Source organism: Haliotis rufescens, unplaced genomic scaffold (assembly GCF_023055435.1).
Source record: "Haliotis rufescens isolate VD_foot unplaced genomic scaffold, xgHalRufe1.0.p SCAF_3, whole genome shotgun sequence".
NCBI classification, from domain to species: Eukaryota; Metazoa; Mollusca; class Gastropoda; order Lepetellida; family Haliotidae; genus Haliotis; species Haliotis rufescens.
Window position 1 is genome coordinate 14,049,131 of NW_025964001.1, and position 60,948 is coordinate 14,110,078.

The window sequence follows — 60,948 nt, forward strand, 5'->3', positions numbered from 1 at the left end:
GCAGCCGGGGATCGAACCTTCCGCTCTAGATGCTCTACCACTAGACCACAGAGGCGGTTAGAAGGTGTAAGGTCTCTCTATGTCTGTTGCATCACCAGTTGCACACTTGGTTTTTAAACGATAGAACTGAGGTATATTGATTGTTTTGGAATTTTTATATTTTGGGCTTGTGAAAAATCCCTTCCAAAAGATACGTCGAAAAAACACACATATTGAATTAGTCGAAAAGTTACCATGGATGCGACAAAGAATATGATTGACTAAGATCGCATACAGTTTTCGGATAAGGATGTAAACATGGGTCAAGGTCGATAGCATAATGAACTCATGTGTCGCCAAGATAAACGGTTGTAATTAACATATTATATCGTCTTTGAAGTGCCGACGCATCTCTTCTGGATACTTAGCATTATTTAGCCCGGCATCCCTCGTGTTTCCGCCTATGTGTACAAATTGCCTGACTGACTATTTAATATCTTGACATTCAATCCGCGTACATCAAAGCCTAAAGCCGCGGCGTCAGGAGCTGTTACACCTGTAGAAGGTGTACGGCATATTAAACATATCATTCTTCACCAGGATATATCTCCTGTGAACAGGGAAGTAATCTGTCGAGGCTTCAAGCTACGTTTTTTGACGTAAGTTGGGCCTCAACCCCGCCCAATCTCTCTCCTCATCTCAAACATACAGCAATTACCACCTCCTTCCGGGTCACGTGACTTGCTATCTCCCATCATGCCTGTGACGAGCGGTGTCATGGCGTCATCGGTCCTTCCCGAGGGCGGGGATTTCATTGGTGCATTCTCTTTTGCGCTGAAATCAGTATCATAGTATGATACTAGCTAGTTGGGTTCCATATCCCACATATTGTTCGAACAAAAATATTTAATGGACCAAGGAACATTATATTCAATCTATTTGATTGTTTTGAATTAAATTGACACTGTGTTACTCTCTTGAAAATATGAAATTCTTATCAATTTAGGGGCGTTAGTTGGTACAGTTGGTATTGCTGTCTCACGAAGGAGTGTCGAGTTTAAAATACATGCCGTATTACCAATACATTTGTGAAACTACCGCATTTCCTCTATTAGACGCCCGGTCTTCTATTTATTTCGGACAAGCCTTTGACCTTGTGTCAATTAGAGGCCCGGCTTCTATTAATACCCCCATTTCACTATGACCACGAATGTCCCGAATCGTCACGAGAAAGGGAGTCCTCATTATGTAATTTAGGTCCCAAAAAGGGATCATTAATTGTATCAATTGATCGACCCGGTTTCTATTTTTTGCACTGAACAATTGACCCGGCCTCTATTAGAGGCCCGGCGTCTAATAGAGGAAATACGGTATTTTGATTAAAATATATTCCGCATCGCCTAGAGTAAACATTATTCGCTCACTCACTCACTCACTTACTGTAATGTCATGGAGAAATCCCTTCCCTATTCGCCGATACCCCTCCCTAAGAAATAAATAGGAAAGATAAATGTTATTGAAAGTGCAATGTAATGAAACGCTTAGCAAATCTGAGCAGGAAGAGAAAATATGAAACTTAAGTCCTAAACACGTTTACTTTTTAGATGTTTCTCAGTCTCCTTAATAGTGTCAATTCAAACTGCACACAACCTACCGTAAAGGCGACTATCCTTGCCGTAAGAGGCGACTAACGGGATCGGGTGGTCAGGCTCGCTGACTTGGTTAATGCATGTCATTCTATCCCAATTGCGTGAATCGATGCTCATGATCTCAATCACTGGATTGTCTGGCCAAGACTCGACTATTTACAGACCGCCTTCATATAGCTGGAATATTGCCGAGTGCGGCGTTAAACAACAAATAAATAAACAAACAAGTCACACAACAAACATCAGGGACACCATCAACAAAGCTTTCGTAGCGTTACGACAGTCGTAAGTCTATGCTAAACCTCAGAGTTATGGTGGTCCTTAACTTTAGATGTTTAACGATTCAAAAGCAAAGGGCTATGAACATCATCTACTGACCCTGTTTACACAATACCATACTGATTATCTGATTTGCCGATTTTGTGTATGGTGGCTAATATCTGATGTTATCACTGATTTTCATATATTTCTCACCGCTTTTTACCTTTTACGTACAATGGAATCTGTTCGTCAGATAATGAAGACTGGTTATTCTCTGGTGTTGCGGTGCTGTATTTATATTTAGAAAGCAGTAAACGACTATTAACGTGGTCAATCGTAATACACATTTTTGTCTTTGCATCTTGTATCTTTGCATCCCTGGACCCTTGCGGACAGCATCAGCATCTTAGTTATGAAAACGTGGAAGTACAAGTTGAATTTATGTGATGTGTGCATGATATTCAATGTGTTGCAAACATATTCAGGTTGGCTACATAATCTCGTAGCTTCATTTTGTGATTATCTTCTCGAAACGGAGATGATTCTGTTACGTAAGTCGAGGGATTCACGATGCAATCAGTTCGCTGTTTACGCAACAACCAACGTAGTTAACCCATGTGATGATTGAGACATGGGGAGTGTGTCGCAGAGACTGTGTAGGAAAGAGGATGTGAGAAGAAAGGACTCGGTTATACGTTATAGGCTGCTGTAATGCAGTTATATGGCGGCCTGTACGTAAGCAAATGGTCAGTAGCGGAAACAACCACATGTGTCTTCAGGGTACGATGGGGGGCACGGGTGGCCTAGTCGTCTGAGGCGCCGCGATTCGCGATGCGGAGTTGCGTCCCTTGGGCACGTCAGAAACCTATGATTGTGGGTTCGAATCCCGGTTCGCCCCAATTATGTTTCTAGGTTTGACCCACCCGTGCTCCCGGGTTTCACCGAAGTGGTAAACGTCTGAGACCTGCATCACTTCGGGCTTTCCTCCCACATTAAGCTGACACGCCGTGATATAACTGGAATACTGCTAAAAGCAGCGTTAAACCTAACTCACTCACTCACTCAGGGTACGATGACACACACTCGACATAGTGGTCCGCCATCGCCAGGAGTGAAGATGTAGGCGTCATTCGATGACAACCATCTGGTGCTCCGCCATTCTCAGGACAGACGACGCAGACGTCAGCAGATGACACTCTCTCCACCCCGTGGTCTGACATCGTCAGAAGAGAACATCAGACGTCAGTGGATGACACTCCATCCAGCAAATGGTCCGCCATCGTCAGAAGAGAACATCCTTACGTCAATAGATGACATACTTTCCAACGAGTGGTCCGCCAGCCTCAGGAGAGAATGTCTAGACGGCAATCGCCTCTGGCGAGGGGACTTGAACATGGAATTACTGCACACTTCATATTACTTTCTAAAACGATATAAAAAGCAACACAGGAACGACTGTCCCAGAGAAGATACCGGTTTTGTTGGCACAACATAGCAGTATATAACACAGGTGACTGTATAAAGTAATACAAGAGATGATTGTTGTGCTTTTGAAGTTTTGTTTCCACTAATGTAATGAAAGTAAAATTAATATAGATGATGAACTTCTTTTGTAGTGTCAGTTGTTCGATTTGTTTCAAAAATGCTTACCATTCGTTCATTTCGACCTCAGGCAAAAATAGAGTATCATTTAATGGACAGTGTTATTGATGCGATAAACCACTCTAGGTATCACCATCTAACAGATATGCAAATGAGGTCACCTAGCAAGAACTACTTTTAGTAAGCACTCAATATCGGACTGGTGTTTCTGTCAAAACCTAAATCATTTCATAATGATCCCGAACATCATTAGATAGTGTTTTCCCGATGTGCGTGTGCTTATGTAAATAAACATAGATGTAAATCATTTGGAACTACATTATAAACAGGGCGCTTCACCCAGGCATTTTATTCCTACGCGTTTTTATAACGACCAGGAATATGTCTTCAACTTCGATTATTTCAAGGACAACAGTATATGATAAAAAAGATAATTGCCTTTGTATGTCTTAGTTTCGTAAATATATATTAGGGATAGAAAATATGTATTACGCTCGCAAAAGGCTCGCACAATACAATACGTATTCCTAATTTGATATTTAGGATACGACATCAGACTCAATTGATAATCTCCTCGTATCAGAAATGCTGTGCACCCAAACAGTGACCTCCCTTGGGTATCTTATCGGACGAGAAGCGTGGAGACTTGGATCCGAGAATCATGCTTCATGCCGACTTGACCCCTGCAAGTTCTCAGCACTGTCTCTTCCAAGTTTCTATAACGGATTAATTTCACTCAGGCACCATGTCCGTTCTTCTCCTTTTCATCTGGCGCAGACATGCGCATGAAAGCAATATTTCTTTTTAGTCATAATTTGAAACAATTACCAGCCCTCGAGTAAAGTAGGGAGAAAATAAACATCCTGTTTACGTTTTTTTAATGAATTACGATGTAAACATGCATGACCTCGTTATGAATATATGTCATGGCAGATGTAGTATGCTTTTACGACCACTATAAATGTATGCACATATCAAAAATGATATCATTATTTCAAAGATCAAGAGAATACGAAAATTTAATGTCTTCTCTCAATTTCACGTACATCCAAAGTATTATTAATGATGATCCATTTTTTGAGATTAAATTGCACAAAGGAAAATATAACTAATACGCTAGTACCAATTTGGACAGCATTTTATTTTTGCCCCGGCATGTCTTAATTTTAGAGAAAATCTGGTGAAGTGCATGCTGATTAAAGTTGACCTGACAAGGATGGAATCAGTAGAAAATGATAGTTCATATTAATTGATGGTGCTCGAAACAGTGTACGGGAGTCGTAAAATCTGCTAAAAAATATTCCGTGCCTTATTTTCCAAATGGCAAAATAGCTTTCACCATGTTTACCAGTTTGATCAAACTCACGAGCATTGACTTTGTCCGGTAGACTAAGGATAAAAATCATTGAGTTTTGATCACGTAGTTACCATCCGGGCAATCATCGACAGTTAGGTAACTGCGAGCGGTCATATTTAGCAGTGACCTTGGTAAATAGAGCTTTAAATACTACATCTTCATGTACTTTTCTTTCAGTTCGTGCAGGTAATGTACGTCCGCTGCACGCGCTACTAAATGTATTCGCACGCTGTCTGCTGACTGCCGAACGTAAATAAAGCAACAAAACCCTTTCCATATCCAATAGAAATTTCTGTATAAAGCGGTGTCGATTGTACGATTCCGACTATATCATGAGCAGGACTACATGCCATTGAGATGTAGCTTTGATGTTGCTGGCTATTATTTATCTGCCATTTTGCTGACTACAGGTCGCCATTAAACAGCTGCCATGTTGCTGACTACAGGTCGCCATTAAACAGCTGTTATATTGCTGACTACAGGTCGCAATTAAACAGCTGCCATGATGCTGACTACAGATCGCCATTAAACAGCTGCCATTTTTCTGACTACAGGTCGCCATTAAACAGCTGCCATGTTGCGGACTACAGGTCGCCATTAAACAGCTGCCATGTTGCTGACTACAGGTCGTCATTAAACAGCTGCCATGTTGCTGACTACAGGTCGCCATTAAACAGCTGCCATGTTGCTTACTACAGGTTTCCATTGTAAAGCTGTCATGTTGCTGACTTCAGGTCGCCATTAAACATCTGTCATGTTGCTGGCTACATGTCGCCATTTAAAAGCTGCCATGTTGCTGACTACAGGTCGCCATTAAACAGCTGTCATGTTGCTGACTACAGGTCGCCATTAAACAGCTGCCATGTTGCTGACTACAGGTTTCCATTAAACAGCTGTTATATTGCTGACTACAGGTCGCCATTAAACAGCTGCCATGTTGCTGACTACAGATCGCCATTAAACAGCTGCCATTTTTCTGACTACAGGTCGCCATTAAACAGCTGCCATGTTGCGGACTACAGGTCGCCATTAAACAGCTGCCATGTTGCTGACTACAGGTCGTCATTAAACAGCTGCCATGTTGCTGACTACAGGTCGCCATTAAACAGCTGCCATGTTGCTTACTACAGGTTTCCATTGTAAAGCTGTCATGTTGCTGACTTCAGGTCGCCATTAAACATCTGTCATGTTGCTGGCTACATGTCGCCATTTAAAAGCTGCCATGTTGCTGACTACAGGTCGCCATTAAACAGCTGTCATGTTGCTGACTACAGGTCGCCATTAAACAGCTGCCATGTTGCTGACTACAGGTTTCCATTAAACAGCTGTTATATTGCTGACTACAGGTCGCCATTAAACAGCTGCCATGTTGCTGACTACAGGTCGCCATTAAACAGCTGTTATATTGCTGACTACAGGTCGCAATTAAACAGCTGCCATGATGCTGACTACAGATCGCCATTAAACATCTGTCATGTTGCTGGCTACATGTCGCCATTTAAAAGCTGCCATGTTGCTGACTACAGGTCGCCATTAAACAGCTGTCATGTTGCTGACTACAGGTCGCCATTAAACAGCTGCCATGTTGCTGACTACAGGTTTCCATTAAACAGCTGCCATGTTGCTGACTACAGGTCGCCATTAAACAGCTGTTATATTGCTGACTACAGGTCGCCATTAAACAGCTGTTATATTGCTGACTACAGGTCGCAATTAAACAGCTGCCATGATGCTGATTACAGATCGCCATTAAACAGCTGCCATTTTTCTGACTACAGGTCGCCATTAAACAGCTGCCATGTTGCGGACTACAGGTCGCCATTAAACAGCTGCCATGTTGCTGACTACAGGTCGTCATTAAACAGCTGCCATGTTGCTGACTACAGGTCGCCATTAAACAGCTGCCATGTTGCTTACTACAGGTTTCCATTGTAAAGCTGTCATGTTTCTGACTACAGGTCGCCATTAAACATCTGTCATGTTGCTGGCTACATGTCGCCATTTAAAAGCTGCCATGTTGCTGACTACAGGTCGCCATTAAACAGCTGTCATGTTGCTGACTACAGGTCGCCATTAAACAGCTGCCATGTTGCTGACTACAGGTCGTCATTAAACAGCTGCCATGTTGCTGACTACAGGTTTCCATTAAACAGCTGCCATGTTGCTGACTACAGGTCGCCATTAAACAGTTGCCATGTTGCTGACTACAGGTCGCCATTAAACAGCTGCCATGTTGCTGACTTCAGGTTTCAATTAAACTGCTGCCATGTTGCTGACTACAGGTCGCCATTAAACAGCTGCCATGTTGCTGACTACAGGTCGCCATTAAACATCTGTCATGTTGCTGACTACAGGTCGCCATTAAACAGCTGCCATGTTGCTGACTACAGGTTTCCATTAAACAGCTGCCATGTTGCTGACTACAGGTCGCCATTAAACAGTTGCCATGTTGCTGACTACAGGTCGCCATTAAACAGCTGCCATGTTGCTGACTTCAGGTTTCAATTAAACTGCTGCCATGTTGCTGACTACAGGTCGCCATTAAACAGCTGCCATGTTGCTGACTACAGGTCGCCATTAAACATCTGTCATGTTGCTGACTACAGGTCGCCATTAAACAGCTGCCATGTTGCTGACTACAGGTTTCCATTAAACAGCTGCCATGTTGCTGACTACAGGTCGCCATTAAACAGCTGCCAAGTTGCTGACTACAGGTCGCCATTAAACAGCTGCCATGTTGCTGACTACAGGTCGCCATTAAACAGCTGCCATGTTGCTGACTACAGGTCGCCATTAAACAGCTGTCATGTTGCTGACTGCAGGCTTCTGTAATATAGTTGGTTGGTTGGTTTGTTGTTCAACGCCGTTCTGTGATATAGACACAATGCTGCTGACTGTGTGTAACCATGACAACTGAAAAAACGACTGCTCTCTCGAATCATAGAAAAACAAACATAATGACACCAGGTGCCCGCCAAACTGACCAGGATGTCAGATTCCACAGGTAGAACCCGTCGCACGTGAAGGTAGAGCCATCCTAGTTTTCACTGGAGCAATTCGCGGATCACGCCAGTGTTAGCAATGTGGCAAGACGAGCTGAAACACTACTTGTTGAATGACGCTGCCTGTTCACAGCCATTACCACAGCTTGCCCTTGTGACACGAGGCAGACAGAGGAACCGTTCCAATTGACCTTCCATAGACAGGAGCAACGCTAAAACTTAGATACATCGTAAATTGATGGAACCAAGGAGCTTGTTGCCCTACTGGGATGCCATACTTTGTACGTGGCTGGTTCAGAGACTCTTGTATTGTGAGCACTCTCGGAGTAGCCAGCCACTGTCACACTGCCGACATGCTTAAGATTTATCTACGCCTTGTAAGAAGCTAAAGAGAGCGGTGATTAAATTACTAATATAAATGTCCTGTTAATTACTAGCCACGTCAAGGAGGAGGTTCTGTGTCTTTGTTAGAGGTGATGATGGCTCCGGTGATCTCAGATTTTCTCAGCCATGCACTGTGCCCCTGATTTTGTACCTGGACGCGTTTTGGTGTGATGTTTCCGCGACACAGACAGCGACATGAAACATGTAACGCGGTGTGCAAGAACATGGGTCATATGAAGCGAAACCTACTTAACTCGAATCATTTGGACCGTCAAGTGCATGTCGACCGCAGTTCGAGATACATGGATTACCGATATTAGATCTATAAGGAGTGTCTAGGGAACCACGACGTTTTATCAAGATAACGGATTTCGAGATATGTTTGTTTGTTTGTTGTTCAACGCCGCACTAAGCACTGTTCCAGCTATATGACGGCGGTGTGTAATGGAGTCTGGACCAGACAATCCAGTGATTGACATCACAAGCATCGATCTACGCAATTGGGATTCGATGACATGCATCAACGAAGTTAGCGAGCCTGATAACCCGATCCCGTTTGTCGCCTTTTGCGGCAAGCACGGGTTTCTTGGGACCTATTTTTCACGGGTATCACGGGATATAAGGTGGATGGGCGTAGAGGTAGCCTTGTTGTTAAAGCGTGCGCTTGACACACCGAAAACCCGGGTTTAATTCACCATATGGGTATAAGAAGTGAAGCCCATTCTGGTATTCCCCACCGTGATATTGCTAAAAAGCAGCGTAAAACCATACTCACTCACTCACTCGAGATAATGGAGTACCGGGTCCGTACCCATATTCGATATATGAGGAGACCATGCCGTTTAATCAAGAGTTCCAGTTAAAGATTGAGCGGTAGGGTTGCCCAGTGGTTAAAGCGTTCGCTCGTCACGCCATCTCTCTCTCTCTCTCTCTCTCTCTCTCTCTCTCTCTATCTCTCTCTCTCTCTCTCTCTCTGAACAAACCCAGGTTCGATTCATTGTTACAAAATGTGAAGCCTTTTTCGTTATCATAAACACATGTTTCCAGCACAAATGATCCACTGTGCCTAAACGCAGCCGGTCTGATGTATGTTAGCCATAGCATCACAGTGACGGCGGTGTTGACGGGCACGCTGTATAACGACTGGCAGCGATGCCGTGCACGAGATTGAAGCACGGCTTATTGAGTTTGCTCCCCATTCCCATGCCTCGCTGTTTACCAACAATTGGTCCAATTCGATTACGGAACCGTAAGTCAGCGTGTGTCTGTCTTAGCGGTATCCAACGACCACTCTGCCGCGAATGCGGGAGACAGCGCGAAAACAAGATCCGCTAACTACGTTATATATCACGCTCCTTGAAGCTTTTTAAAAAAGTTTGATACGGTTCTATGGGAAACACGGGGATGATAATGCACTTGGAATGTTTTAACCATATATTTTATCTTCAGAGAAATTCTTCTCTAGAGGCGGACACGAGGGTTTACAAAGGGTGTTTTCAATTGTTTGCATACTTCATTTGTTGCTATGATTCTTATGTATGAGATCCTTTACAGTTCTAGATTTGCGAATTGCGATTGTTTTACACAGTTACAGTTAAAAAACAAACAGCGAAAGACATATTTGAAATTAAACAATTGACTTCGTACTTCGTGACACCTAATTTTCATTGGCCGGCTGTAGTATGTTTGGAATCTGCTCAAAGTTGAAACTGCCTTTGTCCATTTGTGCCATCAGGATGATATGGTGGTCCAGGGGTCAGTGTGTACGTTTGTCACACAGGTTCTGTTCCTCACATCTGAAGCTAGATTTTATTGTGTCCATGATAAGAAAAATAACTATACTACTTAAAAACAAAAAGATTAAGAACAATCTTTCATATCACTATTGTTATATGGCAGTTTAATCAGATCTTGGTTCTCGCTATCGCTAAACAAAGATCTGCAGCGAGAACTTAGATCTGATTTTAATTAGATTGATGGCAGTGTAATTTATTGTTAAACAATGAGTTTAACTGTATTACATTGTTTCTGTTGAGATTCAGTAGACGTTCACTGCATTGTAATTGGACAATGATTAGTTTTCATGAATGTGGTACTATTTAATGTAAGCAGTGTTGATGAAGCATATTTAGATGCTAGAATTATCTGTAAACTTCCGCAATAACATGGATGGATGTCAAGTGTTATAGAAACATGGGACTATCCTGTGATGTTCTAGTGACACTGGACTGGTCTGGCACTGTGTGGAAAGTACTGGTTAGACTATATAAGTAGAGCGGGCGCGTCCCTGTCTCATCTCACATTTCATCTGACATAACATCAAGACCAGCTTTTGTGTGAAGATCACCACTGCCATCATATTTTGTATCTGATATTGCCATTGAATAGTGTACTCCACCTCTAGTATGTACTGCCATTGTAATTGCTGTGCTGTAATTTGTTTTGATTTTATTTTATTTCATGAATCGATACGTAACACTGTAGTTAATCTGTCATGTCACCATAGATTAACTATAGCAATATGAAAGAATCGGTGGTCCTTACCTTTATGAATAGTGTATTTTACCCACCCACTCGTCCCACACCCACATGGAATAACCATTCCTGTGCTGTAGTCGATTTGAATCGCCCAAACCACCGAATAACCAAACAAATATGATTTTCAGAAGAGGATGTTTTCCTTTAACGTGACATGGCTGTTCTTTCGTACTTAATTTTTAAAACCAAGCACAACGAGACAGGCGCCTAAAGGTATGCAAGCCCGGCATTCATAAGGTGTCGGAAGTTGTCAGGCTCGCAGACAGCATTGAGAGGCCAGAACTGGAAGAAGACAGAGGCACTCGAGTCATAGACAGGTACGGCGAAGTACAGTCGGGGTGATAGATGTCCCTGTGCTACACCTACAGGGCGCACGCGGTGTTGTTTTGGCTGGCTAGTGTGTTGTGCCGGTTATACGGCTGATGCATGTCGCACGTACGCGCGTGCGTTCCTTAACAAGTTGACTTGAACGACCGTTGGATATTCTTTTTGGCAAAGTTACAGCACGATGGCTAAAATTATCTTTTAATAACGCTTCAATTGCGAATGTGAAATTTTACAGATTAAATTGATGGCTGGTATAAGTTTAAATACCCCCATGACATATCCAGTCGATTATTAATTAACCGCCTTCGTGGTCTAGTGGATAGCTTCATATCAAAAGATTTTATTGATGGTACTTCTTGTTACCCTGCCTGGTGATAGGCATTAAGGGGATAAAAAAGGACAGTTCGGCTCTGGTTTAGTATACTGTGTCTGTGTGGGGAATCCATGTTAAAGTGCAGCATCATGTCTCACTGGGCTAGCACTAAAAAAACGGTGGTAGTCCGGCCTAGTACAAGCAGCCACATACACACACACGCGCATGCACATTTCACCCACCTATGTTTTATTTTCCTGCTTCACATCATGTGAATATGGTTTTATTATTCAGCAACGTGAAAAAACAAGAAACATAATCTGGCCGAACCGGGATTCGAACTCGTGATCATAGGTGTCTGACATGCCAAAGGGACGCAACTCACAACGAATTGCGGCGCTTTCGACGACTGGACCAACCGTGTCCCCGCCTACCCCCTTTATAACGTGACCCGGGCAACATGGTGATGTATTTTGGGAAGAGTTGGAAACGTCACACCCCAAATGCCACACCCTTCTGTCAACATGTTGTGTCGAGAATAAATAAACATAATTCCATTCCGGAAGTCGTGGAGTGAGGAAATAGGGGTTTACGCCATTTTGGCAACATTCCACCAACATCACGGCGGGAGACAACAGAAATGGGCGTCACATATTGTACCAATTACGGGAATAGAACCCGGGACATCCGCGTGACGAGCGAACACTTTCCCACCTGTGCTACCCCGTCGCCTCCGGAAGTCATGGAAAGCACGACCAACACCGTGAAACATCGCAAAAAGCATGCACACATAATTGGTGTACCTGCATCGTAAACCACGCGAGAAATTGAGCAATATTCAATTACATACACATAGCGCAGCTGATTCCATTCCGAATGTCTTCCTATCCGTCTGTGTCGTAGTGTTTGCGTCTGTGTTCAACATTATGACATCATAATCTGCGCTTCCACTCACGGACGGCCAATTTCACGTTCGGCTGTTTCCGTCAAACCTGGAAAAAAGAAGACGAACGATAAAACCCACAGAGTAGGGTAGAAGATTCTCGCTGGTGAAACTCCAGCAATGTGAAGCATTTGTAAATTAAAAACACCCCATATACCACACAAGATCTTTGTTATCGTGTTTTTCTGCTTCAGTTATTATTTCTATAAAAATAGAATTAAAGTGGTCTGTTAAAGATTCTCCCCACGTGAGAAGGGTAACGTTATGTCAGAGACAGCTGTCTGTACTTTGCGTTGAGACGATGCGTGCACCAACCACCTGCGCGTGCTGCACGTGTATTTTCTCGAGTTAATTATCTATATGTAAAACATATGCTTGACGGCAGGGAGTGGGGTGGTTAATCTGACTACAAACACCGTCTCAGCTGAATCAAATAGTGACGTCATAAAGTTAACTGTTTCTTGTCGTATGGGTCGAGTTTGTATCTATTAGTTAGACTTTCATCCGGGAGATAAATATTAATGAAAGCCGAGGTTTGAAACTAATGATTTATGAAAGAACTTTTATAGCGTTTACTGGTACGTGGCTGTGAAGACTTGTACTTTCCCTTCACCTCTGCTTCCGGCTTTGTGTAGCTTGCGCAACAGAGGCAGGGGACCAGTCTACGGGAGCTGTGTGGCGTGAACAGTGTTGTACATTGACCTATGCGTCTGACAGCCCGGTTCCATAGTGCTGTGTAGCGCCAGCGCAGCATACGCAGAGAACTAGGCTGTGTGTCTGAATGGTTTTGAATGTTTGTTAATTTAAATTCAGATTATTTAGGGATGGGGATGGTATGTAACCAATGGGTATAAGGTGTGGCAATTCAATTTGATGTTCAGAGGTGCATCGATTTGTCGTACCTGGAACCGTTGATTGTGGGTTCGAATCTCAGACTTACCCTGATTGTTATTCTCGGTTTGTTGGCGCCGTGTCCATGCTTGTGGGTTTCACCATCTAAGACCTGCGTCATTTGGGGATTTTCTCTCACGTTAGGCGGGCTCGTCGTGATATAACTCAAATACTAGTCAAAGCAGCATTAAACCCAACTCACCCACTCAGTTTCGAAAACAACACCATACAATGACTGCTGTTCGTGCCTTTTGTTTTTTTTAATTTATTTTTTTCAAACTCTTAACGTTTTTTCACGACATTAATTATGATCACTTCAAGGGGAATGGTAATTTAATTTATTCAAACTGTTAAACCGCCAGTGAGTGAATCTGGTTTTACGTCGCTTAAAGCAATATTCCCGCAATATCACGGTGGGGGGCACCAGAAAAAGGGCAAACCTTCAATCAAAAACGATAAGTTGTGTTTGAACGACAACTGGGCATACTGAAACAAAATCTGTTTCGCATTCCACCAGGTCATCGCTGGCCAATCCAACCCCGTGAGGATGCTGGGTTAGTATTGATCCCCAGCATCCCGTGGTTGTCGTAAGAGGTGACTAAATGGGTCGGGGGGTCAGGATCGATGACTTGGTTGATTGCGTGTCAGTCCTACCCCAACGCAGTGGGATATTGCTCATGATATCAATCACTTTTTTCTGTCCAGAATCGATTATTTACCGGAAGCTGGGACACAGCTGACTGTGACGCTAAACAGCAAATACATCTTTGTTTCCTTTCTTTTTCTTCTTTTTTTACATACAGAGAGGGGAAGGAGAAAGAGAGTGAGTGAGTGAGTTGGGTTTAACGCCGCTTTTAACAGTATTCCAGTTATATCACGGCGTGCCAGCTTAATGTGGGAGGAAAGCCCGAAGTGATGCAGGTCTCAGACGTTTACCACTTCGGTGAAACCCACGATCACGGGTATGGTGCTGACAAATCTAGAAACACAATCGGGGCGAACCGGGATTCGAACCCACAATCATAGGTTCCTGGCGTGCCCAAGGGACGCAACTCAGCACAGGGAATCGCGGTGCCTTAGACGACTAGGCCACTCGTGTCCCCTCATTGGCATGAAACAGAGGGAGTGGTGAGGGAAAAAAAGAGAGACATGGAAATAAACATACGTAATTTCAATCAAATATATTTAATCGACATAGTAATTGTAACTATTGATATGGCTAACTTCAGTTTTAACCCTTTCTCCAAACACACCTGACCTGTGAAGACCCTGGGTATAATGAGTCTTCAAGCAACCCATGCTTGCTGTAAAAGGCGACTATGCTTGTCGTGAGAGGCGACTAAAGGGTCAGACTCGATCCGAAATGCGTGGATCGATGCTCATTATATCAATCACTGGATTGTCTGGTCCAGACTCGATTTTTTTACAGACCGGTGGCGTTAAACAACAAACACCAAACACCCCAACACACCTGATCAATTCGTAGCCTGAGAAAGAGACCAGTATGTGTCCGATAGTTAAGAGACATCATTTTAGGACTATGTTACCTGCAGCAGCAAAATGTTACCTAATGTCGGTACAAGCGATGAAGCCTGTCCGTCTTGTTCATCACCCGCTGTGGCCAGCTTTAACTGCACTAAACCAGTATACAACCTCATTCCCTCCCGTACGTCTTGAGCAGGCGACTCGATCGATCTTATGTTCATGAACAAAACATCTGCTATTTTTGATATTTATGGTCCGCTTTACTCACTTAGTGACACAGTGTGAAATCAGTTTGTTTGTTTGTTGTTTAACGCCAATCTCAGCAATATTCCAACTGTATGACGGCGTTCTGTAAATAATCGAGTCTGGACCAGACAATCCATTGATTGACATCATCAGCATCAATCTATGCAATTGGATACGATACATGCATCAATCAAGTTAGCGAGCCTGACCACCCGATCCCGTTAATCGCCCCTTACGACAAGCACAGTTAGTTGACTTTTACGGCAAGCATGGATCTTTACGGGTCGAAATCGGTTTGCTCTTCTACCGGATGCCATTGCGATGCGAACTTGTATCAGACCGTGGACTATAGTAGCAAGCAGCTTTATTTGACTACTGTTATTGCTCGCCCCTTGTGTTGTTCTTGTCAAACAGTTGCGGGTCCTGGTTCAGTGATGGGGATGGGAACAGCATTGTGGTTATAAGAAAGATATATGTGGCGCTTCGTTCATATGTTGACACATTGAATGAGCGTGTGAGTTGGTTTAACCACCTTCCAGTTATATTTATCACAATAAGGGATGAAAGAATGAGCTTTACACATTGTATCCAGAGAATCGAACCCGGATTTGATATATAAAGATGTCTATACCTCACTTTACCACCCTTGGGATTCGGTGATCAGGTGCTCTCACTACACAGTGCTCATCGCGAAATCTGAGTATCTTTTACATATACAGAGCGAATCCACATCATGCTGTCGAGGTGGGACTGTATAGAACAGCATGTTTTACACATATAGGACGGTTATTTTACATATAACACGATGCTGCGTCATTCTGGCGAGGTGGGGCTATTTAGAAGAGCATGTTTTACAAATAATGCGATGCTGCCTCATTCAGGCGAAGTGGAACTGTATAGAAGAGCATGTTTTACATATTACGCGATGCTGCCTCACTCTGGCGAAGTGGAACTGTATAGAAGGGCATGTTTAACAAATAATGCGATGCTGCGTCATTCTGTCGAGGTGGGACTGTATAGAAGAGCATGTTTTACATATAACGCGATGCTGCGTCACTCTGGCGAAGTGGAACTGTATAGAAGAGCATGTTTTACAAATAACGCGATGCTGCGTCATTCTGTCGAGGTGGGACTAAATAGAAGAGCATGTTTGACAAATAACGCGATGTGCGTCCCTCTGGCAAAGTGGAACTGTATAGAAGAGCATGTTTTACAAATAACGCGATGCTGCGTCATTCTGACGAGGTGGGATTGTATAGAAGAGCATGTTTTACGTTCAGCGCAGTAGCCACGTCATGCTGTCGAGGTGGGACTGTATAAAAGAGCATGTTTTGATATGGGTTGTGTGAAGTGATATTACAGTTTCCTATGGTTTGTGCGGTAGAATGCCTCGATGTTATGACGTGTTGCGAAGTTGGTGAGAATGGTTTTACGCCGCTTTGGGGTAATATTCGAGTCATATCCTGATGTGTGAAAGAGGAGAAAGGGGTTTATGTACATTTGTTGTACCCATTTCGGTAATCAGAGCCAACCCAACCGCCCCTTGTCCGAAATATATTGCTATAATGCGTCACAGTTACAAACACATGACTACAAGGGCGGATCCAGCATTTGTAAAAGGGAGGGGTCCAAAATTTTAAACTCCCCTCTCAGATAATTTTACTGCCTACAACATACTACATCTGGTGTTCCCAAAAATGGGTGGGTCCAGGGTGTGAAGAACTAAATCCACAGAGCACATCACACCCGTTCTTCAATCTCTTCATTGGATGCCGACCCGTGGAGATCCGGGGTAGAATAGGTCTTCAGCAACCCATGCTTCCCGTAAAAGGCGACTATGCTTGTCGTAAAAGGCGACTAACGGGATCGGGTGGTCTGGCTGGCTGACTTGGTTGATGCATGTCATCAATCCCAATTGCGTGGATCGATGCTCATGATGTCAATCCTGGATTGTCTGGTCCAGACTCGATTATTTACAGACCGCCGTCCTATAGCTGGAGTGCGGCGTTAAACAACAAACAAACAAACAAAATCAGTGGCTGCCAGTAAAACAATGGATACGGTTCAAGCTGTTTAATATTTCCTACAACGTCATTCACCATAAACAGTATCCACCGTATCTTCAAGCTCCAATTTCAGTTAACAATCCTAGTCGCAATCTACGCTCTGCCAATCAAATGTATTTAACTGTACCAGTCATCAAAACAAAATTGGTTAAAAGATCTTTCTCAGTCGCTTCTCCCACTTTGTGGAGCTCTATACTCTCGTCACTAACACTTACATCTTCTTTGAGGACTAACCTGTGCCCTTTAAGACGGGTGCGCTACCTTCAAACACATATACATACGACGTGATTTTCATGACGCTTCACTTACTTTACAAAGCGAATTCGGACAATTCAGTGGGAACGATACCGCCCGGGTCGACAGGGTTTCGCTGTGCTCAATATTTACAATGCACTTGAATAATCAGGGTGCATGGTTGCATTGTACTGCCCACGGCGCTTATATGTAACATTCCAAATTTATTTTATTCAAAACCGAAAACAACAACATAAAGCCAACCAAGTTGAGATATTTTCTCGTGGACACAACGTGAGCCTTGAAATGATGATTCCAGGGGAAGGACGGGGGCTTCCTAATATCAACTATCAATTGTTGTGCTCAAAATAAAGTCTGCGTTTCAAACTCATACTATGAAATATTGAATATACCGCGATGTATATAAAACATGCTCTTCTATACAGTCCCACCTCGACAGCATGACGTGGAACCGCGATGTATATAAAACATGCTCTTCTATACAGTCCAACCTCGACAGAATGACGCTGCATTGCGTTATATGTAAAACATGTTATTCTATACAGTCCCACCTCGACAGCATGACATGGAACCGCCCTGTATATGTAAAACATGCCCTTCTATACAGTCCCACTTCGACAGCATGACGTGGAACCGCCCTGTATATGTAAAACATGCTCTTCTATACAGTCCCACCTCGACAGCATGACGTGGAACCGCGATGTATATAAAACATGTTATTCTATACAGTCCCACCTCGACAGCATGACATGGAACCGCGATGTATATAAAACATGCTCTTCTATACAGTCCCACCTCGACAGCATGACGTGACACTGCGCTCTATGTAAAACATGTTATTCTATACAGTCCCACCTCGACAGCATGACGTGGAACCGCGATGTATATAAAACATGCTCTTCTATACAGTCCCACTTCGACAGCATGACGTGGAACCGCCCTGTATATGTAAAACATGCTCTTCTATACAGTCCCACCTCGACAGCATGACGTTGAACCGCGATGTATATAAAACATGTTATTCTATACAGTCCCACCTCGACAGAATGACATGGAACCGCGATGTATATAAAACATGCTCTTCCATACAGTCCCACCTCGACAGCATGACGTGGAACCGCCCTGTATACGTAAAACATGCTCTTCTATACAGTCCCACCTCGACAGCATGGCGTGGAACCGCCCTGTATATGTAAAACATGCTCTTCTATACAGTCCCACCTCTTCCAAAGCCCATTCATAGTTTGTGGCAAGAAAAGTGCTGGATCTGTAGCCGATGAAGTGCTACCCGGGTGACATAATAATCAGGACTGTCTACAGACAGAATGAATATGCATGATTGTAAGATATGCATGATACATAGATTCAGATCAACGCGTTGGTGACATATCGTGATAAATGGACGCCAATTAGTATTTGATAGTTCAAGTCGATGGTAGTTTATCGTCAGGCAGCAATATTATGATTTTATCAACATAATAGAACACTGAAGGTATTGACTGCAGCTGGTGCATGTGAAAGAATATTGCCATGTAAACTACGACTGCGGTGCATACTGCAAGGTCTGATACGTGCTATCGAATATCGAGATATGAAATGGAACACACAAATAATCATTCGCACTCATAATCATTCGTACTCACGATGTCCGCTACATTTACGTGAAAATAACATTAACGAGTGACACTTGACATGAATATTTATAAATAAAAACAACAAAGCCTTTTCCATAATCATTAGAGTGTTTCATGAGCAGGTTTCCTCTGCTTCACGGACCAATCACATCGGTTTCTTTAGCACGCTTCCTCTGTTTCATGAGGAGATTATCTGATGTTTAATGCTCTTACTAATATCGCACCAATGAATCGAACCGGGTCTTCCACAAAGTAACAAGCCGACACTTTGACCACTGGGCCACTACAGATCTCATCACTTGAAATAGAATCACGAAATATCGCGATGATTATTAAGACAGCTGCATGTGTGCAAGGGCGGATCCAGCATTTTTGGGGGTTAAAAATGGGATTGGGGTGAGGATGGCGGGGGGGGGGGGGGGGGGGGGGATGTCGGACCCGCGGGATTACCCTCTTACGGTGGCCCATAAGGGACATGGAGTCTGTTTTTCCATATTTTGACATTTCACTTACTTTTATCGTAACCTTTTGCAAATCAACACGATTTGTCTTACAAATATGTGATAAATCATGTGTAAAGAAGATATTGAATCGCTGAAAAGGGAAACGAAAATGTCAAAAACTAAAATGAAAATGTCAAAACTAAAATGAAAATACAGAAAACTATTTTCACCGTGGTGGAAATAGTTTTCTGTGGTTTCATTTTAGTTTTTGACATTTTCGCTTTTGTTTTTGACATTGTCGTTTTTGTTTTTGACATTTTCATTTTAGTTTATGACCTTTTCGATTTTGTTTTTGACATTTTCATGTTAGTTTTTGACCTTTTCGTTTTGGTTTTTGACATTTCCATTTTAGTTTTTGACATTTTCGCTTCACATTTCAGCCACTCAATAGCTACTTGTAAGTACATTTCCCATGTTTCGGTTGTTTTTATACATGATTTATAACATATTTGTATGAAAAATTGTGTTAATTTGCTAAAGGTTACGATAAAAGTAAGTGAAACATCAAAATATTGAAAAACAGACTCCATGTCCCTTATTGGCCACCGTACCCTCTGGATCCGCCTATGCTGTGCTACTAGGTGAAAACAAGCCATTACGCCCGTCAGGACTTTTACGTACAGTAATGACAAAATTGCAAAGTCCGATTTTCAAGAATATCCATTTTGCTAGCAATAAACATCATCATCGAGTTTTGATCACGTGGTTTCAATCCGGGTATGATTCGACAGTCACGTTGCGGCGAGCGGTTATATTTAGCAGTGAACTTTGTCAATGGCGCTTTAAATATTACATCAGCCTGGATCCCTGGTTACACTGAGCGCCAGCGCAGCATACCCACGGAACCAGGCTGATATTATATCTGCTGGTGATGTGCGTACGTAGGGCTGCAACATGACTGGAATATATTTACTTTATGAAAAAAATATATATAGATATGTATACAAAAGCAAGTTTAGCCAAATCAGCATCGGGGAAAATCATTTGTCGAGAAGGGTATTGTGTGATATAAGATTTCATAGAGTAAACGTCAGTCTAGTACGCTGCGCGCTGCTAAATATAACCTCAATTTTGTCACCTGACTGGCGAGGACAAGACGCACTTACGCCAGCAGTCCGTTCTCATGTGTAATCTGTCACATCGTGTGTCGCACGCCGACGCCGTAGAGCGATCCTCATGCAATCCTCTACTGTTATTCCTAACCCAGACTTGATTATTGACAGGCACTCTGTGCTGATACACCTGGAATATAACACACACACACACTGACCTCTCTTGGCCTTAAAGGGGCGGTCTGGTAGCCTAGTGGTTGAATCGTTGGCTCGTCACGCCGAATACCCGGGTTCGATTCCCGACATGGGTACAATGTGTGAAGCCCATTTCGGGTGTCCCCCGCCGTGATAATGCTGGAATATTGCTGAAAGCAGCGTAAACCATACTCACTCACTCACTTGGCCTTAAAGGGGGACTTGGCTTGAATAAATCAACATGACTAGCATCTCATTCAAGCACATCTGACCGCCTCCGCGGTCTAGTGGATAGAGCGTCTGCCCAGGGAGCGGGGGGTCGGTGGTTCAATCCCCCGGCCTCGTCTCACCTAAATTAGTTAAAAGATGGCATTTATTGCTACACTGCCTGGCTCTCGGCATTAAGGGGATAAAGGGATCGGCTTGGATTCAGTATAATGTGTGCGGAATGCATGTTGAACTGATCCATGGCGTCTCTGTAGGCTACCACTATAAGTCCTGACTGGTACAAGCAACCATACGCATTCTTAAAGGGGCACTGATCTAACGCATTTCCCCGGACTGGTTGTTGCCTTTGTTATTGTTTTTTTTTCCCGTGAGTACCCGGATGATACGCAACGCAACTGAGCGTGACCAGAGACTGGGCTACCGTCTGCAAGGACAGCTAAATAAACTTGGAGGCTGGAGGCAATATTTGTTTTACGCATTTTTGCATAAACACTGATTGGTTAACTGTGATCTATAAAGATTTCGACAAAGGGCGCATCTTAATTAATTTCTCCAGCCTAAACAAACAGACAAAAGGAACGACGGAGCTCATCGGATGTCGTCATTTGGAAATACCCGAGATGGTTATAGTTTAATACTAAAAAAAGTATCCATGCAGTGAAAGCATTTTCGGATTTCCGATTGCGTCGATAATACGATTACTACTCCCTTGTTGTCATCCACGTTTTCTCGTATAACCCTATACTTGTGTATTTGTCGTCATTCACTTGTTGCTCAGTTAATGAATTTATTACAGGTACAATTAGTGGTAGCACCACTTAGATTACCTGACAAAGGTCCCCATTTGGCATTTATTGTGACTGGGGTAATTATTCAATCTAAATCCAGGTTTGAAGTGAGATGAAATGTATGTTATGTAATATGCACGTGGCAGCCCAGCAAGAGATGAATGATCAGTTGATTTACTTTTTTTTGTAAATCAACCGATCGTCCCTAATCATCAAAGGATTAAGAGAAAATACGTTGATTGATTAATCACTGTTATCTTGCGCAGTGGATATGTCAAAAGTGAGTGTTTACATGTCTAGGTTTACTAAAACAAAGGGAATACACTCACATCATGGCGTGAAGTGCCGATGTAAAAACAACATACTTTGTTCAAAGGGTTAACTGATAATACGTTGATTGATTGCTCATTGTTATCTATCACTCTATGGATTTTTTAGGAACCGTGGACGTTATGAAAATAGTTGTCACGTGGGCTTTCTCAGCCGACCCTTGAGACTTGACACCTATGTGAAACACCTGAAACAATCTAAGTGATCAGTTGAGAAATCGAACACGGGTTATAATATCCCGAAACGATATATATCTTTTAAAATATTTGATTGTTACAGAGACACGTGACATCGAATATGTTTCTTTGTACAGCTGCAGACGAGTGGGATATTGTTCCTTTGTGTGCATGGATATTCACGGATACATTCCTCGAACAAGGAAGTTGCCTAAAATTTATACACATAAATTTGGTAGGTTGTAATTATGGTATTTGCATTTTGTTTTCCTTCATTTGAACCGATTCGTTCTTGTTCTTCTACATCTTGGTTGGGAAATTCTTCAATGCGCGATAGACGTTGTTTTCACAAGTCTTTTCCTTTGTAAGCGTGTATATATTACCGTCAATTTGTAAAATCTGATTCTCTCAGGCAATTTATGAAATGTGTAAATATTTCAGGCATTTTGACTGAAAAATCTGTCCAGATTGACTAAAATTGATTAAGCAACAACATAGAAATGTACTTTTCAACGTAACATTTTCAGTCTCTTGGTGATGACATTAAACATCAAAATGTTTGGAATTCGTTATCATAATAATACAGATGGAAATGTTTTTCAGTCACTTTGTAAAATAACTGAATATTTAGACGTTTAATAAATTTGTTACACATTTTGACAGTAAAAAAATATACACACTATAAAAAAAAGCAATGCTCAGGTGAAATATTTACTTTGTGTTGCAAGTCGAAATAGTGTAAACAAAAATCGCAAAATTACCAAGCAAGTGACTTATTAAAACTTCGTCACCATTACCGATGCTACCCACAAAGATACCTACATTTCCTTATTATCTCGAAAACTGTATTTAATTTTGTCGATCAATGTGACCATACGCCCTTATTACTACCCATTGACTAATGCGCTTACGAATAGCGCAGCAGAGGTCGCGAACTAGTCTAGATTTCTGCTATACATCCGGGTACTCACTGGGAAAAAACAATAACAAAGGCAACAACCAGTCCCGGTGAATTGCGTTAGATCAGTGCCCCTTTAAAGGCGACGTCATTACCCCTTTGTACCTGACCTCAAACCCATCTTGTTTATCAGCAAACTATAACCTTATGAATAAAACCAATTCAGCATCCAGACTCCTTCAAAACAGATGTTCGATGTCTCAGCTACACACGTGGGATTAATAACAACGTATGCAGATCTTGCCTAGAGTCAGGTGTGGGTCACGAGCATAGTCTCTCCCAAGTGCCCGAGATTCTCGCGAACCAGAAATCATTTTTAAAACAGAAGTGAAGACATTTAACAGTTTTTGTTTATTCGTTTATTAAAATGAAAACATTTCATAACAAATGACGGTTTCATCAAATACATGATCATCAAATGAATGATAACTGCAGTTCGGCGAAAGAAAAGAATACATCCTATACAACACGAATACAATAATATTTAACATGACAACAATATTATCTTTATACACTGACACACGAGTGGTGAGATCATAAATACTTGCGAATGCCGATATATCAATACTGGAATCAGTAATACACTGCACATTAATACTTACAAGACAATCAACAACAAGCCAGTGTTAACGCCGAGGAACATCACATTGGACTTTGGGGTGGTTGCTGGCCCAGTGGTTAAAGCGTTCGCTTGTGACGCCGAAGGCCCGGGTTCGACATAGGTAAATTATGTGAAGCCTATTTCTGGTGTCTTATGCCGTGATATAGCTAGAAACACCGCTAAAAGGGTCCTAAAACTCGTCTCACTCACTCATCCATATTGAACGGTATAACTTTTTTAATTTACAAACACTCCACATGATCTGTTAAAGATAGCAGCTTAGTTCCAGGAGGTTTTAGGTGGATTGAGAGTACTGATTATTTTATGTCATGAAAAAATAATATTATTAAAATAATCAGTAAATCAGCAAAACATAGTTATAGATATTTCATCATTTCACATTAGTAGAAATTTGCCCAAAGAAAATCTGGCATAATTATTAATGTTCGACACAATTTGAACAAACATACTATTAGGCCAGAAGCTCTGTAGCTCTATAAATTATATCTAAAATATTTGCAACCTTAAAGATTAACTTGATATAATGGGTAAAATATACGCATATGTGATAAGTCAATATTCTTAAATGCTTAAGCATAATCATTGCATAGTAAAATACCTATCGCTGAAAATTATGTTTTCAATTGTTAGTTACATAACAAAGTCACATAAAAGTAAAAGATCATTACTTATCAATCAAAACCTTCGTAGACAGTAAAACACATATGTTACCACATCATACTTAAATTTCACAATGATACAGAATTGATTGGGTATATGATATTTATCAAATTACCGGAGCTCCATGTAGGCTGTGTATTTGCTTAAAATACTACTAAATCACCATAACCCATTACTGGTTCAGTAGATTGCGAAAATATACGCCAAAAAAATCAATAACCCAATAGTATGTACTATCGTAGTAGTACATTACCAAATGTAGCTTCTTAAGCTTGCTCATAAAAGACCCTTTCCATATTCATTGGAAATCTCTGCATAAAGCAGAGTCGATTGTACGATTCCGACTATATCATGAGTATTTGTTTAGGAATTGCTAGATGCGATACCAGGTGTTCGCGAAAAGTGTAGGCGTACCCTGACCCACCGGTGGCACCCGTGACTAACACATGCCTTTACAAGTCTTTACTTAACACATGCCTTTACAAGTCTTTACTTAACACATGCCTTTACAAGTCTTTACTTAACACATGTCTTTACATATCTTTACTTAACACATGTCTTTACAAGTCTTTACTTAACACGTCTTTACAAGTCTTTACTTAACACATGTCTTTACAAGTCTTTACTTAACACATGTCTTTACAAGTCTTTACTTTACACATGCCTTTACAAGTCTTTACTTAACACATGTCTTTACAAGTCTTTACTTAACACATGTCTTTACAAGTCTTTACTTAACACATGTCTTTACAAGTCTTTACTTAACACATGCCTTTACAAGTCTTTACTTAACACATGTCTTTACAAGTCTTTACTTAACACATGCCTTTACAAGTCTTTACTTAACACATGTATTTACATATCTTAACTTAACACATGTCTTTACAAGTCTTTACTTAACACATGCCTTTACAAGTCTTTACTTAACACATGTATTTACAAGTCTTTACTTAACACATGTCTTTACAAGTCTTTACTTAACACATGCCTTTACAAGTCTTTACTTAACACATGTCTTTACAAGTCTTTACTTAACACATGTATTTACAAGTCTTTACTTAACACATGCCTTTACAAGTCTTTACTTAACACATGTCTTTACAAGTCTTCACATGTCTTTACTTACTGACTGAATGTAGGCATCCCGTATTCTTCATCTTTGCTGCTGTGAATAATGCACAGATGTGCTACATCTCGCATAGTTTAACTTAGACATGTATCACGGTCACGAGGTTATGCGAGATTTGACACATTTGAGCAGCACACAAACAGATGCAAATTCGAAGTCACCTTAAACTGCACAGAAGTAGAATTGTTTTAAAAGATAATCTATTAAGGTTTACAAACACGAATGGATTCGACCAAAAAGTGCAAAACTACATTGAAATACATAGACAACTATCAGTACCTTACGTGAATGATGACATGTCAGTAAATACTCAATGGTTCAAATCGTTTTCTGGACCCCTGAACTGACATTTTCAAACTGGCACGTTTATATTTGATTGTTTGTTTGTTTGTTGTTTTAACGCTGCACTCAGCAATATTCCAGCTGTATGACGACAGTCTGTAAATAATCGAGTCTGGACGAGACAATCCAGTGATTCACATCTTGAGCATCGATCCACGCAATTGGGATACGATGACATGCATAAACCAAGTCAGCGAGTCTGACCACCCGATCTCGTCAGTCGCCTCTTACAATAAGCCTTTTATAGCAAGCATTGGTTGCTGAAGACCTATTCTACCCCGGATCTTCACGGGTCTATAAAATAAGAAAAGAAATCAATTTACACGAATTATTGCACTAATCCACACACAGAGAAACATAAACATTGACAAATGAATACCTATAGAGGAGCACACCCAGGTCAAAGGTTGAAGTTGTGCCCAATACCACAACACACAACAGTTTGTAACAAGTGTTATTATGCATACCACAAATCATATTTCCATTAAGGTATATAAAGAAATGGCCGCCATGTTCAAACTAACATATGAATTCTTTGAGCACTTGTTCGAGACACAACAGCATGGACACAGACGTACAACTTCATAAGCCCAGAGATGTCGCAAATGCAGTACGACACAATGAACTTGGATAAGTGAAGGTCAAAGGTCGAAGCAGGAGAGAAATCAAAACAAAATAGTAATTCTCCATACCACATATTCACTACATAAGGAATCTTAAAGTCCTTCATGCAAGAATGGCTGTAGCAAGTAAATCGCGGAGTCTCCTTAACCTAGCACGTAAATCAAGGAATTTATCCTACCTATCAAGTAAATCAGGAAATTTACTTTACCTAGTACGTAAATCACAGAATTATCCTACTTAACAAATATATCAGGGAATTTACTTTACCTATCAAGTATATCAGGGAATTTACTTTACCTATCAAGTAAATCACGGAATTTATCCTAATTAATAACTATATCAGGGAATTTACTATTCTTATCAAGTATATCAGGAAATTTACAATACCTATCAAGTAAATCATTGAATCTACTTTACCTTGCACGTAAATCATGGATTTTATCCTATCTACTTAGCAAATCACGGAATTGACTTTACCTACCAAGCAAATCAAGGAATTTATTTACCTACCAAGTATATCAGGGAATTTACTTTACCTAGTAAGTAAATCACGGTACTTACTTTACCTATCAAGTGAATCACGGAATGTATCTATCAACTAAATTAAAAGGCTTACCTTCAAGTAAAGAAATGCATTCTACCGATCAGAAAAATAATAGTATTTACCATGATAAATTCTATCTGTTGATGCTTATTTGGTGTGTTAATATCTGAGAGTACATTCTGATTGGGCAGTTACGCGTCAACGTTAGTGCTGAACATATGATAGGCAATGTGTATTGCAATGTACAGTGTGGTTCTGGGGGATTGTTATTCATATAAGATTCTTAAATGGCGAGACTTTGTGACTTGGGTTTTCTTTGGCAGATGATGGTGCGGGCGAGATGAACAGAACCTTTGCGAAGAAGCATTGCCTGTCTACAGTACACGTGAAACTGCAACTGAAGCCTTATGTCTCATAACTACACATTGTAAATCATTGAATTGCGTATCGGTAAAATAGATTTACTCACAAGAACATTGAAGCAAATCATATATGACCCCGGCATTTTTGGATTTCGTGAACACATGTCGCCTCTCAGCTTAACTGTATTGAGAGGATCTTGGCAACGCGAGTGAGTGAGTGAGTGAGTTGAGTTTGAAGCCGCTCTGAACAGTATTCTGCCTATCAGGTGAGGTGAAATGGGGTTTAACTTCGCGTCCAAGATTACTGCACTTATAAAACGACGTACATGCACGTGTGCGTGCGTGCGTGCGTGCGTGCGTGCGTGCGCGACGAATGCCGATTTAATGTGCTAGCCCACTCCTATCGAGACGTTTTCTGCCTGTTATGCAACTATCATGGACTGCAGCAGTCCCAACTGTTTAAACCAAGTTAATAGCCGGAGTGGCTAAGCCAATAGCTGGAGACCAAATTAAAGACCACCCCTTCTTCAGCCAGGTGACATTTGATATTCTGGGAAGGGTGGGGTGTGGTGCTGTAATTTTGTTTCGAGATTTGAACAAAACCAAATATTGTACATTGAAAAATAGGAGTCTGAATATGTTTTTGAGAATATTATTTTTCACAGTCTGAAGCATAACTATTTTTTCAAGAATCTTCGGGGACAATTATTGTTTTTGATAAAATCCCAGTCTCCAATGGTTAATCCTTACATGGTATACATTTTGGGTCTCTAACGACTCCAAATCGGTTTAAGGTTTAACGCTGTGTGCTGTATTATATTGTACAAATGAGCATTTTATGTGGCAAGAACCTGAGCACAATTCGCCTCATTTTGGGATTAGATATATGTTCTTAAATCATATACTCGTACATTAGACGCCGGTGGTTGTATGTGTATACTCAAATGAAAAAGTAATCGGATCATATGAATATATTCGTAACAAACACTATGATAATTATGGACAATATATACTACTCAAAAGAAGTTAAAGAACACCGATTCCTTTATATACTATAGTAATCATAGTTTACCATGTCAGATTAACATTAGCAAAACCAGAAGGAAAAGCAGCAAAACTTTCCACACAGAAACCAAATTTGGTTAAATAAAGAAGGATTGGGCGTCAACCGCGACCTCAATTAAACACCAGCACACTTTATCAATAAGATAGGTGTGCTGAGTTCTGTGCATCGAAGAATGTGTGAGTGAGTAAGTTGGGTTTAACGCCGCTTTTAACAGTATTCCAGGGGGGGGGGGGGCGTGGTGAGCAAAAGATGTAAGACATCACAGTATGATAAAAAGAACCCGATCACAGTTAGCATCCGAGTAAACTTATAGTTAATTTAATTTAAATTATTTCTAGACTGTAAAACGGACCACCCTGCATCCCTCACAGTGATAAGCCATTACTGGACAAGTTGTTACTCAATATACGTATAACACAAGAATTCTTAAATATATCAGAGATAAAATAAATCACCATGTAACCACGGTTACAATATCCGCAATTAAGAATCCCTGAAGACAACATTTCAAAACTGATGACAAATAGTTTGGTCCTGCAGAAGGTGCACTGCAAATCTGCTCGCATATGGCGAATACTTAAAAAGAAGCGCATTACGCTGCAAGGAGTGACCGAATAGACTAGATGCACTCAGAACACACATCTATCCCTCGTGGCTGAGCAGAAACTTCACACTGCGCATATTAAACAGTTACACAACATGGCTCTTCCTGCTGGAGTTTCTTGAGCTCAACCTTCCCGGTAAGGAGCTTCGGCCGCTATCGCTGACGGGTACCGAAACTTCTGATGTAAAGTTCAATGAACCAGTGTCGGTGTCCATCCCTTGGAAAGCATAAGCTCCACACTGCGCGTTTTCTTTCTCCAACAGTGTCTTGTCCTTATCTGGTGAAGGCTCTTCCCATGTCCATTCTCGATAGCTCCTGTACAACGTCAGGCCGCATTGCGAGGCCAGTGCTATTGTGAGGAGCCAGCTTGAAGCCTGAAAATCAGCAACGAATTGAAATATGATTATTTAATGTTAAACACTCATAAATCATCACATGTTTAGTGATTCCTATGTGTACATGAGCATGCCTAATTAATCAGCAAATAATTATTTTTTAATATATATGCTTTCAAAGGGACGGTGTGGTAGCCCAGTGCATAAAGCGTTCACTCAAAAGCATAAGTTTGATTTTCCACATTTGATTGCATCCGCCGTTTTATGGTTGATGCTGAAGGTATCTGCAATCATATTCATTCGTTCGTTCGTTCGTTTTCGTTCGTTTTCCTTCCTTTCTTTCTTCCTTCCTTCATTCACAAATCCTTTAGATAGAACAGTACGGTACCAGAGCCACGTCCGTCGTAACTTACCATTAGGTAGACTGTGAATATAATTACCAATATAACGCTATTAAACGAACTTTCACTTTATAATGTTTCAAGTTTGCTTTTAAATGATATCCGAATAGTTTTAACAAGTAGCCACGTGTTGAAACAGTTGAAAAAGTCAATGAGGAAAGCCACCTAATAATTTTGAAGAAACTATGGCTGCTATGGCGGCCATATTGAAAATTGGATTCGAACATCTTGAACAGATTGGAGTGTCATCATTGGTTGGAATAAGCACGTGACATTTCAGCTTCATTGTTCCAGTGGCTTCAAAGGAGTAGTTGTTTACGACGCACGACGGTCAAACCAAATCGAATGGATCATTTGTGTTTTATCTTAAAGATTTGTTTGTTTGTTTGTTGTTTAACGCCGCTCTCAGCAATATCACAGCTATATGAAGGCGGTCTGTAAATAATAGAGACTAGACCAGACAATCAAGTGATTGACATCATGAGCATCGATCCACGCAATTGGGATACGATGACATGCATCAACCAAGTCAGCGAGCCTGACCAACCGATCCCGTTAGTCGCCTCTTACGACAAGCACAGTCGCCTTTCGCGACAAGCATGGATTGCTGAAGACCTATTCTACCCCGGATCTTCGAGGGTCTTATTTTAATAAACATATCGAAAACACATAAACATAAACGATTGAATGATTATGTTTTTACGCCGTTTTTAGCATTATTCCAGCAATATAACAGCGGGGGACAGAAAAAATTGGCTTTACACACTGTACCCATGTTGGGAATCGAACCCGGCCTTCGACGCCGAACGAACGCTTTAAGCACTAGGCTACCCTACGGCCCCTAACAACAGTACAGGTCCAGAAATGAATAGACACAAATAGAGTGAGTGAGTGAGTGAGTTGGGTTTAACGCCGCTTTTAACATTATTCCAGTTATATCGCGGCGTGTCAGCTTTATGTGGGAGGAAAGCCCGAAGTGATGCAGGTCTCACTTCGGTGAAACCCACGAGCACTGGTATGGTGCTGACAAACCCAGAAACATAATCGGGGTGAACCGGGATTCGAACCCACAATCATAGGTTTCTGGCGTGCCCAAGGGACGCAACTCTGCACAGCGAATCGCGGCGCCTTAGACGACTGGGCCACCCGTGCCCCCAGACACAAATAGAAACAGCATATAGCACGAGAACGTGATCCGCGAGTGTAGCTACTCCGTGTCATGCAACATATTATCAATGTCAGCCTGAGCCCATTCAGACTTGAATGTTATCTATCAATAGAAGTGAGATGGATAATAATATATGATTCATGATGTGGTTGTTACGGGACTAGTTTGTGGCGGCGTGTTCTATTAAACGCGACAGAGAACAGGACCAGGGGTTCATATTTTATGAGATTGCACCACTGTAGACAAAATTCGAATAGCTGATGCTAATGTAGGTGATGCTGGACAAACAATACCCTGCTACTTGCCATCAAATGCTTTCAACCCATGTTTTATTGAACACGGCTTTAAAACAAAACACCATAAAAAAAGATGGGGCTTTCACAAAAGCTTGGCAATGTCACCGTGCACTTGGGATCGACCTACAGGCATGACCCTTGGTTGCTGGTAACTGCACTTGCTGTAGTAGCGTAGTATTGAGGTGATGTGAGGTGAAATGGGGTTTAACGTCGCGTCCAAGATTATTGCACTTATATAGCGACGTGTATGCACGTGTGTGTGTGAGTGCGTGTGGCTGGCTAGCTCACTGAGATAACATGCCACAGTTTAACATGAATACTCCACGCAGACACAGTATACTGACTCCGAGCTGACCAGTCCTTGTTTAAGCCCCTTAAAGCCAAGCGCCAGACAGGGTAACAACAAGTACCATATTTTAACGTCTTTTGGTATGATGCGGCCGGGGATCGAACCCCGGACCTTCCGCTCTCCGGGTGGACGCTCTACCAATAGACCAATATTATAGGTGGTCCATAGTATTGAGAGGGAACGGGAAAATATTCCAAAGGTACCTGATATCATGGCGAGGGACCCATTAATATATTTTTTACCATTGCAGATAGAAGCTTCTGTACAATCACATGCAGTGGTTATAATATGAAGAATCCCGATAACATGCAATCGGACTTCAATTTTAACCATCCGATCCCCTTTAGTGGATTCTTACGACAAGCATGGGACACCTTTACTACCTCGGATCTCCTATGTTGAGTGAAAAAGGCAATCTCATTCAAATCAGATCTGAGTTCTCGCTGCCGCTAAAGCTTTGTATAGCTGTAGCGAGAACTTAGATCTGATTTTAATGAGATTGGTACAAAAAGCGGTCCGTATTTTTTTCTGTGTTTCCCATCTCCCGCCCGCCGTGAATGTTCACAGACAGTCGTCTTATCTCAATTTTCACCGGCGCTGTGAATATTTCCTCCCGATGTGATAAAAAACATACCCCTACCATTGCACATTCATGAAAACCCAGGACAGCTTGATCTTTCTTCAGCTATATTAATTTTTAAAAATCGATTCGTAAGCAAAGGGACTCGATCTACATCATAATTTAATTTAAAGACTATTGCCAAGTGTTTCAAACTTTAAAATATCATAAAAGATATTACTCAATTAGTGAAAAACATGTTGTTGCTGTTTTGTTTGTTTGTTTGTTTGTTTGTTGTTGAGGTTGGAGATGAGAAACGCCTACAAAATATGGACGGGCTAAGGGTCTAGAAAATTAAAACGGACGTCAACCATCACTTTTGCTTTTCAGCTTACGTGTCACTTCTCTCTACAAAATGTTGAAGACGTATGAAAATAAGAAGCAGTAAAAAAACGAATATTGGTACGCAATGTCAGTAAACCTTTACTACACCAGCTCATAGACACATCATTTAGTGGCGAAATGACTATATTCACTTGGGCAGCCAGTAGTTTCAATCCCAAGAATCAATAAATGTTAGATTTATGCACTCTGCTTTGTGCAAGTCCGTAATAATTCTTCTGAGGGGGGTACTTATCTATACAGCATAAAGGGGCTGACGTTACGTGATGAAACTCGATCGGGATATTGGCGGCAGTTGTTTTTATGTGTTTTCCATCGGCCGACCGATCCCATACTGACTCAAACTCGAAAATTTCACCGCTTAGGCAACAGTAAATTGATTATTTATTTTTCGGATCATTTCTCAGAAAGGGGAGTTTTTGAAATGGTAGTTATTGTGTTAAAAAAACAACTGTCTTGGCAAAGTTTACGTAATAAACTGATGGTTTATTGGTCCAGATTCCAGTGTTTCCTTGAGACTATTTATTACTGTCCGACATTTTTTTAATCCAGTCCGTTTTGCTTAGCTAGATAATTACGTTCCTATCAGTTTTCGAAGAGCAAACATTTAATTTATATTTGCCTAAGAAAGGACAAGCAAGCCAGGTCCTATTGATAATGCCTGCTCATCCAACCTATACGTCACATTTAGCGATGAGAAAATAAAATGTTTATCTTGTTTTGTTTGTTGTTTAACGTCGGGATATTCCAGCTGAATGACATCAGATGTAAATAAAAGAGTCTCGACCAGACGAACCAGTGATTGAGATAATGAGCACATCCACGGGTATGATGATACGTCACCTGATTCATCAGTCGCCTCTTACGACCTGGGTCCACTTGCACAAAGCTCTCTTAGCGCTACGACTATCGTAAGTCAATGTTATATGCGAGTTACGATCGTCGTAGCGCGACCGTCCCTTTGTGCAAGTGGGTCCAGATTCACAAGGCGATCGTAGCTCTACGGCTATCGTAATGTCTATACTTTAACATAAACTTACGATAGCGCTACGGTTGCTTTGTGAAACGGGGCCTAACATAAGTAGCATGGGGGACCAATTCTAACACGGACTGGCTAAGGGGTTAAGAATGAAAATGAAAACAGTTAGGTAAGCTCATCAAGTGTTATCATCCAGACCGTTGAATATTTATTTAACTGGATTTGTTTCTGCCCGTGAGTGCCTAAAGTGAAAGAACTTATCGCAAACCTCCGAAAGTAAAACCGTCATAAAGCCAACAAATAATGTCATCGTGGAATCAGACAGTCGACATGGAAACCATACATTAAAACACTTGAAATATACATGTGACACGACTACCTTGACTGACCCATGTACATCGTATAAGACCCGTGTAGATTCGGGGTAGAATAGGTCTTCAGCAACCCATGCTTGCCGTAAATGGCGGCTATGCTTGTCGTAAGAGGTGACTGACGGGATCGGGTGGTCAGGCTCGCTGACTTTCTTGATGCATGTCATCGTATCCCAATTGCGTGAATCGATGCTCATGTCAATCACTGGATTGTCTGGTCCAGACTCGATTATCTACAGACCGCCGCCATATAGCTGTAATATTGCTGAGTGCGGCGTTAATCAACAAACACACATCGAATGATAATAAAATGACCTTCGAAACAACTTTTTTACATTAAAACGAAATGTCACCGCATTATATCAAAATATCAATTTTTGCACCTGTAGCCTTAAGAAATCCCATTTGATCCCGATATAGTAACAGAAGCATTCAGAACAAATTGCAGGGATTCTCGAAGAAGTACACAATACTTACCTCTGCTACCTGGTAAAACGTGTAGAAACTTTGCGTCCCATGAAAGAGTGCCCAGTGCATATTCTGCAGGTCAGTACACGTGTACCTGCAAACAGTTCATTACATTACACACACGTCGGCCTATAGCGTACATTTTAACTGAGGCGAGTAATGATATTGATATGTTATATGTTTTCATGATTAATGTTGTTTGTTTGTTGTTTAACGCCGCACTCCGCAATATTCCAGCTATATCACGGGGGTCTGTAAATAATTGTCTAGGCCAGAGAATTCTGCTATGTCACGGGAGTCTGTAACCAGATAAACCAGTGATTTATATTATGAACATCGATCTACACAATTGGGATTCGATGATGCATCAACCAAGTCAGCGAGCCTGACCACCCGCTCCCGTTAGTCGCCTTTTACCACAAGCGCAGCCGGTTTTTACAAGCATGGGTTGCTGACGACCTATTCACGGGTTCATGATCAATGATTCATTGATAACTGGACACGTATTTGCTAATGTCTTGTTTTAACGCCTCTAGAACCAGATATTCTCAAATCAAAACAAGTATATAATTTCCGAAATTTCGTAAAAAGGAGATTTAACACTGAAATAACAACACCCGTCTTTGGGTTTGCAAGATTTCAGCAATAAGCATACAAACAAATGAACACTGCTATTGTAAATACGTGTCTTTGTTGTTTGTTGTTTTACGCCGCAATGTTCCAGTTATCACAGCTGTCCGTGACAAGCAACAGGGTGACCTATCTGAGGATCTACTGGTCGAACACGTGATCAGGATACAAAATATTGATTTCGTTCTCAAATACTCAACAGAAACCTCACAAATGTAACTCGCCAACGTGTATACGTACTTGTTTTGAATGTTCTTCTCCAGAGTGTGGCACCAACCGTTAAAACCTTTGGTGAGAATAGAGCTGGAGACTGCCATACACACAAACAGGATACCATGGAGGACCAGCACAGGTAACATTAGGTAGGAGTCCTGTCTGTAACAGAAAACATTCACGTCACATGACCATACACACAGCACGGGTAACGTTAGGTTGGAGTCCTGTCTGTAACAGAAAACATTCACGTCACACATCACACACACACAGCACAGGTAACATAAGGTAGGGGCCCTGTCTGTAACAGAAAACATTCACGTCACACCACCACACACACAGCACAGGTAACATTAGGTAGGGGCCCTGTCTGTAACAGAAAACATTCACGTCACACCACCACACACACAACACAGGTAACATTAGGTAGGAGTCCTGTCTGTAACAGAAAACATTCACACAAACCCGACATGATGGAGGACCAGCAAAGACTAGATAGGGGCCCTGTCTGTAACAGACAACATTCACGGACAAATGGAGGCACAGGTAGCAACATAGTATCTATATCCGTAACAGACACACACTGGTTGCCATGGAGGACATACAACATCAGTTACGATTCCGGACAGAAATAGAAAAAAACCACTCATACCACATCAACATAAAAACAACTTAAACTGGTGGTTTGGGGGAGATACCAACATGAGACATACGCACTCTGAAGGTTTGAAACAACATTACGTCACACCGTCATACATTCATTAACAAACAAGGTAAAGAGATGGGCACATAAAGTCCCAGCAGTATCCTTGGTTAGTGAAGGTCAAGGTCACCTTGCAGTTGGCCACAGAAAACACTGTCTACCTTAAAGAAATGGTTCTGAAAAGAAATTCGACCCATTTATACATTATGGTTTTGTCATTGGTTTTAACTTAACATGTATACTACTCCAAATAAGTTAAAGAACACTCCCAAAATGGAAGGCTGTGGGTTGCAATACCCACCAGTCATGGCAGATGAACAAAAGAAATCTAGTGTTCTTGATCTTTTGAGTAGTATGTATCACCGTGCAGTAAGGACGTTTGTGTACATATAGTATATAAAACATCTGCAGCAGCAACCGTCACATCTTTTTATACGAACAGTTCGGTTTGGCTGACCTCAACCAAGCATGACATCTTGTTAAGTATTTAGTGCACGTGTCCACTATATATACCGATGGAAACGAATAAGGGAAAATTGAAAAAAATAGGAAATAAGCTTTACTGTCAGTACATTTGAAATAGTGCGCATGCAAATCCAACACGTCAGAATCAAATATTGAGATGTGTTTGTGTGCATTGTTTCCAGCGCGTATTTGGATGACAAGGATGGGAACCCACGATCATTTTACTGTGTCTAAAACGAAGTGTTCCCTTATTAATTTCCATCTTTATATTATGTTGTTAGTTGTTAATGCCGCACTAATCTTATTCCAGCTATATGACAGCGGTCTGTAAATAATCGAGTCTGGACTAGGCAACCCAATGATTGACATCATGAGCATCGATCAACGCAATTGTATATATGCCTCTTATGCGTGGCATAATCCTGTGATATTTTTTGCTCTAATCCACGCTACGACGTGATTAGAATTCTTGGTTTGTTAGCAATATACACGTGCTGGTGATTTCCTCAAAGTGGTTAACGTCTTAGACCTACATCACTTACCTACGGCCTTACCTCCCACATCGAGGTGACTCGCCGTGATTAGGCACTACCATACCACATGCCGTCAGTACCCAACTCTTAACTCTTACTTCACTCTTAACATGTGTACATTTACTTTCAACTTGTTGACATCGTTTTACACTTTCAGGGTAATGGAGAATTGAGATTTGAAAATATAACGCTGCTTTCAACACCTGCACCAAATCGAGTCTCACTGAAACATAATTTATGCATCTAATGATTTGGTAGCACACTGTTTATATGAATACATAATGTGCATATATTATTCATTAGCCGATGGTCAATTTAGATTAGGATTGGATGAAAGGGTGTCTGAAAGTGCAACGTATTTATTATTCTGATAATTAGTGGACAAAACGTGTAATGTTGATAAATTGGAGGACAAATTGGTTTAGCCAACTAACAAATACACTGCGACTTTTATTCCATATCTTTAGGAAAGCTACATCACACCATGTAGCCTTCTTTATACCCCGTCCATAATTATACTAATCGTTATGCTAGTCTTTGCGATTGCAAAAGGTTATGCCAAAGTTCAAGGTATCGATCAATTCAGCGTGCATACATGATCTGAACATAACGTCATCACGCCAAGCGGTGGCACAGTGTGTTTGGAAAAGGAGTGTTGCACGTTGTGGTGCCAATTTAACGTATAAATGTTCCATGAATGCAAATAATGCGCGGGTCAAGTCGAGTCTGGAGTGAGTGGGTTGAGTTTAACGCCGCTTTTGACAGTATTCCAGTTATATCGCGGCGTGTCGGCTTTACGTGGGAGGAAAGCCCGAAGTGATGCAGGTCTCTGACGTTTACAACTTTGGTGAAACCCACGAGCACGAAAATGGTGCACCCACTTCAGGACTGTAAACATAATTGGTGCTTTCGGTCCATGATTATTTCTCTAAAGAAACACATTCGGTGATAGGAGAAACGGGTACTGAGTTGCGCCTCATAGTTGTAGCAGGATCCGCGGATCGTGGATTTCCCATTCTACGGCCTGCGTTACGGCTTTCTTTCTACATGAAGCTGACACGCTGTAACATAATTAAAATACTGACACACCCACACCCACCCCATACCCCACCCCCGAAGTATACAATTACCAACGTTACCAAAACGTTACTAGACTGAAAGCTGTCGCCGAAACACAAGAAACTTTAAAGCCAAAACACAACAATTATAACCGTATCAAATACATCACAATTGAATAACCATCTCTTGTTTGTTTCATGTTTAGCCACTATCAAACATGGGTGTATATATACTTTCTTTTGCCCGGGTGTTTACAAACTTATATAAACACAGTCAAGTGTGCGTGCGCATGTTGAGTTGTAGAAAGTACGGAGTTGTGAGTATTTTAGAAAAGAAGATCTTTGAATTTTCTAAAATGTATATTTTAAGAGTTAGTGTCTATAGGACAAAGCTTAGGCGTTTCGCTTAACGCACGGGTGCTTGGGAAAAGACGCTCCCCTAATTCCGGTAAAACTAGTCAATAACATTAATACATGATACTTATATGAATTTAAAAGGTCTGACAATATGAACTCCCGAATAATCATTAGCAGAGCTGATACTGGACACGGAAATCGATGTTTCTTCAATTCACCAATTTCAACGTCAGGTGTGAGGTGAGTCAAAAAGGGGTTTATCTTTGCGTCCAAGATTGCACTTATATTGCGACGTACGTGCGTGCGTACGTGTGGTAGTCCTGACTGGTGCCGACTTTTAATGCTAGCCAACTGAGATACCATGCCGCAATGTAACATGAATACCCCACTCAGACACAGTATACTGACTCTGAGCCGACCAGTCCTTGTTTTAGCCCCTTAATGCCGAGCGCCATGCAGACAGGGTATCAACAAGTATCAGCTGTTAACGTCTTTTTGGTATGACGCGGCCGGGGATCGAACCCCGGACCTTCCGTTCTCCTCAACGTCTGGATACGTTAATGCTCAATTGCTATACGTGAGGTTTATTTCTGCTCTTACATAGAAGTTTGATTAATGGGAATATTAGGCTGGTGGGTCATACAAGACAGGACATATTCATCACAGTCGGCCGAAAATCGGAATGTTAAAAAGTTATTGGAGAAAAGATATTTGGCTGCACTTCGTCCGACAACTGGCGTATACAGTACCAGCACTTTGTCATATCAATCCATCATTCCGTCAAACTCACCATCCCAAACTGCGTTTCAAATGATACACATCAGAGGAGTATGAACAAATGAATATTGCGAACAGTGATGATAATTCTATTCTAATGGCCGCTTGTCCCTGGAGGGCAATAGAACGCTAAACAATTCATCGGTAGCGTCGGCTGTCTGTACCCACCGCCGGGTAGGTACATCAGAGAACCATGGGTGCTGTTTCATTCCGTCATTTTAAACGTTAACGCCATCACAAAAGATAATTCATACTATGAATTATAAAATGATGAAATGAATCACTGTGAATGTATTGCAGTGCAACAACGCGTTGAGTTAATATTGTTTTAATCCGCATGCCAGTGTCTTGTTTGTTTGTTTATTTGCTGTTGAACGTCGCACTCAGCAATATTCCAGCTATATGATGACGGTCTGAAAATAATCGAGTCTGGACCAGACAATCTAGTGATTGACAGCATGAGTATCGACCCACGCAATTGGGATACGATGATAAGCATCAACCAAGTCAGTGAGCCTGACCACCCGATCCCGTTAGTCGCCTCTTACGACAAGCGTAGTACCCTTTTACGACAAAAGGATAAAATCGCGAAAAGGGTAAGCATGACATTATCCTGCCCAACCGGTTGCACGGGCCACTCACACAATTTGCATAAAAGGTAACCCATTCTTCCAAATGGAAGATAAGCAATATGTAATCAGGAAATATTTTGAAATGAGATTTAGTAAATTAATACAGAATCTAATCCGTTACTCTCATAAGAAAATAAAAATGGCTAATTTATTGACGAAAATATCCGAATTGATAAAATATTTTTTTTGTTTAGCAAAACCACGCATGTGCTATTCATCAGGCAAACATTCCTCATTAATGTTCTTGACAAAAGTTCCGCGCACATCTGTAGTGCTTAGCAAGAACTGGCTGGGTGTCGGATTTCAAGAATGTTCTCTGTTACTCGTGAAACCTATGAAATCGGATATGGGTATTGCTGCAAAAGCGTCTCTGCAGTCTGTATTTTCATAGCACAAAGCGGAATGTTGATATTTCCCGATTGCGATGCGAAGTATTTAAAAAATAAAATGTGCATTTTCACTACAACGAACGGGTCAGAAATTCCTAGCATTTTCTTCATGTGGCGCCGTCACCATGCACAATTACTGCCCTGTTATAGACAGTGAAAGTATAGTAACGCGAAGAATATCAAGTCATGCGTTCTTCGAGTGAGTGAGTGAGTATGGTTTTACGCCGCTTTTAGCAATATTCCAGCAATATCACGGCGGGGGACACCAGAAATGGGCTTCACACATTGTACGCATGTCGGGAATCGAACCCGGGTCTTCGGCGTGACGAGCCAACGCTTTAACCACTAGGCTACCCGACCGCCCCTGCGTACTTCGAGACAACGTGGAGGTAATAAGGTGTCCGTGGCGGAACCATAAGGGATGATTGTCTTAAGTGTGTTGTTCAACGCCGATCTCAGCAATATTCAAGCTATATGATGTCGGTCTGTAAATAATCGAGTCTGGACCACACATTCCAGTGATTGACATTGTGAGGATCGATCTGAGCAATTGGGATACGATGACATGTATCAACCAAATAAGCGAGCCTGACCACCCGATCCCGTTAGTCGCCGCTTTCGACAAGCATAGTTGCCTTTTCGGGCAAGCATGGGTTGAATGAGTGTTGTTCACAGGCAGCTGTCTGAACCAGACAAACCAGTGATTGATATCCTCGGGATGCGATGACTTAATAAACCAAGTAGACACTTTACAAGCATAGGCACCAGGTCTGTCCCCAAGGGTTAACGCGGTGAGACAAACAAGGGGTACTGGGGACGCATGAGCCAGAATCCTGTGAGGATCGATCTAAGCAATTGTGATACGAGGTAGCAATAGGTCTTCAGCAACCCATGCTTGCCGTAAAAGGCGACTAACGGGATCGGGTGGTCAGGCCCGCTGACTTGGTTGATGCATGTCATCGTATCCCAATTGCGCGGAACGATGCTCATGATGTTAATCACTGGATTGTCTGGTTCAGACTCGATTATTTTCAGACCGCCGTCATATGGTTTGTTTGTTTGTTTTACGCCGCACTCAGCAATATTACAGCTATATGACGGCAGTCTGTAAATAATCGAGTCTGGACCAGACAATCCAGTGATTGACATCATGTGCATCGATCCACGCAATTAGGACCAATGACATGCATCAACCAAGTCAGCGAGCCTGACCACACGATCCCGTTAGTCCGCCTTTTACGACAAGCATAGTCGCCTTTTACGGCAAGCATGGGTTGCTGAAGACCTATTCTACCCCGGAATCGCCGTCATATGGACAAACAAGCAAAGATATTGTTCTTACTACAAGCATAGTCACCCTTTACGGCAAGCATGGGTTGCTGAAGATCTATTCTTCCCCGGATCTTAACGTGTCTCAATGATATGCAATTCACGAAACTGGACAAGGCGTGATTAATGATAACGCTGCGCCTATATATTACAAAAGGTGACATTATAGAGACATTTGATATCAGAAAAGTTTCGTGTCGCTCTAGTTATGTTTGTGATGGCGACAGCGACTACACAGAAGGGTAGAGTTTCAGATAATCCCGACAGGAGGGGATTCTGCACGAGTGAGTGGGTGAGTGGTATTTAATTCTCAGTCAGCTTAACACAAACTAAATCACAATGGCATGTAAATAATTAAACCTGGTCACGGCAAACCAGTGATTCATAATTTGAGTGGCAATACCTGCCGTTTTGGTCTCACAACCAGCATGGTCATTGTAATCAGTCAGGATTTTTGTTCAGAATATATTTTCGAATTTATTTCCCATTTTCCTGGATATCCAGTATGTCTAGCGTTCAATTAAGTCTTTTTCCAGGTTTTTTTCTGTGACAAATTAGTGGGTTTTTTTAAAAACCGTGAAGATCCGGGGAGAGAATAGGTCTTCAGCAACCCATGCTTGCCGTAAAAGGTGACTATGCTTGTCATAAGAAGCGACTAACAGGATATGGTGGTCCAGCTCGCTGATTTGGTTGATGCATGTCATCGTATCCCAATTGCCTATATCGACGCTCATGATGTCAATCACTTGATTGTCTGGTCCAGACTTGATTATTTACAGACCGCCTTCATATAGCTGGAATATTGCTGAGTGCGGCCATAAACAACAAACAAGCAAACAAATATTTTTTTCCCCAAAAAGATTCCTGTGCGAAAGGCATGTGGTACTGAGGACCTACGCATAACCGGAATCTTCACAGGCAGGCACTGCGTGAGTGAATGTTGTTCACAGACAGCTGTCTGGGCCAGACAAACCAGTGATTGATATCCTCGGGGTACGATGACGTAATGAACCAAGTTGACACTTGCAAGCATAGGCACCTGGTCTGTCCCCAAGGGTTAACACGGCGAGAAAAACGGCCAAAATCCTCAGAGGGTGAGGTGAGTATTGCAATTAAGTAGCGACCTCTCTCTCTCTCTCTCTCTCAATGGCATGCGTCAGGCAGGATAACAACAAGTATCATTATGTAATGTCTTTTGGTATGACGCGGCCAGGGAACAAACCCCCGACCTATCTTCTGCTCTCCGGGCGGGCGGACGCACTACCACTAGACCACGGAGGCGGTCCCCTTTCGAGAGATGAGATTGTCGCCATAATACATTGATATGTTGTGCCTTCCTGCGCAGGCGAATTTTCCAAACTTGAGTTAAAAGGTTTCTCGAAAGTTTTGTTGGCTCAAAGTAACTATTGCATCATAAATAACAAAGTGAATGCATTGTAATACAAATATTCGCAAAACCTCGGGAATGCTTCCCATCTAAAATATCCGAAACTGAATGTGTTGGTTTGCGATTAACAGCTAATTGATGTCAACATTAGTCATACAAGACAACCCACATATCATTCTATACATGCGACGCTTAATTCAGAACAAACGACAGTACATTACAGGCGGCCGACGCCCACATTACACAACAAACACAAGCTCAGCCACTGCGTGTTGAATACGCACACGTCCTCATCAGTACTGACAAGTGACGGGGAATAATGTGTTCATTTCACTCTTATTGTGACAGTTTAGCTGTCGGTGTTGTGTCAACAGACGTTGCGCGTGATGAGAGAATGTCAAACACGAGGGGTGCGTGCAATGCACGGACCGCAGGGACACTGAAATTGATCTGTGTCTCGGAATATCCGTGGAGCGTGTTTTTATCAACTGAAGGGTGTCACGAGACGGTATGGACGATCCCCGGGACCCCCGGGACCCCCGGGATCCCCGGGTGTCCGGCAGTACTTTATAACAACAATAAACAAGCCTCGGGGGTATTACCGGTAAGCTTGTACGGAACACACCATCCAGGCCGCTGACCGATTTAAATGTTGTCAGACATATAGTGCTGAGTCAAACGTTTACAGTTTATGCTGAAACTTCCGCCCGTAACCCCTGCCTCGATTTTTAAAAAAAGTCAAAAACAACTTTTTATAAGTATTAAAAAGTCATCCATGTAAGGTTAGAGTTAGGTTGCCCTAACTCAGCCCAACTTTGAAGCAGGGTTTACGGTCGGTAATCTTTCCAAATGGATATGGAGTGTCATCGTATCATGACAAACATATATACATTTATAAATTTTAAATGTCATATTAGGTTAGCAGAAAAAATATTGGGCAAGGCGTTTAAAGCCACCATTACGTATTTATTATGCCGAAATGTTTTCACTATCTGGTGGGGCGGTCGGATAGCCTTGTGGTTAAAGCGTTCGCTCGTCGCGCCGAAGAACCCGGGTTCGATTCCCGACATGGATATGATGTGTGAAGCCCATTTCTGGTGTCCCCCGCCGTGATATTGCTGGAATATTGCTAAAGCGGCGTAAAACCATACTCACTCACTATCTGGTATCTTTGTCGGACATGTCAAAATGAGAACTTGACAATTCCAACCGTTCACGTTAGGTTCAAAGGGAGACTACTCTTCAAACATTTGAGGCCAAATATTATTATTATTATTATTATTATATTATTATTATTATTATGACACCGTATACGGCAACTGAAGGTATCATAACTAACAATATACCACATACATACATGTGATGAATCTGATATACTTTAAAATTGTATTAGGGGGCACGGGTGGCCCAGTCGTCTGAGGCGCCGCGATTCGTTGTACTCACTTGAAGCGGTTTTAAACGAAACTCACTTACACATCTTGACATATACTACACAAAAATGTTAAGGACCATCCGATTCTTTCAAATTACCATATGAAATGACACATTACATGTAATAATAGCAATATGAAAGAATCGGATGTTCTTAAACATCTTTTGAGCAATATACTTCATTAAATATCTGCTGTTCCTCTTGCGGTGTATTAAAATATATGGTCATCATTTATTTTGTTTATATATTTTTTCATTAAACAAAACGCAAATGCAAAAAAAATGACATACAATCACCTGGTCCGTTCAATTTACTGTTTAAAAACAACCGTAAAGGCCATGTGTAACCTTCTCAGCTACTGCCAGGGTACAGCTTTGAGATTATGATTCAGTATTTGTATTTGGGGCCATTACTTATGAATCAGCCTTTAACATGAGTGACAGTAATGGGAGCTGTTGATATTTGTACATGCCCTTTGTAAGCAGGAGCGAACTCCCTTGGCGTCCATTCAGGAAGCACTCGGACTGGTCTTGTTTTAACCGACCCCACGGGGATTCCAGGGCAGAGCAGGATCTCAGTACCCCTGGCTAGTCCTTACAGCTGACCGACTGAGGATCGGAGGGTTAAAATATGTGAATGAGCTGATTGTATGTCATAGTGTCCCATTGGCCGATGCTCGTACTGTCAACCATTGGTTTTCTGGTTCACTCTTGATCATTTAAGGCCATCTATGTAGTTATATACTACTCAAAAGAAGTTGAAGAATGCCAGATTCTTTCATATTACCATAGTAATATGAAAGAATCGGGTGTTGGTTAACATGGGCCGATGCTCGTACTGTCAACCATTGGTTTGTCAGGTTCACACTTGATCATTTAAGGCCATCTATGTAGTTATATACTACTCAAAAGAAGTTGAAGAATGCCAGATTCTTTCATATTACCATAGTAATATGAAAGAATCGGGTGTTGGTTAACTTCTCGAGTATCAAAATGCATATATAGTTGCAGTATTGCTGAGTGAGGCATAATAATTAATTATTATTTTTGTTGAGTTAAAGCAACAAAATCGTTCAATAACCAAAAGAAATCTCAAACAAACAAATAAGACCGCTTTGTCACAGGAACGGGGCAGTACACATGGTTATTTCCGATTCAAACCCCTGTGATTGCAGCGTAAAAACCTACATTCACCAGTTACATTGTTTATTTTTATTGAATCTCAATATGCATTATTTGTACGAGACTATCTAAGGATAGCCGTACATAGACTTTGTATTGAATTTTGCTAATGACAACCTGTCAGTCTTGTCAACAAAGGCATGCTCCCCACGTGGGTAATCAGGAATCCGGTGTGCAGACTGCTCCGAGCTACCAATACACAACCAGTGCAAGTAAACAGCTGCATTGACAATGTGCATAACTGACAACCATCACACTTACAGACCACTCAGGCCTCAGCAGTGTAACAATTACAAAAACATTCAATCACATTTAGAGTTCCCGATAGTTCCTCGGGGCTAAAATATACAGTGTACATCAAAGTAAGCAAAGCGAAACGGCACCTTATATATATATATAATAAAGATAAAAACGATTTATGTAGAAGTATTTATGCTTGTAGATGTTCTCTACCGCCCGTCCCTTTTCCTAAAGCATAAAGAAATCAATTGCTCTAATACAATGCGGCAAACATGACAGTTCAGTTCTTGTAACAACTGTGTTGCACAGCATTAATGAATAGCATATCATAAATTGCACGGTATATACAATTGATTGTTTGTTGTAACTACAAGATTAACTAATATCACATAATCTCAATTTGTAGATTTATTATACTTCTAATATTAAAAAAAAATTATATTATAATTGTAAATATTTGTACATTATTGTAAATACTTAAACACCGTTATATGAAAGCTCCAAATGTAATAGTGAGTGAGTGAGTGAGTTTGGTTTTACGCCGCTTTTAGAAATATTCCAGCAATATCACGGCGAGGGACACCAGAAATGGGCTTCACACGTTGTACCAATGTCGGGGTTCGAACCCGGGTCTTCGGCGTGACGAGCGAACGCTTTAACCACTAGGCTACCTGACCGCCCCAGGTAATAAAGAAGTTCATCCATATTCATTATCCTTACTTTGTTGTTGGTTGGTTTGTTGATGAACGCCACACTCAGCAATATTCCAGCTATATGACGGCGGTCTGTAAATTATCGAGTCTGGACCAGACAATCCAGTGATTGACATCATGAGCATCCATCTACACATCAACCAAGTCAGCAAGTCTGACAACCCGATCCCATCAGTCGCCTCTTACGACAAGCACAGTCGTCTTTTACGGCAACCTTACTTCGTCCTGATCAAACGACTAAATGCCTCTCAAAGTAGTGTACGTCATACATACTACTCAAAGAGTGAGTGAGTGAGTGAGTGAGTGAGTGAGTTGTGCTTTACGTCGCTTTTAACAGTCTTCCGGTTAAAACACGGCGTGTCAGCTTAATGTGGGAGGAAAGCCCGAAGTGATGCAGGTCTTAGACGTTTACCACTTCGGTGAAACCCACGAGCACGGGTATGGTGCTGACAAACCTAGAAACACAATCGGGGCGAAGCGTGATTTGGACCCACAATCAAAGGTTTCTGGCGTGCCCAAGGGACGCAACTCTGCACGGCGTATCGCGGCGCCTTAAACGACTGGGCCACCCGTGCCCCCTACTACTCAAAGAAGTTAAAGAACAATAGATTCTTTCATATGACAGATTAACTACAGTAATATGAAAGAATCGTGTGTTCTTAACTGCTTTTGAGTAGCTTACAATAATAAGACTTTCAGGTTAAATGGGGGGCACGGGTGGCCCAGTCGTCTAAGCCGCCGCGATTCGCTGTGCAGGGTTGCGTTCCTTGGGCACGCCAGAATCCTATGATTGTGGGTTCGAATCCCGGTTCGCCCCGATTATGTTTCTGGGTTTGTCAGCACCATACCCGTGCTCGTGGCTTTCACCCAAGTGGTAAACGTCTGAGACCTGCATCACTTCGGGCTTTCCTCCCACATTAAGCTGACACGCCGCGATGTAACTGGAATACTGTTGAAAGCGGAGTTAAACCCTACTCACTCACTCACTCAGGTTAAAATATAGTGATTTGTTTGCACAGGTGCGCAATTACGGTATTTCATGCACATCAGATTGTATCAGAGTATTGTTATTAATGCCGATGCGCTGACTTGTGCAATAATGTACAACTCATGCATGTGTCATGCCCTCCTTCACAAATACGCGTGAGACGGCGAGATACGTGCACTTCTTATGACTGGATATTGCTTGAGGCATACACGAGTACTGTTACATCTATCTCCGACATAAGTGGTGATCTATTTCCTGACTAACACAGTGGGGTACACATTGCAAGGGGCATCTTAGACATACTGGCATTTAATCCATGAACGTAAATGTAGATAGCGATATTGCTATACCCATATTCAGCGGGACGAGGAATCTGCATGGCTTGGTCTTACATGGTGGGGCCCCCATCTGTCGTGTTTCAAATCGATCAGCTGTGATTGTGTAACTGTAATAAGTGGCCTGGTTTCTAAGTTTGGGGACGACGACAGCGGTTCTAAAGTCCAACGTAGGATTAAAAAAGGTTTGAGATAGTGTAAATCCACCGAACAGTTTTAATTTGTCGGACGGGAACATGAAAACTTGTTAAACCCACCCCTAAAACATCAGCACAAAACAAAACACGACAGAACTTAAAGAGCTAAGCTTTTCATCAGCACCAAACGAACTTTAAAAATGTTTTCGAAAGTCCATACGATAAAAATGCTGCTATGTGTAGCACAAGTACACAGGTTATCGCAATTTGGGGATATGTATGTGTTGTTATTGTTGTCTTATAACTATATGAATTAAGGGCTGTACAGTAAAATGCACTCGAACTGTCATAAAAGTGTCACAACTGTCATAAAACAGTCAGATCCCATTAAACGGTTAAATGTAGTTTTTACACCATGTGCGAAGGCACTGTCAAATGCACTTCTGTGATATGACAATCGAACCGACTTAATAGTATATTACGAGTATTATTATCATGTTTATCTAAGTACACAAAACACGTCCATATATATGATACGTGTACTGCATTTTATACACGAAAATAAAATATGATGTGAAAGTGTATATAAGTGTAAAACACGTGGGTAAATAGTACAAGTTACCACTCTGGAGAAAAAACGTGAGTTAAAAAAATCAATTCTGAATATTAATAAAATTACTAACCCTCCGTCCTTTAATGATCTTCTTACGTACACGAAAAACCAGGTCCAAATAAAGGAATGGATAGCCACAACTACTGGGAGAAATGTGGTGTAGAAACAGAGGCTATTGTCGCCCCACTGTGTGCTCTCAGTGTTCAGTAGTACGGATTTGTTTGGCGACACCTGCACGAAGATATCAGCGTTCAGGAGGCAGCTTGAATTGAAATACTTCCACACATATCCCAACGGCAGCAACACACACATGCTTAGAATCATAACTGCAACGTTGACAACGATTTGGCTCCATTTTAACACACGACGAATGTCCAACATGGTCGGAGACATAATACTGGTGATCTACCACCATTCACAATCTCAACATGGATTTGGCCCACCAGTTAGGGTTCAGAGGTCGGGTCATATCGTGACGTCACGTGTTTTATCACGTGACTTTTCAAGTAATCAAGGTATTTCCCAATGGCGAGGAGAACCATTAGGTGGTGTTACTTGTAGAACTATAGTTACATGTTTTAATCATGTGCCGCGCTATTGTAACCGCTGTAGGATAATTGCGATCGCACACTATGCCTTCAAATAGATAGTAAAATTATTCCTGGTCTACAGAAACACAATCAATTAACCAACGCGAAAGTACGTGTGTTCTACAGTTAAACCAGTTCCTGACGTAAGGTAATACGATACGGTGTTGAGTGAGGGAACAGCTCCGGACAGCGCTGGCGGGTTCGATACTATTTATTGGTGCGATGAACAGATAGGAGCGCTATGCGGAGTTTTCATCCCGAGCGTTTTCACAATATGCATTGTTCTGCGAAAGGATAATATAAACCGGTGATATATCGCTTTGCTCTCGCTGTGTGAAGCGAATCGCGGAAATATGGCGTTCCTTTCAGTTTCGATAGCTCACAATTCGGGAAGCTTTATACGGAAATCAAAGTTATAAGGTTGATCTCAATCGCATCTTCTGCATCCGGTACCTTTGGCATAGATTTATATGTAGGGGTATTGAAGATGTGAGGAATATCCCAGTGTTATCGTCCATGGGTTGTCTATGTTGTTTGTTTGTTGTTGTTTAACGCCGCACTCAGCATTGTTCCAGCTATATGGCGATGGTATGTAAATTATCGAGTCAAAACCATACAATCAAGTGATTGATATCATCAGCATCGATCCACGCAGTTGGAATATGATGACATGCATCAACTAAGTCCGCGAGCCTGACCACCCGATCCCGTTAGTCGCATCTTACGACAAGCATGGGTTGCTGAAGACCAGTTCTACCCCGGATCTTCACGGGTCGGGTTGTTTATGTTGTTATATGAACGTTGACCTTATACATATTCATATATTATATATATACAATATAAATCTTCTTTCCACAACTATGTTTATAAATCCACTGTCAGCAATGAATTATTTTTTTTAATCCAAGAAATAAAAAAAATGTGAAATACAATTTACAAGCAGGCAATGTTTGGTTTTTTTTAAATTAAAAAGTTATATTAATGGCATTCTCCCCGTGTTATATCCCAGTTTGATATACTAGGAGTTGTTTTCAGAATTTCTCGCCTTGACTGATAACTATGCACACATATTGCACAACGAAGTGATTATACATATGTCAAGGGCATTGTTTGGAACGTTCGTGCACCCACAGTGATAAAACCTCGTCTTAGTCGTGATAACATTCACAGGGGTGCGTATATCTGACTGTCCTCTGATCTGAGGGCGGATCGAGGAACACGTGCTCGTCTGGGACGTCTGATTCAGCATCTCGGGATGGTTTGCTATATCATCATCTTAAAAACACCTAGAGCTTGTTTGAATATATTGATTTGGAAATTATTGTTCATACATGACAGTTAGATTGAACAGATTGTTTATAAGTCAGTTCTGTTTGAATTTATTTAGAACATGTAAGACCACCTCCGCGATCAAGTGGATAGAGCGTCTGCCCGGAAAGCGGAAGGTCGGTTGTAAGATTCTCGACTGCGTCATACGTGAAAAGATGGCACTTGTTGTTACGCTGCCTGGAGCTCGGCATTTAGGTGCTAAAACAAGGACTGGTCGGCTCGGAGTCAGTACACTGTGATTGAGTAGGGTATCAATGTTAAACTGCGGTAAGGTATCTCAACTGACTAGCACTAGAAAATCGTCATTAGTCCGGACTAATACAAGCAGCAGCCACACACACAGACACACACTCGCGCGCGCACACACACGCACATACACATATGCGCGCGCATGCAAGTCGCTACATGAATGCAATAATTATTTGAATATAAATTATGTTATACACGGTAATGGCGTTCAATGCTCTTCTTGAACTAGGCTGATGCGAGCGCTAGACAAATAAGAAAGAGCAGCAGAGCAGCAGAGCTGCATAGTCCGTGCAGTCGATAGCAACAACGAAAGGGAGGAAGGTCGGCTGTGCGTTCGCTTGCCGCAGACCGATTGTTGCAGCATTAATTTCACGTGCACCGTATCACACCCCACTGTAGTTCCCTGTTCAATGCAAATGTATCCTTCCATTGCACACTGAACGCCTTCTGACCCAAAACGCGGTTCACGACGATTCGGCTAAAATTGTTCAGCATTTGTTTGGTACATTTTCTTGCACTTGGCATTTCTAAAGTTATTACTGTGATTATTCAAGACAAGTCGTATATTAAATATAGTATAGTTTTTGTTCGTGCCCGTGAGTTTGTGAGCGAATGCTGTTTAACGCCGCAAAATTCCAGTCATAACACGACAGCCTTTAAATCATCGAATCTGGAACAGGTAAACCAATGACTGATACTATGAACATCGAACATGACCATGATTTTAGCCTATACAGGCCACGTCACTTTGTTGATTGCGAGTCATCGGTCCCCGACGATTTATTTACAGGAAGCCTTCATATAGCTGGAATATTGCCGAGTGTGACTTAAAGCTTGCCGACAAATAAACAAACTGACCTTAAACTACATATTATTATCAGCCAATAACTAAAAGATTGATTAATCATCAATGTCTGCACCCATGGAAGGATGGGCTGTCTGAGGAAGCTTCTCACAGAAAACAATCGTGCACGTCTCTCGCCGGCTCCACTCCCCCGTGCCCCTGCACGTGCACTGACGGTAGTACACCACCACGCTGATTAGGTCATCGAACCGCAGTTACTGCTGTTACTGACGACGGTGTACCAGACTCCAGACAATGCATCAACTACTACTTTGATGTTGTTGCATCGATCTGATGTTCTGTCCAGATGATTAAGTGCTGATTTAGAACCCTCTCCTGGATCGTCAATCTATCACAGGCGGCAGATGTGTATATAAGGATGGCGTTGGGCCTTTTCCTGTATTATGAATTGATTTATAAAGGAAAATACATTTGAGGCGTCTGTCCGACATGCCATCAGAATAAACAATGCCCTCAATCTGCTGCTCAAGTCAGTCTTGAATGCCACTCTAAGTCGTTATCAGCTAATATGATAATTTTATAGCAGTCCTAGGAAATCGAAAGTTTATGTTTGTCCTGGGATTTATTGCTGTAAATACATGTATATCAGTTTTCACATCTACCCCAAGAGCAGAATATTTATGATAAACACTCATTTCGGGACAAGCCAATTCAGGTGACGGAAAGGAGCGAGTCGTAACGAATGCCTTCACACTCAGTATTTCTTCAGCAGTAAAATCAGCCATGCTGGCCGTGAGGATCGGGTTGTGAGTTATAAAAACAACTTAGGTTATTGGTGAGTGGGTGAGTTTGGTTTAACGCCGCTGTTAACAGTATTCCAGTTATGTCACGGTGTGTCAGCTTAATGTTGGAGGAAAGCCCGATGTGATGCAGGTCTCAACTTAGGTTATGTGATAATGTATATACATATCACATGTAAATTCATATGTACACATGTGTGGAATATAATATGTATATATGTGTGTGTGTTTTCCCATCTAGCCCTAGGGGCGACTGTACATCTGTGAGGAATGAGTAATTATAGGTTCTACTACACTAAATCAGAACTGGTTGTGAGCCTTCAGTACAGATCAAGAGACATATGCAGGCTGTGATTGGATGATATTGTATAAGTTTTGTATGTCTTTTAAATGCACATCCATCCAGTAATTAAAACTGCCTATATTTTTCAATATTTGGTGCTGACTTTTTGAACAAGATGACTTGTGCTTTATGTGAGCACAGATATTTTCAAGCAGGTGATATTTGGTGCGGAACTGGGGTTGGTGTGTTCAGCTTCCTGTACTCGGAAAAGGAGCTGGGTAACCTAGCCAAAATTTGTGTTTTTATTGCAACTTTAAGGCCAGACTGTGCACATATGTAAATATAATGGCTGTTGAATGCCTAGTTATTTTTTAAAAAAGCTATAGCGTTACTATAGAAGTCCATGGGAAAACATTTGGTTGTGTGTAACCTGTATATACGTCCATCGCCAACGCCATCTCGCAACTGTCACAACGTCCATTATATTGTTTGGCTCCAGATGGAAACACCACAACACTGACTTTGTAATTTTATTTAAGTTTAATTCAGATGTATATATGGTATATTTACAAATAAAATGTTGTTTTTATTTACACAACCAGCTATATATATTACATTCATAACATGTAATTTAGTATCCCAATGACAATATATTTGGTCGAATTTGGGTGATATTTACAAGATGACCCTATGTAAGTATTCACAATATAGGTGTATTTACAAACTCTTCTCAGAAAATACGCTTTTATCTTCAGTTCTGTATCCATGACAACGCATCTACTCCAACCTGTAGGAACAGTCACTCAGAAAGTTGGTCACGTGACAGACAAGTCCAAAAACCTTAATGAGAAATTACCTGTGACTTCTTGGCCTCTGTTCTTTTTGTTTCCTTGGTTTCAAAGCTGCCTTTTTCTCAGTTTCTGTCACTGAAAATATACCAGATGAAGTTTTTTAAACTGTGCAGGAACAATCTACAATCTGCACGGACAAGGTAGACAGAGTGGACGGAGAACAGCCTGGGCAGAATGGGCAGACCGTGAAACACCCCTGCAGAGATGCGCCAACACTGCTCTGGCTTCGTGTGTCATACATTTTGAGTGAGTGATTGAGTTTGGATAAACACCGAAACAGTGTTTCAATTACAGCACGAAGTGTTAGCATGATATGGAAATATTAAATGTCAACGCCAGAGAATAGCCTCTGTTGATTATCCGACGAAATAGATTCCATTGGCACAAGGCAAAAGAGCGGCGCAAATTTAATATGAATGGATCACTGAAAATCAGTAATGACATCAGGTGTTGGCGAAAAGGGTAAGGAGAAACGCCGGAGTGCCGGAGTGCCGGAGTCCCGGAGTGCCGGAGTGCCGGAGTCCCGGAGTGAAGCAGATAGTGAGTGAGTGAGTGAGTATGGTTTTACGCCGCTTTTAGCAATATTCCAGCAATATCACGGCGGGGGACACCAGAAATGGGCTTCACACATTGTACCCATGTCGGGAATCGAACCCGGGTCTTTGGCGTGACGAGGGAACGCTTTAACCACTAGGCTACCCGACCGCCCCGTGAAGCCGATAAGGCGTTCACCACTATGATAATATTGAATAATGTTGTTCAACCTCTGGCCGTTCACTGGGGTCAGGCTTTTAAGCCGATTTTACCAGTAGTTCTCCATTCACCAAAGTAAAACAAGTTTGACTTAGAAGAAAGTAATGAAAACCTGTTTCATGAACTAGTGATAAGTTTGTTTGTTTGTTGTTTAACACCACACTCAGCAATATTCCAGCTGTATGACGGCAGTTTGCAAATAATCGAGTCTGAGCCAGTCAATCCAGTGATTGACATCATGCGCATCGATCCACACAATTGTGGTACGATGACATGCATAAACCAAGTCAGCAAGTCTGACCACCCGATCCCGTTAGTCGCCTCTTACGACAAGCATGGCTTGCTGAAGATCAGTTCTAACCCATAATCTTCACGGGGCGAACTAGTGATTGGATGACACAGGACATGTTTGTTTTCTTTGCTTAATTTGAAAGGAAAGCCAAACGTGACGCACACCTTTGAAACGGACCAGCACGGTTGTGGTGCTGAAGAACATAGGTTCATACTCAGACCCAAATTGGCACGTGAACCCACGATCAGCGGATCCTGACAAACTCAAGGGATTTATAACTCTGCAGTGCAAATTAGAGCACTTGACCATCAACCCCTCTTTTATAAAAAAGCAGATGAATAAATCAACATATCTGTACTTACTGACAAATGGTTTAATGTTTGTCTCCTGTCGTGACTGCCAGCTAGACACCACGTGACTCATCTCCGAGGTCACAAGGTCATCCCAGTTCTCCGCGACATCATAGAACTTGGCCATGTCGAGCGTCTCCACTAGGATGATGGCGGAGTGGGTCAAGGTGGAAAATGGCGTGTTCCAGTGTGCCCGGATGGAGAGCAGCTCGCAGTTGCTTGAGATGAATCTGTTGGCACATTCCTCCCATCTCTTCACCTTCCTCGTTTCCACGTCGACGACCGCCCACTTACACTGGTAGTCACGGTGGACGTCCAGCAGAGTAGTTGCCTGAAGAAAAACATGGAATGAATTATTAGGAATATTTAGGGATTTCTAACTGAAATCGGAATATATCTAAAATATGAATACGATTGTAGCTCTTAAGGGAAATGAATTTGAGGGTAACGTATATCATTATCATGTTACGCTTGGAAATACATCTGAGCTCAATAGATTTTTATGCATTTTGTATAATTATGAAGAAAATTTCTTTTCAAATACCACGCGAGGTTATGGAGTCTCCAAATTATGTGTTGTAAATATCTCGTAGCCGTCATGACTATAGAACAAACCTATTAATATTGCTGCACTAATCTACCTACCCGCCAGTGGCCAGATTCTCCGGGTACTCGTGAACCATCAATGCTTTCTTGGACTTTCTTTCTTTTCCAAGACATGGCTCCGAGCCTACAACAGCGAGAGCTTCCCCTGCCTCACAGTGGTAGTGAGTTTCCAGCTTCAGGGCGCAGGTCCGGGAGACAAAATCGTTGGGGTCCCGCCCCCACGATTCATGTATCACCCCTTCGAGGTAGGATAGTCGCGTCCTGAAATACGAGATCAAGTTCATTCCAATAGACTTAGGCCACAACAAACTGATTATCTGTTTGTCACCGTATTTTATCAACTATTCTTTTATCCTAGTCTAATCTAATTCCAAGAAAAGAACCCGTAAAGATCCGGGGTAGAGTAGGTCTTCAGTAACCCTTCTTGCTGTGAAAGGCGACAATGCTTGTCGTAAGATGCGACTCACGGGATCGAGTGATCAGGCTCGCTGACTTGGTTAATTGATGCATGTCAACGTGCCCCAATTGCGTGGATCGATACTCATGATGTCAACCACTGGATTGTCTGGTCCAGACTCAATTATTTACAGACCGCCGTCACATAGTTTGACTATTGCTGAGTGCGGCATTAAACAACAAACCAATCCAAACGAAATCAAAGAAAAGTTACTTGCTTCGTGTGAACTTCTTCAAATCAGGGTTTTCTTAGATTCGAAAATGAAGCATACAATTGACGCTTTTGAGGCAGATGCAGATGCAGAGAATTAATTTCTTTTACCTTCTGTTTGTGCGGGGTCCCAGAAGAGGACTTTCTTGTTATCAGTCACAAGCCACGACCATTTGAAGGACGAGGACACCGGAAGTTCAGCTGTGACTTCCCACACATCAGTTTCAGAAGAGGACGGTTTGGCAATAAGCTGTTTTTCAAGTTTCCACCGACCTTGTCTACGGATAGAGCCGAGGAGAGCAGCCTTTCTTCCGCCCTCTTCGTCTTTAAGACATCTTTCGACCATTGTCTGGTAGATGGTACAGCTTGAATACGACCTTCACCAAGTCCGGAGCCATGTTCAACTCACGTGTGGATACGTTTCCGAACTTCAGGGTGCAAATAGCGAGAGACGGATTTCTGTGACTTGACGCAAGCGCTGTGTCTCCAGGAATGAGAGTAACTAAAGGTATGATTGTGACGTCATAGACAGGGTCACGTGACGTTATTGGCAATGTATTGGCCATCATGACGTCATGTAAAGGACCACGTGACGTTGGTGTCACATCTTGCCCATTATGACGCAGAAGACAATGGAATTTCCGTATTTCTATTAGTTCCAGTAGTGAACATAGAATAATTAAATTTTCGTTGTATTCATGGAAATTCCTGCACTCTGATTAGCTGAATTGGTAACGTGTTATTGCACTCTCCTACCCAGAGTTCCATGCGGCCGGCAGCCAGCTAGCATAGTACCTCTGCCACAGGCCAGCGCCATGTGACGATTCGTCACATCTTTCAAAGTCCATTCAAGATATTGCATATGCTTTTCATCCGTTTCATTTTTGACAAGTTTACACATTTTCATAAACAAATGTCAAAGAACGGTTACGGTTCTTTAAGAAAGTATCCTAAAACGTGAACATCTACTTGTTTCTGCGTAGTTATCCTTTGTTTACATTGGTTGTACGGCTCCACGTGCTGTCATCGAAGCCCAACAGAGAGCTAGCGATACGGTCACTTTGAGGTATAAATATATTTTATCATGCAAGTCACTGTCGCAGCTGTAGTAGCATATTTATATAATTATGCAAAACAATATGTAAAGCGCCCCCAAATACTTGCATTAGTCCGTTCTATACTGATTTCTGAAAAAGCGCGTTTGTTTACAAACAAGAGAAAAGTCCGGTCACGTGATATGTAAATTAGCCTGTGGCAGTGGTGTTATGCTGAGTCACCACTGCGACGGAGTGTGGTGTTATTGCATTCATTTCCAAATGAATGTAAAAAAATAAGCCACGCCCGCCGCGGCGCACTACTTTTATTACTGCGGAATGTCGGGGAATCCCAATATTACAGTCGAGGGAATTCCCTTTCTGCTCATGTGTATCGTCATGCACGGGACATTTAGCGACTATCATGCATATTCATTGTCCAAACTACCCTTTGAGAGGCCGAGAATGAATGAAACAGCAAACGTGCAGGCTCGCTCGCCTGTTTTTTTCCCGCTCGCTTCGGTTCAACTTTCATGTCTTCGGGTTTCATTTCTAACTAGCATTTCTCCAGCTGTGTTTTACCGTAATCAGGGAAGTAATGTTTGGATCACGCAGTAAATGACCATGTTATTAGAAACAGCCGCCTTCTCTCGGACATATTTTTGTTCCGGTTCGTTACAGTCTGACTGTTGCAGTTCTTTTCGCCTCTTGCCTTAATTGACAGGTCAAATAAACATTGTTTTAATCCCACTCTCCGTTGATTGGCTACTGACTGTGTAGGCGTGTCAAGTTATGTGCATAAATTAAACGATCACCTGATTCATGTCACGCCACTGTATGTATTCCTGTATGTATGTGTTTATCAATATCGTCATTTTTGTCTGTTTTGATATATGCAACTGTTTTGGGTTAAGCTATTGTAGATAAAACATGTTTTACGTTGTCGAATTTAATTATAAGCATTGACTGTATATTTTTTTCGGTTCATTGAGGTATGAATCGAAAAACCGATGTGCAAACTTTTGTAAGAATCCGCTACGCGGATTCATACAGTTTGCACATCGGTTTTTCGATTCATACCTCAATGAACCGAAAAAAATACACAGTCAATCCTTAAATGATTGACACCATGCACGATGTTAGTAGCCAGGGTCAATGTTCCATTCAGCTTTGAATCACTTTCACAACTCTACCTATTGTGATCTTCGTTTTCGGATTACCGATGCATCGATGATTTAATGTACAAATCCAATACGATGATTTGTACAGTCATTTCCGTTCCTAAAATTGAAACAAAATACTCCGTTGTCTCTTGTTTAGCACCGAATGGAGGCTCCAGGCATTTACATATTTCGTTCCATCTCGCATCGCTCACAACCCGTGTCGAGCAAAAGACAGTATGCCCCCATGTTTGACGTTGACCGGAAATGAAACAGACGAGAAATGGTTATTCGATGGTGATGTATTTGATACGGGTATCATAAGTTGTGTTTTGGACGTTAAGTTTGAAGTGGTTTGGCGACTGTTTTCAGCCTCGTAACGTTTTGATAACGTTTGTAATATTTAGGTCAAATCGATTTTCAAGTGTATACTTTCTTTTGTCCGGGAGTTTATGTTTCCAGCTGTGTAGTTAAAGGGTTTTACTGCATACTAATATCAAGAGGAACGTCATATGTTTATTCCATGGAATCAATATTGGAAAGGGCAACTGTGTTTGAAGTGTTAAACTATATCACGACGCACGCAGCCACGAAACTTTCCGGACAGTGAGAAGGAAGACTGATCGATTTACTTGTAAATGCCTATATTTATTTGAGGGGAGAAGCCAAGTACTTCAATCAATCATTTTTTAGACTTGTGTGCATACTCAACTATATTTCTGGATATGCCTAGCTTACTGAAATGATGGCACTGCAAAAATATCAATATTTCCTGCATCTAAATTCTGGGATTTAGATTTCAGCGTCCGATGGGAACAATTGATCAATGGAACTTTCCCTTCCTTCTATATTCTGTTCCAATCTTCAATATACATTCCCGAGGCAAGGGAGTTAACTAGACTTTTATGGCCAGTTGACTCCCTTGCCTCGGGAAGATGTCTTCAATAGGGGTGAAGGTGTGTTCTCAATGCGTGTATGTATGGGAAGCCGGCTGTACTAGAGTTGTTTGATTCAGAGGGTGAGTGATAGGTTGTTTATGTTAACAAGGCGGGTTTAACGCCGCTTTGAACAGTATTTAGCGGTTACATATCATGAGTAGTATCATTTTAGTATATATAGGAGGAAGTTATGGAGGTTGTAGACATTTAAAGCTACGGTTAAGCCCACAAACGCGGCTATGGTGTAAACAAATACTCATAATCAGGGCAACATATGTGGACTCGAACCATTGATTATAAGATTCTGGCACACCTAAGGGACGCAACTCCACTGCGAATTGCAGCATCTTGGTCACCGTACCCGCTTTTGAAACAGCAGGAATGTACTTATGCGGCGTTCGTTGAAGTGAAGGATAGAAAAAACATCAGATATACGTTACAGATCTAGACAATTACATACTTTACTATGTTCTTTATGTTCACTGACCCGTGAAGATCCGACTAGTGAGTGAGTGAGTATGGTTTTACGCCGCTTTTAGCAATATTCCAGCAATATCACGGCGGGGGACACCAGAAATGTGCTTCACACATTGTACCCATGTCGGGAATCGAACCCGGGTCTTCGGCGTGACGAGCGAACGCTTTAACCACTAGGCTACCCGACCGCCCCGAAGATCCGACTAGGTTGTAAGAGTCGAATAAGTTTGTCGTAAGAGGCGGCTAAGGGGATCGGGTGGTCCGGCTCGCTGACTTGGTTGATGCATGTCATCGTTTCCCGATTGCGGGGATCGATGCTTATGATGTCAATCACTGGATTGTCTTGTCCAGACTCGATTATTTACAGACCGCTGTCATATAGGTGGAATATTTCTATAGTGCGGCGTTAACAACAAACAAAAGATGGGAGCTGTTTTTTCCTGTCAAGTTCCCTCTGTGAATTGTAACGAGTTCTGCTGTTTGTTACAATTTAACCTCGCGTGGTTTGAAGAAGCAAAATCTATTTAACAAAATGAATTAGTTCCGTCTTTCCTTTCGTAATAAGCCGACACACCGTTATATCAATGAATTAAACTGAGCGGCAAAAGAAAGGAAAGTTGTTTTTTGTATTTTATGTAATTAAAAGTTTAAAGAACTGTTGTTAGACTTGATTATGTCTATTCAACCATCACTCATTCCTGCAACAGTTTGTAAACAGTAATCTGTGGCTGGGTAATTTTGTGTAAAAATAAATTGGTTCAATGAAGACTGGGGTAAGAAATGCAATTTCAACCACATGACCCCTACCATGTTTGAAATGTAAATTTGTGCCGAACAAATCAAATTTGTTGATTTTCAAAGATAGGATGTACAAGATACCATCAACATTTGTTTGTTATATATTTTCAATTTTTACATCAAATTGAAAAGTTTTACATCACATTACATTAATAAAATACAAGTAGAAGTATTCTTTGAGTGCTGACTAAGCGCCAGTTCGCTCTATTTTTAGAATAGAATATCGCTCAAGATATTTTCATTTGAAAATCAAATACATGTATATGATAAAATCAACTGAGAGATATATTAGGTTTTTGTACCGTCAATTTATATTTACTTTTCGAACCAAGCTTGTCCATGATCACTCGTAATCTCGGAGTGCATAAATGTTAACAGTGTAGTAATTATTGTGAAGGTCTGTCTCAAAAC

General features: G+C 41.6%; 2 protein-coding genes across 2 annotated transcripts; both read right to left on the minus strand.

Moving 5' to 3' along the window:
- Nucleotides 1–26,090: 26,090 nt before the first annotated feature.
- Nucleotides 26,091–49,055, minus strand: LOC124134841 (transmembrane protein 179-like). The gene is made up of 4 exons (XM_046499903.2): nucleotides 48,626–49,055; nucleotides 35,314–35,448; nucleotides 34,453–34,537; nucleotides 26,091–29,489 (listed from the first exon to the last, which is right to left on the minus strand). Exons 1-4 carry the CDS (start codon nucleotides 48,946–48,948, stop codon nucleotides 29,202–29,204), a joined length of 831 nt encoding a protein of 276 aa, XP_046355859.1. The 5' UTR covers nucleotides 48,949–49,055; the 3' UTR covers nucleotides 26,091–29,201.
- A 4,100-nt stretch (nucleotides 49,056–53,155) lies between these two features.
- LOC124134907 lies at nucleotides 53,156–56,607 on the minus strand. Its single transcript, XM_046500002.2, has 4 exons — nucleotides 56,242–56,607; nucleotides 55,503–55,724; nucleotides 54,870–55,188; nucleotides 53,156–53,537 (listed from the first exon to the last, which is right to left on the minus strand). Exons 2-4 carry the CDS (start codon nucleotides 55,575–55,577, stop codon nucleotides 53,464–53,466), a joined length of 468 nt encoding a protein of 155 aa, XP_046355958.2. The 5' UTR covers nucleotides 55,578–55,724; nucleotides 56,242–56,607; the 3' UTR covers nucleotides 53,156–53,463.
- Nucleotides 56,608–60,948: the final 4,341 nt, after the last annotated feature.

Excerpts from the sequence above, each read along its gene's own strand:
- LOC124134841 (XM_046499903.2), bottom strand. The coding sequence starts at position 48,948 with ATGTCTCCGACCATGTTGGACATTCGTCGTGTGTTAAAATGGAGCCAA. Across the intron at positions 35,449-48,625 it reads AGATCATTAAAGGACGGAGG|ACAGGACTCCTACCTAATGT; the intron begins GTTAGTAATTTT and ends TTTCTGTTACAG. Across the intron at positions 34,538-35,313 it reads GAGAAGAACATTCAAAACAA|GTACACGTGTACTGACCTGC; the intron begins GTACGTATACAC and ends AACTGTTTGCAG.
- LOC124134907 (XM_046500002.2), bottom strand. The coding sequence starts at position 55,577 with ATGTCTTGGAAAAGAAAGAAAGTCCAAGAAAGCATTGATGGTTCACGA. Across the intron at positions 55,189-55,502 it reads GAGAATCTGGCCACTGGCGG|GCAACTACTCTGCTGGACGT; the intron begins GTAGGTAGATTA and ends GTTTTTCTTCAG. Across the intron at positions 53,538-54,869 it reads AAACATTAAACCATTTGTCA|TGACAGAAACTGAGAAAAAG; the intron begins GTAAGTACAGAT and ends GTATATTTTCAG.